The sequence below is a fragment of the Hirundo rustica genome, chromosome 31 (assembly GCF_015227805.2).
Source record: "Hirundo rustica isolate bHirRus1 chromosome 31, bHirRus1.pri.v3, whole genome shotgun sequence".
In the NCBI taxonomy this organism is placed as follows: Eukaryota; Metazoa; Chordata; class Aves; order Passeriformes; family Hirundinidae; genus Hirundo; species Hirundo rustica.
In genome coordinates, this window is record NC_053480.1 from 628,348 (window position 1) to 699,032 (window position 70,685).

The window sequence follows — 70,685 nt, forward strand, 5'->3', positions numbered from 1 at the left end:
TGGAAATGTCCCATGGCCTCTCCCTTTTTTTTATGAATGAAATGACTTCTACAAGACTCCTCTGTCTTCTTTGTGGACACAAACCTCTGGTGATGTCAAGTTTTCCACACACCTTGAGGCTCCTCTGGAATGCCTTCCACCGTCTGGGACAGTGGGCAGTGAGTGGAGCTGAAGGTGCCTCACCCAGTTTGGGTGATGGGCTCCCTTGGGTGGCGGCGGCACCGGGGATTGATTGGGTACCCGAGAGTGTCCAGGAGACAGACGAGTGACAGATCAGGGGGGCTGTGAAGAGTCACCAGGGAGAGAGCACTGAAAATCTCATCAGTGAGGACACTGGCATCTTCAGGGAGCAAACATGGCAGGGAACACATGCAGGGTGGAAAAGGGAAAGCCAGGAAAGCGTCCTGGCCAAAAGGATGATGATCCCAAAATATCTCTGAAGGGTCCCTTGGGAGAATGTTGAGGCAGTTTGCACAATCTCCCAGAGGTAATTGAAGGCCATGGACACCCAGAGGGGCAATAAGGGAAGTCGAGAAGGGATTTAGACAACCGGGGATGGATGGTGTTGGTGTGCTGGGAAGGGTTAGGGTGAAGGCAAGTGTGCAGGAATAGGGTTAAGGCAAGAAGCAGCAGGAGGAATCTCTGTGGTAGGAAAAAGGATGATGGAAAAGAGGAGGAAGAGAAAAATATTGAGCACTGGGATTGTCCTGGTTTGAAAAGACAGGTGTCTGCCAGGGAGAGCAGGCCTCTCTAGGAATGGTGAATTCAAATCCTTCCCTCCGTGTTATTATAATTTGGAAGATTAAAAAAAACTTTTCAGTCAGAGCTATGGGGAAAGGAATAACAGTCCTTTACTAGTAACTATAACAAGACAGACAAACAACAACAGCAATTATCATAATAGTAAAGCAGGACCAAGAACCCCAAGGGGCAAATGGTAGAAGCTCTGACGCTAAAGGCTGGAAGCGGAGGATTGTCCTCGGCATGCAGGGGTGTGTCCTGGCAGGCAAAGTGGGCAGTGCCGGAGAACCCGCAGCAGCTGGACCTGGGCTGACCCTAAAATCCAGCGGGGCAACAAAGAAACTCCGAATTCCTGGGTGCTCCAACAGATGATGGAATTCGCAGGACCAGACTCTTCCGTTAACCGTGGACTCCACGCAGCTACCAGTCGCCCGACCGTGCTCCCTGGAAAAACCAAGAGCAGCGAGCCCCCACCCTCAGCTCCCGGGAGCCTTTTTCCTTCCCCAAAACTAAGTGATAAACTTCCTTTGTCCGGGTTGAGCACCCTTTAACTATCAGTACTTAGTCTCCTAGCAACTTAAGTGGGGGGGGGGGAATTCCACAGGAAAACTTAACCCTGAACATTATCCACCCTGAATTTTTTTACCATACCAACATATTTTATTGAATTTAAACCTTTAAATAATATACATATATATACATGTGAATATAAATACAGACACAGTCACAGTGTTCACCGAAAAACAAGGTCCCCTTGAGGTATGCAGTGGGTCTCTCCATCCTTTTGCATCACCCACCATGTGCAGCCAGGTCCCTGAGCAAAAACAACCCCAGGAGCGGGATTGTCTTTGCTGGAGGCAGAATTAATCCAAACAGTTTTTCCCAGCATTCCTCTCATGTGTACCACTGGAACCTTATCTCCATCTCTTGTTCTCAGGGGCTCAGATTGGGCAGGGCCTGCTCGGTTGGTGAAACCTCGAGTGTTCACTAACCAGGTGGCCTTTGCTAAATGAATCTCCCAGTTCTTGAAAGTCCCCCCACCCAGTGCCATCAAGGTGGTTTTAAGCAGGCCATTGCATCGTTCAACTTTCCCGGCTGCTGGCGCATGATAAGGAATATGGTACACCCACTCAATGCCATGTTCTCTAGCCCAGGTGTTCTGGAAAAAAAAAGAGAGTCAGAGACTTGCTCTTTTGAATGTTTCTTTATTATGGCTTCCCCATACTTATACTTGGACCATCGCCCGCCATACCACAGGGGCTTCATCCGCTTGACCTGCTTGATGGCAGCACACGTCTCACAGTCATGGATAACATGAGAAATACTGTCCATAGTTAGATCCACCCCTCGGTCTCGTGCCCACTTATAGGTGGCATCTCCACCCTGATGGCCTGAGGCATCATGGGCCCAGTGAGCTAGGAACAACTCTCCCTTGTGTTGCCAATCTAAGTCTATCTTTGACACCTCTATCTTGGCAGCTTGATCTACCTGCTCGTTGTTTCGGTGCTCCTCATTAGCCTGACTCTTGGGGACATGGGCATCTACATGGCGGACTTTGACAGGTAGCTTCTCTACCCGAGTGGCAATGTCCTTCCACTCATCTGCAGCCCAGATTGGCTTTCCCCTACGCTGCCAATTGGCCTTTTTCCACCTGTCCAGCCAACCCCACAGAGCATTGGCCACCATCCACGAATCAGTGTAGAGGCAGAGCTTTGGCCACTTCTCTCTTTCAGCAATGTCCAGGGCCAGTTGAACAGCTTTGAGCTCAGCGAGTTGGCTTGACCCACCTTCTCCTTCAGTGGCTTGTGCAACCTGTCGTGTGGGGCTCCATACAGCTGCTTTCCGCTTCCGGTTCATCCCTACGATGCGGCAGGAACCGTCAGTGAAAAGAGCATAGCGTGTTTCTTTTGCTGGCAGTTGGTTGTACGGTGGAGCTTCTTTGGCACGTGTCACTTGTTCCTGCTCCTCTTCAACTGTGAGACCAAAGTCTTCACTTTCCAGCCAGTTTGTAATTATTTCCAAAATCCCAGGGCGATTTGGGTTTCCAATGCGGGCACGCTGAGTGATGAGGGCAATCCATTTGCTCCACGTGGCGTCGGTGGCATGATGGGTGGAGGGAACCTTTCCTTTAAACATCCACCCCAGCACCGGTAGTCGAGGGGCCAGGAGGAGTTGTGCTTCTGTGCCAATCACCTCTGAGGCAGCTTGAACTCCTTCATAGGCGGCCAAGATTTCCTTCTCTGTTGGAGTGTAGTTGGCTTCGGACCCTCTGTAGCTTTGGCTCCAGAATCCCAGTGGTCTGCCTCGAGTCTCCCCAGGCACCTTCTGCCGAAGGCTCCAGGACAGGCCATTGTTCCCAGCTGCTGAGTAGAGCACGTTCTTCACATCTGGTCCCGTCCTCACTGGGCCAAGGGCCACTGCATGAGCGATCCCCTGCTTGATCTGGGCAAAGGCTTGTTGCTGTTCAGGGCCCCAGTGGAAATCGTTCTTCTTGCGGGTGACCAGGTAGAGAGGGCTCACAATCTGGCTGTACTCAGGAATGTGCATCCTCCAGAATCCTATAGCGCCTAGAAAAGCTTTTGTTTCCTTCTTGCTGGTCAGTGGAGACATCGCTGTGATCTTATTGATGACCTCAGTGGGAATCTGCTGCCGTCCATCTTGCCACTTTACTCCCAGGAACTGGATCTCTCGGGCAGGTCCCTTGACCTTGCTCTGCTTGATGGCAAAACCAGCTTTCAGGAGAATGTGGATGATCTTCTCTCCTTTCTCAAACACTTCCATTGCCGTGTTCCCCCACACAATGATGTCATCGATGTACTGTAGATGTTCCGGAGCCTCACCCTTTTCCAGCGCAGCCTGGATCAGTCCATGGCAGATGGTGGGGCTGTGTTTCCACCCCTGGGGCAGTCGGTTCCAGGTGTACTGCACGCCCCTCCAGGTGAAAGCAAACTGAGGCCTGCATTCTGCAGCCAGAGGAATGGAGAAAAATGCATCAGCAATGTCAATTGTGGCGTACCATTTTGCTGACTTGGACTCCAGCTCGTACTGGAGTTCCAGCATGTCCGGCACAGCAGCACTCAATGGTGGAGTCACTTCGTTCAAGGCACGATAGTCCACAGTCAGTCTCTATTCTCCGTCAGACTTGCGCACAGGCCAGATGGGGCTGTTGAAGGGTGAGTGGGTTTTGCTGACCACCCCTTGGGTCTCCAGCTCACGAATCATCTTGTGGATGGGGATCACAGCATCTCGATTTGTCCGATACTGTTGGCGGTGCATCATCGAGGTGGCAACTGGAACTCGTTGCTCTTCTACCTTTAGAAGTCCTACTGCAGATGGGTTCTCCGACAGTCCAGACATGCTATTCAATTTCTTAATGCCCTCTGCCTCTACAGCTGCTATTCCAAAAGCCCACCTGAGTCCCTTAGAGTCTTTGTAATAACCATTGTGGAGGAAGTCTATGCCTAAAATATGCGGTGCCCCTGAGCCAGTTACAATTGGATGTTTCTGCCACTCCTTCCCGGTCAGGCTCACCTCGGCTTCCAGCAGTCAATTTCTGTGATTCCCCCATCACCCCGGCAATGGAAATAGGTTCTGTCCCCACATATTCCGATGGTATCAGGGTACACTGAGAACCAGTATCAACTAAAGCTTCATATTTCTGTGGCTCTGATGTGCCAGGCCATTGGATCCACACCGTCCAATAGACCCGGTTTTCCCATGCCTCTCCCTGGCTAGAGGCAGGGCCCCTCTAGCACCAGGCATTATTCCCTTCCTGGGCATACATGATAGAGGTTCCTTCACAGGGATCTGATATATCCTCACTTCTATAATACCTGGCAGCTTGGTCATGCGATGTCGAGGCTACCTTCATCTCAGTGGAACCCCCTCGGTTAGTGTTTCTCTCCTTGAGCTCACGCACCCATGCTGCCAGGGCAGAAGTGGGTTTTCCATCCCACCTTCCCATGTCTTCCCCATGGTCACGCAGAAAGTACCACAGGTCAGCTCGTGGGGTGTACCCTCTCTCTCTAGCTGGGGGCCATTGAGCTCTGACTCTGGGGCCTGTAACTCGCACCGGTGCCACATGGGAACTGATCCTCCTCATCTCCTCCCCCATCTCCTCTGTCACCTCCTCCATCCTCTCCCTGAGTTCCTTAGTCATGGCAGAGACCTGAGCCTGCATTGGGCCACCGATCATACTCTTGTAATTTTTGAGCTTGTTGGCTACAGAACCCACTGTCTCTCGGTTGTTATCAGGATGAATTGTTGCAATGTATGTGGCGTATTGAGATGGTCCTAGAGTTGCCAGATTCCACAGCATTTGCCCTGTGCACCTGACTTTGTCGGGGTCATTATCATGCTGTCCACCCCTCCCAAAGAGTACCTCCAATACTGCCACTTCTCTCAGCTGTTGGATCCCTTCCTCAAGGGTCTTCCAGTGCATTCTATGATGGTGCTCCTGCATTCTGTCTCTGTGGACAAACCTCTCCCGTACACTCATTAAAAGCCGCTCCCAAAGGGAAAGGGGCCCTGGCTCCCTTACGAATACCTGATTCACACCTGAGTCCTGGGCCAAGGGTCCCAAATTCCTTGCCTCACTATTATCTAGTTGCACGCCTGTACCTATAAGGTTCCAGACCCGAAGTAACCAGGCTGTATAAGCCTCATGTCCCCGCCATGCAAGATCTTTTTGCAGATTACGGAGACTTTCATATGTCAGGGACTCAGTGATGATCTCAACCTCTGACTCCCCTGCGGTTTGTGAGGGCCCTCCTTTCTTATCCTTGTTGCCTGGGTGCTCTGATTTCACCTTATACTTCTTTGTTTCCACAGGGGCAACTGCTGCTGGCTGTGGCTGCCCCTGTGGTTCAGCTGGAACCTGGACGGTTGTAATGTCTCTGGGTTCTGCTGCTGCACCATCAGACTCTCCTTTGTCGGGGCAGGGGGAGGGTTTCCCAGCAGCTGGGGCTAATGAGGCTACTACAGGGGAAAGGCACTCCCTCAGCATCTGGCCCATCTCACAGATCTCCTTCACCAAATCTGTGTGGTTTATTCCTGAGGCAGGCTGTGGGGCAGTGTCAGGCTGTGGGGCAGGGTCAGGTTGTGGGGCAGGGTCAGGTTGTGGGGCAGGGTCAGGCTTTGGGACGGGGTCAGGCTGTGGGGCAGGGTCAGGCTGTGGGGCTGTATCCTTATTCTCTAGGGTAGGTATCAGGGTGGTTATCCAGGTCAGTCTCCCCTTATCTCTAAATGCTAAACAGAACAGGCATACCAGCAACACCAGCCACTGTATGATGTCATTAACATTCAGAGATTTGAACCCTTCAAAGACTGGTGGGGTAGGCCCAAAGAGCTGGGTGAAGGGTTGGGAAAAAATTTCCCCCGGTGTCATTTCTTCACAGTAGGTACTGTTGTTAAAGTAACCCCAGAAACACACAGTTAGTGTATGATAGCCCTGAATCCATGTGCCTGCCTTCCAGAGGAAATTAAAAATCCACAAATTCCTCACCTTGTTAACCCATTGTTATAAATAAAATCGACCAGATTCGATTTATCAGAAATTTAGAATTTTATTGTGAGACAAAATATCAGTCTCAGAAAGCCACAATTAAAAGGACAGCGTCGAGCCCGGGATCGCTGCTGGGTGAACACGGATATCAGACTCTGCCAGTCTGTTACCCCCCCAAGTTCACAATTTCGGTCTCCAGCCGCCCCTTTTTATTCACTGAATCGTGGAGTGAAGTCCGGGATTCTGACGGTCTTCCCTCCGAGGCGTCTTCATTAATCATGCAAGTCCCGGTATCGGGAGTTTGAATGGACCGGTAGGGTGGAACAATGCAGCTGATGGCTGGGCCCGGGTGTGTCGTGGATATGTTAATTATCGACGGAGACGAGTAGAGATATCCATCTGAAGTGATTATCTTGGTCTCCGGACTTGTATCTCCGTTTTCCGTTGTCCTTTGTATCCTTTCAGGGATTCCCAGCAGCGATAGTTTCTAGGCCCCCTTTCTGGTAATTCCAATCATACTTTCCTCATGTCCCTCTCGTGCTTCCCGAGTTGAGGAAATTCTTTTATTTTGGTTTTTCCATTTTACTCTTACCCATATTAGTTTGAACAAATTTTTAACACTCATATTTATACAGTGAACATTTACCCTTTATAATTTGATAACACGAATTAACTTTAGCACATATATCACACCATATAGCAAACTGGATGACAGCCACAGTAGCCTTAGTTACAGGGCCCATGTTTAGATAAGGGCCTGCAAATGGGAGAAATACCGCCACCACCACATGCCACCTGAACCAGGTTAAGCCAGACCACATGATATCCAGTACACAACAATGTAGGCACTTAAGAAGTGTTATTCCTTTTTCTCTCAATGCGCTCGTGCCCCACTATTTGGGCATCAAATTCTGTCCTGGTTTGAAAAGACAGGTGTCTGCTATGGAGGGGCAGGCCTCTCTAGGAATGATGAATTCAAATCCTTCCCTCCGTGTTATTATAATTTGGAAGATTAAAAAAAACTTTTCAGTCAGAGCTATGGGGAAAGAAATAACAGTCCTTTACTAATAACTATAACAGGACAGACAAACAACAACAGCAATTATAATAATAGTAAAGCAGGACCAAGAACCCCGAGGGGCAAACGGTGGAAACTCCGGCGCTGAGGGCTGGAAGCGGTGGATTGTCCTCGGCAGGCAGGGGTATGTCCTGGCAGGTGAAGCGAGCAGTGCCAGAGAACCCGCAGTGGCTGGACCCGGGCTGACCCTAAATTCCAGCAGGGCAGTGAAGAAACTCCGAATTTCTGGGTGCTCCAACAGATGATAGAATTCCCAGGACCAGACTCCTCCATTAACCGTGGACTCCACGCAGCTACCAGTCGCCTGACTGTCCTCCTTGGAAAACTAAGAGCTGCTACCCCACCACCCTCAGCTCTCAGGAGCCTTTTCCCTCCCCGAAAACCAAGTGACCAAATTTCTTTGTCCGGGTTGAGCACCCTTTAACTATCAGTATTTAGTCTCCTAGCAACTTATGATGGGGGGGGGGGAGGGAGGGGGGGGGGGCGTCGGGGGGGGGTTGGAATTCCACAGGAAAACTTATCCCCCAACAGGGATGTTTTTCATTAGGGTCTTATCCTCTCAATTTGCCAGCTGACCCAGATCCTTTGTATCCCCGATTTCCAGGACAGGGAAACAAGGAGGTCAGGATTTCAGGGGGTTTCTCTGTGCTGGGGAGCAGCAGGAGCGGGGGCAGAGGTGCAGGACCGGGAGCACGGGCTGGGGGCCTGTGGGGAGCTGCGGGGCCGGGCCGGGGCTGTGGGGCAGCCGGGGCTCAGCGCCGGGCGCTGCCTGACCCCACCACCCCCCGGCCAGGGCCGGCAGTGGCCCCCGGCCCCCAGGAGGCTGCGGGACGCCCCGGCCGCTGCCCGGCCCCGTGGAGCTGCCGGCCCTGCCCGCCGGGGGAGCCGCCTTGGCACACTGCGGCAGGACAGGCACCGCCTCTGGGATACGGGCTGGGGAGGGCAGGGCGAGCACAAGGACCAGGAGCAGGAAGGAACAGCTGGGAAATGGGGGTTATTCATGCAAGGATCAAGATCATCTTTGAAGGATTTTGTTTGGGTCACTGGAGAAAGGAATGCCCTTGCAGAGAGCTCAGCAGCTGTCCGAGCATGAGCACCCACAGGCAGACAGGGGGGCTGCAGCAGTGGCACAAGAAGCCCCTGGAGCAGTTGGTCACAAAGGCACAGCAGGTGAATGCAAGAAGGGGTGAGAAAAAGGCCAAGGTGAAGCCAAAGGCCATGGCAGAGTTTCTACAGCCCCTGAGGGATGAACCCCAGGGCCCAAGGGGGCCCCAGCAGCCAGGGGACGGGCTCGGCCACAAGGACCTGGCAGAGACATTGCCATTGCTAGTTCTGGGGTACCTTTGTGTCAAATGTCTGACAAGGCCAATGCTGAAGTGAACCCAGAAGTGTGGGCAGCCCCAGGGAAATTGGGAAAATCAGACACCCAGCCTCTCCAAATTACTCTCAAGCAACCAGGACAAGTGGTGTCTAAAAGCAATAGCCTATTCCAAGGGAGGGAAGGAAGGGCTCATGGCCTGGCATTGAGCCCCTGTTAAAGGCTGGGCTTTTGGAGCCTGGGATCTCTCCCTGTAATGCTCCAATGCTGCCAGTCAAGAAACCAGATGGAGTCTATAGAATGCTGAAGGACCTAGGAATAAGAAATGAGATTATTAAACTGAGGCACCCCACAGGCTCAGATCCTCACACCATCTGCAACCAGGTTCCCTCCTCACACTGCTACCATTCAGAACTTGATGGAAAAGATGCTTTCTGGGGATGCCCACTTACACAGGATGCTGAACAGGAGTTGGCCTTTGAATGGGAACAAGGGTTAGAAGGGAAAATGGGAAAGACATGGACGGTCCTTTTGTAGGGATGCACAGAAGCACCAGGCTTATTCGGGCCAGCCTTGCAGAAAATATCCAAAGAATTCACCTCACCCCCAGGGATGGGGTTAATGCAGGATGTGGATGACTTGCTCCATTAAGGAGGACAAGAAGAAGTGGTAGAAGAAGCCTCTGTGAAATGGCTCAATTTTCAGACTAAAAAGCATCTTGTAGTATTTGGGAAAAAAAGCACAAATGGTGGAGAAAAAGGTTAAATATTTGGGACATATTCTGACTGAAGGTTTGGGGTGTATTGACCCAGAAAGGGTCCAGGGAATCTCAGAAGTAACATTACCCAGGACTAACAAGGTGCTATGACAATTCTGAGGATTAACAGGGAATTGCAGGACATGGATTGACGATTCTCTGTTCTAGCCAGAACATTGTATGACTTTCTAACCCCAGACAGCCTCAATGTTATGGTATGGACATGAGAAAGGCAACAAAACTTGAGAAAATTAAAAAAAAATCCAAAATGATTGTTGCCCCAGCCATGGCTCTTCCAGACTCAGAAAACGAATTGGAATTGTATGTGAATGTGAAACAGGGCCATGCCAAAGGAATCCTTGGGCTACAATATTTAACCCAGTGGCCAGAGTGGCCCCCTCATTGTCTGCACAATTGTGCAGCCACAGCTCTAAGGGGACCTGAGGCCTGAACACTGACAGCACAAGGAGCTCCTGTTGTTCAAGTCTGGCATCAAGTTCAAGCTTTGATAACCAAAAGAGCTGTGCTTGGTTATTACAGTATGAAACTTGTTCAGTGGCACAGGAGGATGCAGAATTGAGGACAGGAGAAGGGTTTAACCCAGCCTCCTGTTTCAACAGCCTGGACAGGGGGCTGGCAAGAAACCCAGGACTGCATTCAAGTGACAGAGCTCCAGACCCAGCCTAGGAGAGATTTATGAGACATTCCCTGGCCTGAGGGAGAAAATCTGTTTATGGATGGGTCTTAGAGGGCAGGAGAAGGGAAAAGAGTTACAAGACAGGCTGTTATTTAGGAAAGGGAATTAGACAAAGCTCAGGTTACCGCCCACGTGTTCAGCTCAACCAGCAGAGCTGTGTGTGCTTGTGAGAGCCTGGGACTGAAATGCCCTGAGCAAGAAGGCTCAAATATCTTCTGCTAACACCATGTCACCTAACAGGGTGCCAAAAGCAATTCTGACTTCTTCAGTAATCACTGCGTCACTTAGTAAGGTAATTTAAAATAAATATTTCCAAGATAAGGGATTGTGGAAGCAACAGACTCAGATGGGGAACTCATTTTCCAAGAAAGATCCTTCAAGGCCTTATAGCAGCTTTAGGAATACAATGGGACCTCCACAACCCCTGGCAGCCCCAGAGCTCAAGATGGGTAGAAAGAATGAATGGGGAAGTAAAGAAACACCTTTGGAAACTGGTGATAGAAACCAAAACACCATGGGTACCACTTTTGCCATTGACTTTAGCAAGAACAGGAGCAGATCCAGGGCAGATATGCAATTATCTCCCCAGTAATTGAGCTTTGGAATTCCTTACCTGTTGGGGAGGATGAAGCCAGAAAGCCCTATAAATATGATTGCTTAGATTCTGAGAATGTGAAACCTGTAACTGAGATAGAATTGAAAGTAAGTTTTGATGTTTGAGATGTCCTAACTACTGGATGTCTGGGAAAACAACTCCCAATGTATGGTTCATCCCACACATGTAACCCTCCCCTGAAGTATCAAGTATCTGTAACCCCACTGGCACCGATCCTGTTCCAGCCCATCTTGAGACCCCTTATCAGGGGGCTGCAAGGGTGGGCCGCCCTCTTTTGCTCCTCTCTCTTTTACTCCTCTCTCTTTGCTCTCTCCTCTTGCCTCTTTACTATCTGCTCTTGGAATTTCCTCTCCTTATCTCTCCCTTCCCCCACCTTCCTAGGCCTTGCCACGAGCTGCAGCCTGGCGGCTCAGAGCAAGGCCTCACATCCCTTACAATAAACCTCATCTTCTAAAACCCAACTTCAGAGATCTCTCATCTACGTTCATCCACACCGTCCTGGAATCCACAACAGCAACAGTGGAGGAGGTATTTCTACACTTACCGCACTAATTCTCCACCAAGTGGGGTAGTGGACATAAGGGATGTGTATTTAAAGCAGTCTGTGGCCAGAATCCTGTCTCTGGTGAAATCTCTCCCACAGGAAGCTCAGCTGGCACAGACCCTGCCCTGGGACTTTGCTCTTCACAACATCCAACCAGGACATCGGGTCCTGCCTAAGGACTGGAAAGAAGCAGCACTGGTAGCCAAGTGGCGTGGCCCATTCCAAGTGTCCCTGAGCACAGAAACAGCTCCAGCACAGCTGAACACGGGGGGACCCCTCACCCTCGGCTCAAGGTCTCTGAAGCCCCAGAGATTTGGACATCCTGGCTGCAGGAGGAGGATGGGAGGCTGCTGATATGAGAAACGTATAGGCATATGAAATTCAGAATTTGAGAAACATATAATGTGCTTAAACAAGTGAAGGGGAGAACAGAAATATATACAGCTTATTTACCAATTTTGTAACAGCAGAGAAGTAACTTGTACCAGAACACATAGAAGTGTAACTTGTTGGGTAGGACCAATTTACAGAACACATTGGAATTTAATTGCTAGGTAAAGGCCATAAAGGTAAGATGTTAAAACTCAGTAAAGCAGGGCTTAGGTATTGTGAGGGCCCGATAAAGCAGAAGGAGTTCAGTAAGAAAGCAGCAAGAACCAGGCTCCTGGGTTTGGCCAGGACAAACTGACCTGGGAATTAGCATTACCTGATGGTGTGATATCTCCCCCAAACTGTGTGCACCTGCACAAGACAAGGTCCAGGTTTAAATACACATTGATCCCACACACCCACACCTCCCCATTCCCCCCTTCTCTCACTTCCTACTCTAATGAGCTGTCAAACCTCCTGGTGATTGTGACCTGGGGTCTTGGGAGGAAGGCCGACTTCTTCCTCAGGCTGATCTTCACTTCTGGGCAGGGGCAGTGGAGGTCTGGCCATTTTTTAGGTCACTTTGCTCTTGCCAAAGATTAGGAGCTTGATTTTACTGGATTCATGCCACAAAGTTCTGCTTTATCGATTTTTGACAAAGAACCTAGGTGCCGCTTTGCTGAGTTTCAACATTATACATCTTACCTATATGATTTCTACTTCACAACCGCCTTACAACCAAGCTTAATAGCTAATCTTTTATGTGTTCTCAGTATAAGCTGTTTCTCTACTACTACAAAATCACCAAAAGATGTTTCAAAAATCGTATATTTTCATATTCATAAATGTCATGCATATCAGTTTAAAAAAGAAACCAAAAACAAACATATTGTGTGGGGACCACATGTGAGTCATTCAATGGCTGCGCTGGAAGAGAAGCTTGGCTCCAGGCAGCCAGGAGAGGAGCTTTAGAAATGCAAAGTAACACTGCTGGGGAAAAGTGTGGACAATGCACCAGGGTCTTCTTGGCTGGGGCAGGAATTGGGCTGATTCCCTCTGCCCCTCACCCCAAGCTCTGCCTGCTTGCACAGATGGAATTTGCACAGCCAAAGGCAGAGCCCACACTCAGGATATCTGACTCTGCAACAGAAACTGGTGCAGCTGCAAAGGAAAACAGCAAATGGAGAATGCTGTGAAAACATCCCTAAAAGAACTGGGGGGGAATCATCCCTCTCCCCACTCCAACATGTGCTGTCACTGTCTATGTCACTCAGGGAGTATGAGACCACTGGGGTGTTCTTGCTACCACAAGTTCAGAGAAATCAGTTGGGAATCCAAGTATGTGATGACTTAATTAGAGAAAAGAGATCAATTGATGCAGCCCTGGCTGGAGGGAGCAACCAAAACTGGGGAAAAGATGAACAGCCACCAGAACAAATCCTACAACACCATGGGGCAGCCCCAGGGAACCCTAACAAATTCATATCAGGGGTCAGAGAACCCATTTATCATTTCAATGCCATAATTAGATTACAAGATTTCCTCAAAATAATAACCAACCAGACAGATCCAGCTCCTGAGTCTGGCCGATCAATCCACTCAAATGAACAAGACGACATTTCACCATGGGATGGGATCAGATTACCTATTAGCAGAAGGAGGAGCACAGTGTGGAAAATTAAATGACTCGAGATCCTGGTGGCAACTATACGACAACCAAAAAGTGGTGAAACAAGCAACAAAGGAAATAAGAAAGCAGCTCATGTATTGGTCCAAACGTGGAAAGGATGGGAATGGGACACGGGTTCGTGGCTCCCTGGCACACCATGGGTTAAACGATTGCTCTTTCTCCTCTTCTGTGCTACAGCAACTCTCATCTTTTGACCATGCACGGACACCTTGCTGAGTGCAGCTCATTCAGCAGGGGAGCAAGGGGATGCAGGTGGCAGCCAGGCCTCCTGAGCCACAAACGGCTCCAAAAGGACAGGGAAGGAGGTCACTGAGAATAATCCCAAATCCAAACAGGACCCAGGAAGAAAAAACAAGAGTCAAACAGTGAATCTGCTTGGAGAGAGGGTCAGAGACTTGGAAATAAGGAAGTAACTGGAGAAACCATCAGTTTCAGAAAATGTTACTCATTGACACGGACCGCTGCTCAGCCAAGCAGCTAAATTCCGCTGCTAAATTCCTGAACATCGAGAAGAGCAAAGACTGAAGAGAGCTATGAATATCGGATGTAATACAAAAGGGGGGAATGCATATTAACGAGGACACGCAGCAGGCGGATCGGGAAGCCTCAACTTTCCAAGTACCTTCGCCACTGGGCAAAGGGAGAGGGAGACGCAGAAGGCAAAATTAGGATAAAAAGGAGGCTGCGTACTACAATGATCAAAGAGACCCCATGGCAAATGCCGCATGGCCTCTCCCTTTGTTCAGGAATAAAGGCACTTTTACAGGACTCCTCTGTCTCCTTTGTGGACACAAACATCTGGAGACGCGAATTTTCCCGCCCAGTCCCGGGGACAGGGCAGCCACCTCCGTGCTACCCACAGGAAAGCGGGATGAGGCAGCGCTGCTCCGGCACCGGCCCCTGCCGAGGCCCCAGCGGCAAGGAGACCACGGGCAGCCGCTCCCGCAGAGCCCTCAGGGCAGGGCGGACACGGCACAAGGAACCCACCAGAGCCCCCGGACGGCCCCTCGGCCCGCAGCCAGCCCCGAGCCCTGGCAGAACCCAGCTCGGATCCCACTGACTTATTAAAGAAATATGGGTATTGATCTAGTATCGATACCCAACTGTGACGGACAGAAACTCTCTAACAGTTTCAAGTTAGAAAGTGTATGTTTATTACGGCCGGGCAGCACGCGGGATATTTCCCTAATTCGCACTGCGAAATTCACAGGTAATTACAAAGCCTTTTGTTTACAAAAGTGTTGAATACCCAAAATACAAATACATATTCATACCCTTGTCGCCTCCCATTCCTCGCTTCGTATGCTAATTGACAAAAAGGCTATTAGGCATGTGTAATTTGTTTCCTAAAATGAGTGGGGGGTCTCTTTTGGGGAGGGGTCACCCAAAATGAGGAAGTAAGATGAGTCTTCCTCGTCCTGACCGTTTTACCTTTTCAATGCATTCGTGACAAATGAACCCTTGGTAAAACTTATAGTTTCCTGTGTTCAATGGGTTCTTTAAGCCGGAAGTCTGCAGTTATCTTATATCTTATTTACCGCATTTTGGTTTTTGTTACAAGCACAGCTACATAAACATAAAGCTGACAAGCAGTGAGTTACTAAATCCGGGATAGCTTATCTAAGATCTGGCCTCTGTTAACTGTGAACAAAGCTTACCTATCTACTTCAGCTAATTCAGCAACTATTAACTTCCTTAAAAATCCTTAATTCTTTAAAATTAATGTCTCGCCACTTGCACTGGGGCCGCCTCCGAGCTCTGCCGCTGCCTCAGCGCTGCTTCCCGGTCACCCCCTGGATGTTCCAAATCGCTCCCAGTTATATCCCAGTTGCCCCCAATGCGGTCCCAGTGGCTCCCAGGCATGCCTTCTACGGCTTCTTTCCCTTTCAGTCACTCCCAGTAAGAGTCCAGTGTGGCTCCAGTCAGTTCCAGTATGAGCCCAGTCACACCTTCTATGGTGCCATTTGTACTCACTGTGGTCCCAGTTGGTTCCAGTGCAAGTCCAGTCACCCCCAGTATGATCCCAGTAACCTCCAGACAGCCCCACTATGAGTCTGGTTTGGTCCCAATCACTCCCAGTATGATCGCAGTCACTCCCAGATCCTCCCAGTATTATTCCAGTCACCCCAAGTGTGATCCTGTCAGTCCCAGTATGGCCCCAGCATGGGCCCAGCTGCTCCCAGTATGATCCCAGTTACCCCCTGCATTATTCCAGTTCCTCCTATTCACTCCTACTACAGATCTGGTCGCTCCCAGTATGATTCCAGTTAGTCCCAGTTGCTGCCTCCGCTGAGGCGTTGCGACCTGGTTCCAGGAACGACACGGCAGCCTCACCCAGGCTGCTCGGTCCATCAGCTCACAGACACCAATGCGGTGGATGGCAAATGGCGCTTTATTAACTGATGACATGGAGTTTTAAAACTTCTGTTTGCTACATCACATCTGTCTGCTTACGTTACAAACTATGTGTTGCTTACTTTATCAAGGACACTAACCAACTAAGTGTTGAGGGAGGGGTTCTGTCTGCCCATACAACACGACATCTTCCGACCGCCTGTCCCTAATCTCCCACATTTCCCCCCCTCCCATGATAAAGTAAAAAATGTATAAAAGTATAAATGTTATAAAAGTATAAATGTCATCAAAATGCAAAAGCTGTTAAAGTTAGTATAATAGGATACAAAATTGGTATAAAATGTTAATAGCAAGCGCACTTTACGGTAACTGCAGGCGTTTGACAAATAGCATGTCGACTTTCTCTAAACGGCTTCTAACAAACGACACTAACTTGTTCAAAATGCAAGGCCCAAAAATCAATACCAAGAGTACCATGGTGAGAAGGCCTATTAGGGCGGAAACAAGGGTGGCCAGCCATGGGGACTGATTGAACCATGACTCGAACCATCCTCGTTGGGCCTCTCTCTCTCTCTTTCTCCGGGCCAGTCTTTCTCTCAGCTCGGCCACTGAGTCTCGCACGACTCCGGTATGGTCTGCATAAAAACAGCATTCTTCTCTCAAGGCAGCACACAGGCCTCCTTGCTGCATGAACAAGAGGTCCAGTCCTCGCCTGTTTTGCAGGACGACTTCTGAAAGCGAGGAGATAGATTTCTCGAGGGAGGAGATGGATTTTTCAGTTCTCAGTAAGTCCTCATTGATTGTCATTTGCAGCTGAGAAAGTCTTTGATGTTGGGTCACGAGAGCTGAAACACCTGTGGCTGTACCAGCAGCTCCTAGGCCAAGGAGCATTGCAATGGTTATGCCTGTCATTACTTCTCTTTTGTGGAGCTGGACGGTTTCTTCTAATGAGCGATACATTTCTTCTTCTTGGTGATACAGGACTCTAGGAACAATCAGAACTTGGACACAAAAGTCAGCAAGGTTATTGAATTTACTAAGGTACACGCAGGGGGTTATTTCGATTTGTTGACAGACCCATATTCCTGATAGGAATGGAACTGCTCACTTGTCAGTTTTTCGACTAGGTTGGATGAACTCAGTACAGATATTTCCCATCTGCTTTGCTAAGGTTACATTGCCAAAGCACTTGCCTTGGCCTGTGACTTGACTCAGGGTGATTTCCCTCCGGGGGGTGTCCCACCTACAGTTGTGTGGATTGTTTGCTGCAGAATATTCGAAAGGAGCATCAAGGGCGACCCCTTCATAAAAAGGAGGTTCTGCATTATAACATAACCAGCATGATTTTGTAAAGTTTGGGTTGGATTGGTTCAATGACAAAAAGGTAGCATTTAACACATTAAGAAATATATTGTAAGGAGCTGACTTAGATTTTTGGTAAATTGCTAAAGGACTAGATGAGGAGGAGGTGCCAGGTGTGGCCTCCCTCTTGTGTCTGCATGCTGCAAGATTCTGATAGGGTTTGAATGACTGGGGCACTGAAGGTGGGAGTCTAATAATTTGCACATTCACCCAGAAGTTGCGAAGGGCACGAACAAACACTGACCATACTTTTCCTGTGGCCCAACTCGCATGGGTCGGCTGCAAAATTGTCATTGCATAGTTTTTACAGGTGTGTTTTCTTCCGTTTCGGGTGTGTATATCACTCCGTCCATCCTGAATTTTGGTTCGCGACAGCCGTGGGGAGCGTACCTGACTTGCAGGAGCTTGTCAGTTCCTGCCACCACTTGCCATCTATCACTTGTCACGATAGTTTCGCATCCCCAATACCCACAGTACCCGTACTTTGGATGGCTACAGTAGCTTTTACCTGGGTTGGAGGCAGGGCAAAAATAGGTTTGGTACAGTGAAGAATCCCCAGTTTTAGGGAATCCTAGCTGTGGGGGAAATATGTCTGTTAGCTTAAACTCAAAGGACGGGCTGTCTACTGTAATGATTTCTTTGATTGCCTCATCACTCGAGAGATGGCGCAGGACCCATCTGAATGGTTGGTGAGGGTAATACACCACGTTTGCTTGCCCTCTGCCCACAAGTCCCAAAAATAAAATTACACAAAGACACCATGGTTGCTTGGATCTCACCGGTGCAGGATTTTTGGGTGCTGTTGGGTTGCTCGGCGGTTCATCACTCTCTTCTGGTACTGGAGTGTACGCGTCACGGGGGCATCCAATGATCCAATCCTGCAAATGAGACCTCACGATTTTCATTAGTTCTATTCTGAAGGTCTGGTTTGATTGACTTAAGTGGACACCATTTTACTCTACCGTCTTTTCTAACAGCAGCGTACCCTCGCTAGTCTCCAGCCCTGTTCCCATTCTCCTAGTTCATTTTTAACTACAACGTGCGGGCCTTCTTCTAGTGCTCGGGTGGCCCAGTGTTTCTGGGCTGGGCTGTTTGTCTCATCTCCCCTGGGGAACTGATTCAGTGCTAGGAGAGCGGTTGCTAGTATACGTGCCTGGTCTCCTGAGGGAATGGAACTAGTAAAACCTTCTGGTTTTGCTAGTACTTCTATTTTTGCTTTCAGGGTTTGATTTGCTCGCTCAACGATGGCCTGCCCAGTGCTATTGTACGGAATGCCATGTACTAAAGTGATTGCCCATTTAGCAACAAATGCCTGACTTGATTTTGAGACAAAATTTGGGCCATTGTCTGTTTTAATTTGCTTTGGAATGCCAAGCCATGCCATGGCTGTCAGCCAATGCTGAATGGTTGCTTTGGAGTCAGTTTTTAGGTGTTGTGTGGCTACAATCACTCCACTATATGTATCTACAGTCACTGCAAGCCATGCTCGGGGTTTTAGCAATTGACACAGGGTGAAGTCTGTTTGTCATATTTCTGAGGCTTTGAGGCCTTTGGGGTTAACTCCACTGGACCACAGTGGTGATTTTTGGCAGTGGGGGCATGTGGCTACAACGTGTTTCGCGTCGGCGGTTGAAACCCCACATTTTTTCGCTAGTGCTTTGGCTCCAATGTGAAGAGACTCGTGTAGCTGATGGGCATCTCTCAGTGTCCACAGTCCCTTTGCAGCGGCGTCTGCTTTGTCATTGCCGATCTGGAAGAACCCTTTAACTGGATTGTGGCTATTAACGTGGATGACAGATATGGTGCCTTTTCGCGAAAATAGCGCTTTTTCAAGCATCATAGCCACTGTGGACACTGCCACGCCAGGCCCTGACATTGGCAGACAGAGCTTGGCCATGAATATAGGGTCAGTTACGATGTTGAGGTGCTCTTCAGGGAACAGTCCACACACCAGTACAACAGCGGCTGCTTCGAGTTGTTGAACTGAGAGCGTGGGGTCAGTTGTTTTGATGCACTGCCACTGTTCTCCTGACTGCCACACTGCTGCTGCAGTTGAGGTTAGCGAAGAAGCGTCTGTGAAGATCGTCTGTCCTGGCTGCGGTCGATCGACGATCTTCAGCGGGAGATCAATGTCGACGATCGCAAGCAGCTGAGTCAAAGGGGGTTTTGCTGCATAGCAAATCTCTCCTCCAAAACCAGCAAGAGCCATGGCCAGATGCTCTGATATTGTTGTCGATTGTGCAGAAAGCTGCTTGCGGAAGGGCAAATATATTTTGGTGGGTTCAGTGCCCAAGTGTTTCAGGGCAAGTCTCCTGCCTTTCATGATGAGGTTGCCAAGACACTCAACTCCTGGGGAAAAAGCACGTAATGGTTTTCCCAAGACCACCCACAGTATTGGTTGAGCTTTGTCGGGTGGCCCTTGGGCCAGCGCTCCTACTCCTCCTTTCTTCGTAAAGTGGACATATAAATCAATTGGTGCACCTGCATCCCATCTGGTGAGTGTGCTCACTGACATTTGTTACTCGATAAAATCAAGCGAGCGTGTTGCTTCTGGTGTCAGAGTTTTCTGCTCCCATGAGCTTTTCCCTTTTAAAAGGTCATTCAGGGGGTCCATGACCTCGGGAGGAATCAGGACAATGTTGCGGAGCCACTGTAGGGATCCTACTAACTGCTGCATGTCATGGAGCGTCTTGATGTCTCAGAGGATTTTTATCTGGGTTATGTAGGAGCTTGAAATCCCCACTCCTAAAAAGGTTACACATGGTCCCTTTTTTATTTTTGCACTTGCAATTTCAAAACCATTTGTTTTTAAGGTCTCTGAGACTGTTAACACTGCTTGGTCTACCTGGCTCGCTGATGGTACGGCAATCAGGATGTCATCTATGTGTTGGACAATGGTCACAGTCAGGTCGCTGCGTCGAACTGGCTCCAGTGCTCGGTCCACTGTGATCTGACAGATGGTGGGTGAGTTGACCATTCCTTGGGGCAGTACTCTCCACTGGAATCTCAGGTTAGGGCGCTGGCTGTTCGGGAAGACGATGGAAAAGGCAAACCGCTCTTTGACTTCATCATGCAGGGGTATGGAAAAGAAACAGTCTTTAATGTCAAGCACTGCACAAGGCCGCCCTTTTGGTATCATTGAGTTAATGGGCAGCGAGGTTTGCACGGGGCCCATTGGTTGAATTTTCTTATTTACCTCACGCGGGTCATGGAGAAGGCGAAACCCCTCGCTGCTCCGTTTGGGTATCACAAAAACTGGGGTGTTCCATGGGCTAGTAGAAGGCTCTACATGACCTTTCTGCAATTCACAATCAACTAGCTTAAGAAGAGTATCTATTCGAGGCTTTGACAGGGGCCACTGCTCAACCCACACTGGGTCAGACGACTTCCACGTCAGCTTGATCGGTGGGAGTGGGTATGCTGCAGTGGCCCTTATGGTAAATTTGTCACCCTGGCTTTTAAAAGGGCTAACATGTCTCTTCCTAGCAAGTGTGGGACTCCTGACATGACATATGGGAAGAGGGTGATGGTTTTTTCTGGTCCTTTGTCAGTGTGAAGTGTAATTGCTATTAATTGGGCACTCTTGCCAGCTCGGCTCAGTCCCTCAACCCCACCTACCGTGGGTGCGTCTTGTAATTTCCAGTGTGGGGGCCAATTTGTCTCAGAAACAACAGTAATGTCTGATCCAGTATCAATCAGAAAGGGGACACTGATGGCAATGACATCTAAAACATCACAGCGAGTGCAGATCCCCCATATTACTGGTGGGCTGTCACACTTCACTGCCAAGGCCACCCAGGGGTCTGGTCCCCAGGGGGTGGTCCTTGCTGTTCCTGGGACAAAGACAGATACGGCTGGGTCGCTGGTTGTGCCATAAAGTTGGTAGCTTCTTGCAGGGGAAAAGGGTTCGGGAGTGCCTCGCCCCATTTGGCGTTTGCATAACTGGGCCACCTCACATCCCAAGTGGGAGAGGGCTGCGTGCGGCCCTGTTGCCCTCTCCCCCTCCCGTTTCCCTGGTTCTTAGACTTACATTCTTTGGCAAAATGCCCCTTCTTTCCACATGCCCAGCATGGCCCCCTGGGTCGTGACTGGTGTGGGGGGACCAGTGTTGAAGGGTGCCCTAACTGGGGGCAGTCCATTGCAATGTGGCCTGCCCTGCCACATTTAAAGCATGCCATTACACTAGTTATTGCGGTATGGACGGCTGCCTGGATTGGGGCAAAATGTTCCTCTTTTGCAACATGCCTGATCATGTCTGCAATGCTGGACCCGAGTGGTAAAGACCGTAAAATGTCCTTGGTGGCTGAATTGCATTGTTGGCGCAGGCACTCTGCTAACACAGGACCCTTTGCCTCCGAAGGCAAAGTGCTGCCTGGAGCCGGTCCACGAATTGTGTAAAACTTTCATTTTGCTTTATTGTGGACCATGGTGATGGTTTAGCAATGACCATGGAAGCAGAGTGGATGGCTTCCCTGGCAGCACGGGTAGTTGTCATGACCTCATGGGCTCGTAGGCCCTTGGCTTGTGCCTGGGGGGTGATCATGGTTGGGTCTGTGCCCATGAGCTGCTGCAGGCTGGAGCCATGTAGCAGATGATCTGCACCAGTGACCAGAGCTAGTTGCTTTGCACAATTCTTCTCCCACTCTTGTTTAAAAACTATCATCGCTGCCCCATCAAAAATCAGTCTGCAGGTTTGCTTTATATCAAATGGGAACATGTCATCTCCTCCAAAAACACTATCAATAAGTGTAGAAACCATTGCTGAATTGATCCCTTTATCAGTGATTGCTTTAACAATTGCTTGTACATCTTTAGGATTTACCGGTGAGTGCGTTCTCTGGTTTCCGCCTGCCCCCCCTAATCGGACTGGAAAAGCCAGTCTGGCCGATGGATTCCAATCGGCACATGCCGTCTGTATCTTCCTCCAGTCTGTAAAGGGAGTTCGTTCTTTTTCTGACTTCCCCTCAGCCCAAGTAGAAACATTGTTGTTACTGATTCTATATACTGTTACTTCCTCTTTGTCGGAGTCGGAGTCGGCTGCAGAGGACCGGCTGTCCCAGTCCTCTGCACTGAAATCCGATTCAGAGCCGGAAGTCGACTGACTGGCTGCTTCCGGGCTCCGGAGGTTTTTGGTCGGGCTCCGACCCCGCCCCTTTCCCTCAGGGCTGGGCCACTCCTTCCCCCTGGGCCCCGCCCCTTTCCCTCAGGGCTGGGCCGCCCCCTGCCCCTGCGCTCCCCTCGCCTCCTGCTGTGGGAGCTCCTCGCCTTAGAAAAACGCGCTTTTTGGTAAAGATCATCTTCAATTCCCCCTTTGAGTTCTCCCCCCTTTTTCTGCTCCCGCGCGCTCGCGTTAGTAAACAAACTCGCTTTGTTTTCATTGGCAACAAGCCCACAATCTAAAAGACCTTCTTTGTTTTCTGTAGTACAGCTATCTCGCACACATTCCTTATTTGTTACAACTGCATTCCCGCTTCCCCCCACAGATTCATCACCACCTTGTGGTGCATAAGGTGGAGGTCCCTCCCCCGCTTTTCCAGCATTTCTGGCTTCTTCAGCTAGACCGTTATAAAATGACTGCACCTGCTTTTTTCCCTCAGCGAATGACCCTGAGCTTGGAGGCTTTGAAACGAGCCCTTGCTCCTCCGAGCCTCTGCACTCGGCAGAACCAACCCCATCAACACTCTGAACATTATCACTAACCTTCAGACTACACTCTTTTACACTCTGAAAATTCTCAACAACAGTTCCCTCCGAGAAGGTTTGCGTCGCTGCTGCGATACCCAATTGGAGGGAAACATTTAAACAATTTCAGGCAGCTTCCCACATCTCCTGTTCCTGCAAAGCCTTCTGCAACGCTTCCACAACCCTTCCCCATGCCTTAAGATTTTTCCCTGAGCCGGAAGACATTGTGTCTTCGGCAAGAGCCTTAGTACATTGATCCCAAATATCTGGGTGGAGGACATCCACCGGTCTGTCAATAACATTAAGTTGCAAAAGCCTCGTCACTGCGAGGGTAAAATCTTTTGCTTTACAATCAATCCGCCACTGCTTATGAATCTGAGAAATGACCTTCACGAGGGCTTCCATCCTCTGCGCAGGTCCGGAGGCGTCCCTCCCGCCGAGCTGGCCCTGACGCTCGGCCGTCGTTCACCCGTCCAGGCGACTCCCGTTCTCCTGGGCAACTCCCGGGGCTTCGGCACCACTTGCTGCCTCCGCTGAGGCGTTGCGACCTGGTTCAGGAACGACACGGCAGCCTCACCCAGGCTGCTCGGGCCATCAGCTCACAGACACCAGTGTGGTGGACAGCAAATGGCATTTATTAACTGATTACATGGAGTTATAAAACTTCTGTTTGCTACATCACATCTGTCACTAACCAACTAAGTGTTGAGGGAGGGGTTCTGTCTGCCCATACAACGCGACATCTTCCGACTGCCTGTCCCTAATCTCCCACACCCAGTATGATCCAAACCATGCCCAGTCTCTCCCAGCATGCTCCCAGTAGCCCTCGGTGTGGCCCCAGTATATCCCAGTATGATCCCTGGTGCCCCAGTTCTGCTCCCAGTGGGTTCTTCTCCCAGTCCTGGTGTATCTTAGTGTCCCAGCCTGTCCCAGTCCGTCCCAGCCTGTCCCAGCACTGTTTCCCAGATCCTGCCCCCCTGCCCCATTCCTAGGCACTGGGACCCCCCTGCACCCCCTTATCCTGCACCGACACCCCCTTCACCCCCTTTTCCCGGGGATCCTCCTCTCCCAGCCCCTGGATCCCCTGTTTCCATCACCCCGGGCACCCCTGGACCCCCATTCCCAGCCAGCCCGGGGCACCTCACCCCCAGGCCTCCCTTTCTTGGGAAACCCGAACAGGGCACTGGGCTCTCCAGCTGCTCTGGGATTTAGGATCGCCCGAAAGAAAGGAGGAGAGAAAAAAAAAATTGGTTCCGTGGATGGCGGGGCTTCCCCCGCTTTGGGCCGGACCAGGACCCGGGAGTTCAGCACAGCCCGGCCCGGGGGTCCCGCAGTGTGGGGCCGTGGAGGGTCCCAAATGGATCCCTGAGGGATCGGTTGGGGTTCCAGGAGGGGATCCTGGAGCTCCCTGGAATTCCGCTTTTCCCCTCCCGCCCTGCTCCCTCGGGCACTTTCACTTTCTGCACCGCAGCTGCCATCGGGGGTGCTCCTGGGGCTCCTGGGGGACTCGGGGGGCGTGACCAAAGGTGAGTGGGACCCCTCGAAACAGGGACATCCCTGAACCGCAATTCCCGGGCACCGGGACCCCCCTGAAGAACCCCCTCATCTGGCACCGGCTGCCCCCATTCCCAGGCACCGGCACCCTCTGAACCACAATTCCTGGGCACCGGGACCCCTCCCGAACTTCCATTTGCAGGCACCGGGACCCCCCTGAACCCCCAGTTGTGGGCCTGGGACCCACCCCGAACTTCCATGCCCGGGCACCGAGACCCCTCTGAACTCCCAATTTGGGTCCTGTGTCTCCCCTTCATTCCCTTCCCCAGCACCGAGACCCCCCTGAACCCCCTCACCTGGCACCGGGACCCCCCCTGAGCCCCCATTTCTGGGCACCAGGATCCCCTTGGACCCCAAATTCCAGGAAGGAAGCTCCCTGTTAACGCGCATTCCCCGGCACCGGAACACCCTGAACGCCCATTTTTGGGCACGGGGACTCCCCTGTACTCCCTTCTCCAGCACCGGCACCCCCCTGCACCCCCTTATCCGGGACCGGGACCCTCCCTGCAGCCCCTTTTTGGGCATCCCGCTTTTCCCACACCCCAGACCCGCCCTTTTCCTCGGCTTTTGGACCCCCCAGATCTCCCAAATCTCTGCATCCGCCCGTTCTCCATTCCTGACTCTTCCCGGAAGGGGTTCCAGGGGGTCTCGGGGGGTCTCAGCGGAGATCCAGCGCTCTCCAGATGAATTCCCTGGAATTCCCCTTTCCTCCCGTCTCGCATTCACGTCTCCCAAACTGTGTCCTCAGGATCCGCCCGCCTCTCCCAGCCCCAGACCCCCCCTTTCCCGTGACCCAGGGACCCCCTGGACCCCCATTCCTGCCTTTCCCACCTCCCAGACCCCACTGCCCACAACACTGGGAACACCCGGACCCCCTTTTTGTGGGCACAGGGACCCCCTGGATCCCCCATCCTGCCTCTCCCAGTCCCTTCCTTGGACCTTGGACCCTTCCCTGCTCTCCCAGTTTTGCTTCCTGACCCTTGGACGCCCCCAGACCCCTCAATCTCTGCATCCCCCCAGTTCTCCACGCCCTGTGCGTCCTATGGGGGGTCCTGAGGAATTCCCAGGATTTCCTCTGTCCCCTCGCTGCGCTCCCCCGGTCACTTTCGCGTCTCCCAAGCTGCGGCACCGGGACCCGCCCGGGGAGCGATGACTGCCCTCGGCACCGGGACCCCCCTGAACCACAAATCCTGGGCACGGGGACCCCACCGCACTTCCACTTCTTGGCGAATTCAGAAATCCTGGGCACAGAGACCCCCATGAACGTTCATTTTGGGGCACCAGGACCCCCCTGTACCCCCTTCCCCAGCCCAGAACACCCCTGCACGCCTTTATCTGGAGCCTGGAACCCCCCGAACCCCCATTGCTGGGCACGGAAACCCTCCTGGACCCCCATTTCTGGGCACCGGGACCCCCCCTGAACTCCCATTTTCAGGCGCCGGGACCTCTTGAACCCCAGAATCCAGGAAGGGACCCCCCTGAACCCCATTTCCTTGGCACCAGGACTCGCTGCATCCCGGTATCCGGCACTGGAACCTCCCTGAACCCCCATTTCTGGGCCCCGGGACCCCCCTGAACCCCATTTCCTTGGCACCAGGACTCGCTGCATCCCGGTATCCGGCACTGGGACCTCCCTGAACCCCCATTTCTGGGCCCCGGGACCCCCCTGAATCCCATTTTCAGGCGCCGGGACCCCTTGAACCCCAGAATCCAGGAAGGGACCCCCCTCCGAACCCCATTTCCCAGGCACCGGGACCCCCCTGAACCCACATACCTGTGAACGGGGACCCCCTTCCCAAACTCCCAATCCCTGCGGCGCAATTTTCTGGCACCGAGATTCCCCTGAACCCCGATTTCCGAGAAGGAACCCCCCTGAACCCCCATTACCGTGAAGGGAACGCCCCTGAACCCCCAATTCCTGGGCACAGGTGGGATAAACATTAACTATTTTTTGTTCACTGGAGATCAAATAACTCAAGATAACAGGAAGTTACTATGTTACTATCTAAGCTTATAGGCAAACATACCCTTGCCCAATTTCTTTTCTCTCTCTCTACTTGCTTAATCAGCTTTAAGTTTCAGGAATTCCAGCTTAGTTACCATATAAGGAAGAGGACAACTACAGCCTTCATCTCTGCGACCACCGAGGGACAGAAAGAGACCCTCCCAGCAACACGTCACACATACATCATCGGAGGAAAGAAGCAAGATAAAAGCAAGACTGGAAAACCTGCCAATTCACGGCAGTTGGTGGAGCGAGACTCCCCTGCCGTCCAGCGCTGTATTTGCCTTTGCTTTGCCTGCTGCAATGTAATAAATTCCTATTGGAACTTTTCTTCGTGTTCATAGTCTATTACAATTTGGTGCCGTGACTCGGATCCACCTGCAAGATAGGACTTTTGGTTCTGCCTGGGGGGCGCCCCGCCGATCAGTCGGTGGCCCTGGTAGACCCGATTCCTGTCTCGGTTGGACCGACGAATCTAAATTCAAAGCATTAGGCAAAGGAAGCCGGCAGACCCTATAAACTTTGTGCACAAAGGTCCGGACGAAGACGCAAGACGCGTGAGTATCTGTGTGGAAGAATCCGTTCGGTCTGGGTCGGGTATCCTGGAGTGCTGCGAGTGTGTGTGTGTGTGAGAGGAGAACCGGCAGCTCGGATTTTCCAAGTGAGTGTGGACCCTCAGTAGTGCGGTTCTCATTGTCCGAGAGGGCGTGAGCCACGAACAAGGGGAAGCGAGTGATTTCTGCACCACACTTGTGTGAGGGCACTCCAGAAGATGGGACAGGGGAAGAGCAGGCCCTCTACTCCCATAAAACTCCCCCCGGTGCCTAGAGATAGCCCACTGGGTGTCATATTAGACAATTGGAAACATTACCCTAACACAGGGGGTAAAGATAAAGCTAAAATAATCCATTATTGTGTGGTAGTATGGGGTGGAAAGAAGATTTCCCGGAATATTTTTTGGCCTATTTTTGGATCATCAGAAGATTGGGTGAGGCAAAAACTCAACTTGTGGGTAAACACTAAAATTCCTTTTAGTCAGGAAGAAAGTGAATATGCTAATGTATGGGTTACAAGACCTGGGGGTGAAGTGCTCCTGTTTCCCCTCAAAGAGGGAGGACGAAAGAAAGACAGGAGTAAAGAGGAAGAAGCCTTACTAATCCCACCTCCTTACATACCCCCTCAGAACCCCCAGATTCCGGATGCACCTCCAATGGAGCCTCAGGAAGCAGGAAGTAATCCCGAGCCCCCCGAGGAAGTGCAGGGACCCATAACCCGAGGTCGGGCTAGACAGCATAACCTATATCCCCTAAGAGAAATGCCTGTGGGGGCGGACCAGGGACCTCACCCAGCGATAGGGTTTGTTTCAGTACCTTTGAGTTCTGGGGATGTTCGGGAATTTAAGAGGGAGATGGGGAGCCTCCTGGAAGATCCTTTGGGGGTGGCCGAGAGACTGGACCAATTTTTGGGACCCAGTATTTATACTTGGGGCGAGTTGCAAGCCATATTGAATATTCTCTTCACGGCCGAGGAAAGAAATATGATTAGACGAGCGGGGATGTGGATATGGGATTCACAACATGCACAAGGACCTTTAGCAGACACCAAGTGGCCTTTGCAGGATCCCAATTGGAATCATCAGCAGCAGGATCACAGAATCAATATGCAGGATCTGAGGGGGATAATAGTACAGGGGATCCAGGAAGCGGTGCCTAGGGGGCAGAACATCAACAAAGCATTTAATGAGAGACAGAAAAAGGAGGAGACACCTACGGATTGGCTAGAACGCTTGAGAAAAAACCTGCAGATGTACTCGGGCTTAGATCCTGAGACACCGTTAGGGCAAGCACTACTAAAAACACAATTTGTGGCTAAATTGTGGGAAGATATCAGAAAGAATTTAGAAAAATTAGATAATTGGCAAGATAGAGACCTGGATGAGTTATTGAGGGAAGCACAGAAGGTATGTGTGAGAAGAGATGAAGAGAGTCACAAGAGACAAGTAAGAATAATGATGGCAGCAGTAAGGGAAACTAGGAGAATTGATGCCCCTCCCAAAACAAGTCAAGTGGCCCAGAGAAATGGGGGAGGGGTTCCCCGGGTAGAGAAAAAGGATGGAGGCGTATGTTTCTACTGTGGAAATAAAGGACACTTTCGGAGAAACTGCAGGAAGCGGCTGAGGGATGAGAGAGTCTTCAAAGAGGACTGAAGGAGTCAGGGGCTTCATTTGCTGGGGACACGGAAACATCAGGGGCCCTTGATAAAATTAAAAGTAGGTCCTCAGCAGCAGGAATTTGAGTTTTTAGTAGATACTGGAGCTGAGCGATCGACAGTCCAGGTACTACCGGAGGGATGTAAGATATCAAAGGAAACTGCTCAAGTGGTAGGGGCGAAGGGGGAGCCCTTTGAAGTCCCTGTTATTAAGAATGTACTGGTGGAATCGAGGTCCAAAATGGGAATAGGGAACCTTCTGCTGGTACCAGAAGCAGATTATAATTTGTTAGGGAGAGACTTAATTATAGAAATGGGTATTAATATAGAAGTAGTAAATGAGGAAATCAAAATAAAACTCTGTCCCTTGAGGGTAGAGGATGAGGAAAAAAATTAACTCAGAAGTATGGTACACTCCTGATAGTGTAGGAAGGTTGAATATACCCCCCTTCTAGGTAATCATTAAAGATCCAGAGACACCGATAAGGGTTAAACAGTACCCCATCTCCCCAGAGGGAAAGAATGGGTTGAAGCCCGAGATTGAGAGGCTACTAAGCAAAGGACTCTTAGAATCTTGCATGTCTCCTTCTAATACCCCCATTTTGCCAATAAAAAAGGCAGATGGATCATACCGGTTAGTGCATGACCTAAGAGAAATAAACAAAAGGACAGTAGCTCATTTTCTGGTGGTAGCCAACCCTTACACCCTGCTAAGCAGACTTGGTCCCGAAAAACAATATTATAGTGTAATTGACCTTAAAGATGCATTCTGGGCATGTCCTCTAGATGAGAAGAGTAGGGATTACTTTGCATTTGAATGGGAAGACCCAGTCACTCATAGGAGACAGCAGCTAAGGTGGACCGTGCTCCCCCAGGGGTTTACGGAATCTCCTAATTTGTTTGGACAAGCTTTAGAACAGATTTTGCAAGAATATCAGACTGGGGAAGGAGTGACCCTTATCCAATATGTAGATGACCTCCTGATTGCTGGGGAAGCAAGAGGACAAAGTACGGGCAGAAAGCATTAGATTACTCAACTTCCTGAGTGCTAAGGGGCTCAAAGTATCTAAGGCAAAACTACAATTCGTGGAAGAAAAAGTAAAGTATCTTGGGCATTACCTAAGGAAGGGGGAGAAGAAAATAGACCCTGAAAGAGTAAAGGGGATACTATCCATACCGCCTCCAAAGAGCAAGAAGCAAATTAGGCAGTTGTTAGGTCTCATGGGGTATTGCCGACAGTGGATTGAGAACTATAGCACCAAGGTTAAGTTTTTATATGAGAAATTGAGCCAAGGAGGGCTAGTGAAATGAGATGAGAAAGATGACAAGCATCTGAAAGCTCTGCAGCATGATTTAGTCAATGCCCCTGTGTTGAGCCTACCCGATCTGAAGAGACCCTTTTATCTATTTGTAAACACAGATAGTGGGACGGCCTATGGAGTACTGACCCAGGAATGGGCTGGGAAAAAGAAACCTGTTGGGTACTTATCTAAGCTGTTAGACCCTGTAAGCAGGGGTTGGCCTACATGTTTGCAAGCTCTAGTAGCCTGCGCCCTGCTTGTGGAGGAGGCTAATAAAATCACTTTCAACGGGGAACTGAGAGTATTATCCCCTCATAATATCCGGGGAATTTTGCAACAAAAGGCAGAAAAGTGGATAACGGATGCCCGACTCTTGAAGTATGAGGGAATCCTATTAGACTCCCCAAAATTAACCCTGGAGGTTACAGCCTTACAAAATCCGGCCCAATTCTTATATGGAAGGCCAAGTGAGGATGGATCGGCCCATGAGTGCTTATCTACCATAGAAGAACAAACCAAAATAAGACCAGACTTGGATGAAGAAGCATTAGAAGAGGGGGATAGGTTGTTTGTAGATGGCTCATCGCGAGTAATTAATGGAAAAAGGGTCTCTGGCTATGCAATAGTTGGAGGAGAAGGACTTGCAGTTTTCGAATCAGGCCCTCTAAGTGGATCTTGGTCAGCGCAGGCCTGTGAACTTTATGCTGTACTGCGGGCATTGCAGTTGTTGAAGGATAAATCAGGTACCATCTATACTGACTCAAAATATGCCTATGGGATTACACACACTTTTGGGAAAATATGGGAAGAACAGGGGTTGATAAACTCCCAGGGAAAAAACCTGGTTCACCAGGATCTAATCAGGAAACTGCTGAAGGCCTTGAGGGGACCTAGGAAAATTGCTGTTGTTCACCTGAAAGGGCATCAAAAGGGATTGGATTTTAAGAGCAGGGGAAATAATGCAGCAGATCAGGAAGCAAGAAGGGTTGCTTTGCAGATGTCACAATCTACCCCCCAGGAAGATCCGAAGGCTGAAAGAAAAGAGCGTGAGACTAGCAGAGGGAATTTGCAAAAGATATATAGTTTTACTATGCAGGAAAAAGAAAAGATGAAAAGAATGGGGTTGAGAGAAGACCCAGAAGGGGAATGGCAACTTCCAGAGGATAATAGAACTGTACTGCCTAAATCCATAGCTATGGATATTATGAGGAGAATACATAGCAAAACACATTGGGGGGCACAAGCATTGGCAGATCAATTCACCACCAAACATAAGTGTATTGGGGCAGATGACTTGGAAAAGCAGGTAGTGAGGGGGTGCGTTACCTGCCTAAAGGTAAATAGGGCCAATTTAAGAAAAACCTTAATGGGGGGATGACCTACAGCATACCGGCCATTTGCTAACATCCAACTAGACTTTACTGAGTTACCAAAGACTGAGAAGTATAAATATCTATTGGTAATAGTGGATCACCTAACCCATTATGTAGAGGCATTCCCTACGGCAAGGGCAACGGCACAAACAGTGATCAAGACCCTATTAGAGCAGATTATTCCCAGATATGGGGTCACAGAAACCATTGACTCAGACAGAGGCCCTCACTTTACATCCAAAATAATTAAGGAAACCATGGCAATAATGGGAATACAATGGGATTATCACACCCCCTGGCACCCCCAAAGTTCGGGAAGAGTAGAAAGAATGAATGGGGAAATTAAAAAACAATTGACCAAACTCGTGATTGAGACCAAACTGTCATGGGTAAAATGCCTACCATTAGCATTGCTAATATCCGGACACAACCTAGATCGGATATGGGAATATCTCCATTTGAAATGTTGTATGGAATGCCCTACAATATAGAGGAACCACAAGATCATCCAAAGTTGAGGGATCAAAATATGAATGTATAGATTACCAGCCTAATGAAATATAGGGAAAATCTATGGAAAAAGGGAAGGTTAGCTCAGAGACCCCCACTAGATTTGAAACTGCACCAGGTGCAACCAGGAGATTGAGTAATGATAAAGTCCTGGAAAGAAGCAACCTTGGCCCCACAATGGGAGGGCCCTTACCTTGTATTGCTTACTACAGATACTGCAGTCAGAACAGCAGAGAAGGGATGGACCCATGCTAGCAGAATTAAAGGGCCAGTGAGCAAACCGACTCCTGAGTGGCAGGTGACAAGCAATCCCGGAGACCTGAAGTTACGGATCCAGAGGAGAGATCATCAATGAATGGACACCGTGTAGAATATGCACCAGAACCACACTACACGGAAGAAAGATTAATTTGTAACTCTGATGTTAAGATAAGGTGTAGAGACCCAGAGTGCAATTGTTATCCTTTTGTTTGTTATATTTGTAAAATCTGCAGGGACAGGTGGTGGAGTCATTGTAGGCGAGGAACCCCCCCTAGAGGAATTTGCAGCCCCTGTTGGGTACTGCAGCGGAACATAACTGATTGGATTCTAGAATATAAAGTTAAATATGAGGGATTAATAGAAGAATCAGAAGAGTGGTGGAGGATTTTTGCATTAGGGATTGAACCAAAATATTATTGTTATCACCCTAATGAACCCATCCCGTTCATAGCTGAAATTGTTGACTGCACCTGCCGCACACGCCTAAAGGGAATCCGGTGTGATACACCCCTGGTTAAGTATCGGAACTGGGATTCCTATGTCAAGAGGCAACAGAGTCGCCCCCGGGGACCTCCTGAAGAATATCCCTGCTGCCGAGAAGATGGTACCCCCCCGTGGCTCGAGGCAACCGAGTCGATGGGAAAGGCAGAGGGGTAAAAAGCTGTGGAGGAAAGAAACCCCAGAGTGGGACAACAAAACAATATTTGAGGAATTGCCTCAGGAATGGGAATAAGAGCAAGGACCCTGGGCAGAGAGACAGGTTGCAGTCCATGAAATGGAACAATCCTCAGATATACTCCCATTCCTATGCCCCCAATGATGCTCACCACGTGACCCAGCCGATTACTTTTCTTTTGCTGATGTTATACTTAAGAGGGATTAATGCCTTAGACAATCTACCACACCAACCCTTTAAATGGTCACTATGGCGATGGGATGACAATGAGATTTTGCAAACTGTAACTACTGTAGGAGCACCCAGTTTCAGAGTAGGATTGTGTGATCTGACCAACATAGATCATTGTGGAAAAGTACTGAACCTAATGGGATTTTACATGTGCCCAAGCTCAAATCACGGTAAAGGATATTGTAATTATCCTGGGGAATATTTTTGTGGATATTGGGGCTGTGAAACAATCGCCTCTGACTGGACACCCAGGGGAGGGCATGATAAATATTTGCAAGCAGACTTTGGACCAGCAGGATGCACAAAGCCATGGAGGGGTCCTTCAGGAGAAATGACCTATATAGGGGACTGCTCATTTGTTTATCTCAATGTCACCCAACCAGAGAAACAAGAATGGCTATTAGGTAAAAATTGGGGAGTTAGACATTGGGAACCCGGGAGAGATAGGGGGAATATCATCCAAATAAAGAAGGAACCCGCTCCCCATTCACGAGAGATGGGGGGGGGCGTGTAGGACTAAACCCAGTACTGGTAGTAAGGCAGAGCAGGACAAACACTACAAATAGCAGTAGATCAGGAGAATTAACAGTGCCTCAGGCTGATGCCCCTGAAGAAGCCTCTAAATATGGTACTCTGTGGAAAATAATGCAAGCTAGTTATGGCATTCTAAATAGAACAAACCCTGATTTAACAAGAGAATGCTGGCTTTGCTATAACATCCAACCTCCTTTTTATGAAGCCATTGGGGTAACGGCTAAAGCAAGAAGAATAAATGGGACTAATCCAAAAGAATGCCTTTGGAAAAAGACTAAAGAAAGTACTCAAGGAGTAACGCTCTCTCAGGTAACCGGACAGGGAAGGTGTGTGGGTACTGTTCCCCCTAATAGAGAACATTTGTGTAATATCACTGTCAAAAACCCCAAGCAAAAACAAAAAGCAGATTGGTTGCTCCCAGCTCCCAATACTCGATGGGTTTGCCAGAGTATAGGAATTACTCCTTGTTTATCTTTAAAAATTTTCAATCACACCCATGACTTTTGTATTCAAGCAACTATTATACCAAAAATTACTTATCATCCAAAAGATTATGTCCTTGAACAGCACACAACCCCAGAACATCACCTCATGAGAAGAGAACCTTTCACTGCCCTGACTATAGCAACTCTTCTAACTGTAGGAGGAGTAGGAGCTGGAACAGGGATAACCTCATTAGTCAACCAACAGAAAGAATTTAGAGCACTAAGAATCTCTGTAGATGAAGATTGAAGTAAAATAGAAAAAGCAATTGATGGGTTAGTAAAATCAGTGAGATCACTGTCAGAAGTAGTATTACAAAATCGAAGGGGTTTAGATCTGCTGTTTTTACAACAAGGGGGCCTTTGTGTAGCGCTAAAAGAGGAATGCTGTTCGTATGCAGATCACACAGGAGTAGTAATCAATACTATGAATGAACTAAGGAAGCAGACAGAACAGCGGAAAAGAGAAAATGAAGCACATCAAAATTGGTATGAAAATTGGTTCAACCACTCCCCTTGGTTAACCACACTGCTTTCTACTATTGCGGGGCCAGTAATTCTAGTGGCACTCGGGCTTACCTTTGGACCATGTATATTTAATAAACTGATTACTATAGTGAAAAGCCGGCTGGAAGCGGCACATCTTATGCTTCTTAGGACTAAGTATGATCAGATACCTGAAGAAGAAAATTTAGAAACTTTAGAGTTAGCTAGACAAGAACTGCAAAGATACAGTGAACAAAAATAAGTAAGAACAAGAGAAATGGGGGAATTGTGATAAACATTAACTATTTTTTGTTCACTGGAGATCAAATAACTCAAGATAACAGGAAGTTACTATGTTACTATCTAAGCTTATAGGCAAACATACCCTTGCCCAATTTCTTTTCTCTCTCTCTACTTGCTTAATCAGCTTTAAGTTTCAGGAATTCCAGCTTAGTTACCATATAAGGAAGAGGACAACTACAGCCTTCATCTCTGCGACCACCGAGGGATAGAAAGAGACCCTCCCAGCAACGCGTCACACATACATCATCGGAGGAAAGAAGCAAGATAAAAGCAAGACTGGAAAACCTGCCAATTCACGGCAGTTGGTGGAGCGAGACTCCCCTGCCGTCCAGCGCTGTATTTGTCTTTGCTTTGCTTGCTGCAATGTAATAAATTCCTATTGGAACTTTTCTTCGTGTTCATAGTCTATTACACAGGGACCCCCTGGAGCCCCATCCCGCCTCTCCCAGTGCCCTCACCCCCCTTTCCTTGACCCCGGGAGCCCCCTAAACCTCCGTTCCTGGGCATGGGGAGATCCCGGCACCCCCTTATCCAGGACCCCCCCCAGTTCTCCACTCCCAGCGCATTTCAGGGGATCCCGGGTGGTTCTCAGAGGGCCCCAGGGGGGTCGCAGCGGGGATCCAGAGGGATCCAGAGGAATTCTCTGGAATTCCCCCGTCCCCTCCCTCCCCCGCGCTCTCTCGATCTCTTTCGCTTCCGCGTCCCAAACCGTGAGACCGGGATCTACCCGGGTACCGGTGACGTCACTCAAAGATCGCATTATCATTGGCTAACACAAAATATTCTGGCCAATGGCGGGGCGGGAGATTGCTCTGGGGGCGGGGCCAGAGCTGTGAGCGGGTCCGGGGCTCGGAGCGCGGCGGCAGCGGAGCCGCGCGATGGCTGCAGCGCTGGGGCTGGGGCTGCTCCTGGGGGTTCTGGGGCTCCTGGGGGAGCCGGCGGGCGCGAACAAAGGTGAGTGGGACCCCGCTGAAACGGGACCCCCCTGAACGTCCATTCCCGGGCACAGGGCGCCCCTCATAGCCCCCATTGTGGGTCCTGTGACCCCCCCTCCATCCCCTTCCCCAGCACCGGTTACCCCCTGTACCCCCTTATCTGGTATCGGGATCCTCCTGAACCCCCATTTTGGGTCCTGTGACTCCCCCTCCATCCCCTTCCCCACCATCGGGACCCTCCTTTACCCCCTTATCTCGCAGTGGGCCCCCCCTGCACCCCCTTTTCGGGCATCCCGCTTTTCCCACACCCCAGACCCGCCCTTATCCCTTGACCTTTGGACCCCTCAGATCTCCCCACTTTCCGTGTCCCCCCCTTTTCCACTTTCGCCACTTCCCTAAACGGGGTCCCAGAGGGTCCCAGGGGTTTCAGGGGGGTCGCAGTGAAGATCCAGTGGGATCCACATGAACTCCCTGGCATTCCCCCTTTCCCCGACCGAGTTCCCTTGGTCACTTTCTCTTTCCCACTGCCCAGGCTGCGCCTCCGGGATCCACCCGCCTCTCCCAGCCCCAGACCCCCCCTTTCCCGTGACCCAGGGACCCCCTGGACCCCCATTCCTGCCTTTCCCACCTCCCAGACCCCACTGCCCTCAACACCAGGAACACCCGGACCCCCTTTTCGTGGGCACAGGGACCCCCTGGATCCCCCATCCCGCCTCTCCCAGTCCCTTCCTTGGACCTTGGACCCTTCCCTGCTCTCCCAGTTCCCCTTCCTGACTCTTTGACGCCCCCAGAGTCCCCAGTCTCTGCATCCCCCCAGGTTTTCACCCTGTGTATGGGGTGCCCTGGGGATCTGGGAGGGTCCCTGGGGGGATTCTGGGCCCTGGGGCCCCCTGAATTTCCTTCACCAGACACTGGGACCCCCCTGAGCCCCCTTAGCCTGCATCAATCCCCTCTGCACCCCTTTATCCTCCACCAATTCCCTTCTGCACCCCCTTTCCCATCCATCCCGCTTTCACCAATCCCGTTCCCTTGACCCTGAGACCCCCTGGAACCCTGTCCCTGCTTTCCTCAGCCTCCAGCCCCCCCTTTCCTCTGCATCAAGGACCCCTGAGTCTCCTATTCCCAGATCTCCCCACCTTGTGACCCCTCTTTCCTGGGCACTGGGGACCCCCAGACTCCCTTTCCTGGGACCGGGGATCCCCTGGAAGCCCCATCCCAGTTCTCCCAGTCCCTGCAAACCCCCTTATTCCATAACCCTGGAACCCCCTGCCCACTCTTTCCTTCACCTTGGGATCCCCAAACCCCTTCCCAGTTCCCCCAGTTTCCCCTTTCACTGATCCATGACCCCCTCAAGCCCCCCAAATTCCTGTGTGCTGCAGTTCTCCACTCTCTGCGTTACCTGTATGTGGCGGTGTCAGAGCCCGGCCCAGGGATCCCCCAGTTCATGGCCATGGGGTCCGTGGATGGGATCCCCTTCGCACGCTACGACAGCGACCGGGGTCGGGCGGAGCCACTTGCACAGGGGATAAAGCATGGAGCTGAGCCAGGATTTTGGGATAGCGTGACCCAGGTTGTTGTGCAGAGGCAGCACAATGCTCCTGTGAACCTGGAGACACTGCGGGTCCGGTACAACCAGAGCAGGGGTGAGTGGGGGGATCCGTGGGGCTGGGATGGGATACGTGGGGCTGGGATGAGAACTGTCAGGATGAGATGAGATCTGTGGGGCTGGGATGGGATCTGTGGGGCTGGGATAGGGATCCGTGGGGCTGGGATAGGGATCCATGGGGCTGGCATGTGATCCGTGGGGCTGGGCTGGGATCTGTGGGGCTGGGATGGGAACTATGGGGCTGAAACGGGTACTGTGGTGCTGGGATGGGAACTGTGGCGCTGGGATGGGATCTGTGGGGCTGATACGGGTTTTGTGGGGCTGACACGGGATCCCTGGGACTGGGATCTGTGGGGCAGGGATGGGATCTATGGGGCTGGGATCTATAGGTCTTGGATATGGATCTATGGGGCTCCAAGGGGCTGAGATGGGGATCCATTAGGATGATTTGGGTTATCTTGTGTTCCATGGGGTTGGCATGTGGATCCATGGGGCTGGGCTGGGATCTGTGGGGCCAGGTTGTGATCCATGGGGTTGGGACGTGGATCCACACGGTCCAAGGGGCTGGGATGTGGCTCTGTGGGTCTCCATAGGAGACTCTGGGGCTCCATAGGGCTGGACTGGGGCTGTGTGGGGCTGGGACACAATTCCATGGGTCTCTGTGGGTACAATTCCCCTCAGGTCTCCACACAGTGTTGACAGTTTACAGCTGTGACCTCCTGTCTGACGGGAGCGTCCGTGGATCCTTCCGGCGTGGCTATGACGGGCGGGATTTCATCTCCTTTGACCTGGGATCCCGGAGATTTGTGGCGGCCGATGCCGTTGCTGAGATCACCAGGAGGCACTGGGAAGATGAAGAGAACCAGGCTGAGGTTTGGACAAATTACCTGAAGCACGAGTGCCCGGAATGGCTCCGGAAATGCGTCCGATACGGGCAGAAGGAGCTGGAGCACAAAGGTGAGTGGGAATTTGGGATTTAGGAAATGGAGGATTGGAGAACACAGTGATTCCTGAGGGAATTCCGTGGGCAGATGTCACCCCCATCGCATTCCAGTGGGAATTCCATGGGCAGATCTCACCCACATCCCATTCCTGTGGAAATTCCATGGGCAGATCTCACCCCCATCGCATTCCAGTGGGAATTCCGTGGGCAGATCTCACCCACATCCCATTCCTGTGGAAATTCCATGGGCAGATCTCACCCACATCCTATTCCTGTGGGAATTCCATGGACGCATCTCACCGTTATCCCATTCCAGAGCCCCCTGATGTCCATGTGTCAGGGAAAGAGGAACACGGGATGCTGATCTTGTCCTGCCACGCCTACGGATTCTACCCCAACACCATCACAGTCAACTGGATGAAGGGAGATGAAATCTGGGATCAGGAGACGGAGTGGAGTGGGATCCTTCCCAACAGTGACGGTACCTTCCACACCTGGGCCAGGATTGAGGCGCTGCCGGAGGAGCAGGAGCAGTACCGGTGCAGGGTGGAACATCCTGGAATGCTGGAGCCCGGGATCTTCACTTGGGGTGAGACTGGGAATGTGTGGACTGGGAATTTGGAATTCCCAAATGGGGATTCCCCTTTCTCTCCTCACTATCCCGCATTTCCCAGAGCCGACATCTGGCGGGAATCTCACCGTGGTGGTCGCTGTGTGTGTCATCGCTGCCATCCTTGTCATTGCCCTCACTGGATTCATTGTCTGGAGGCTCCAATCCGGTAACACACAGGATGGGGTCAGGAAAGGGGCATGGATCCACCCGGCACCGTTCCAGGAATCCTGTGCCACTGACATTGATTCCACTTTTTCCACAGGGAGGAGGGACAGGGATGGATACAACATGGCAGCCGGTGAGTTCCAATGGTGGATCCAGTTCTGGATCCCCTCTGTGCAGATCCCAGGATGGATCCTGGGGTTAATCCTGGTCTGTGATCCATGCTGGAATCTCATGGATTTTCTCTTTCTCCAGGAAGAGATGTGGGAACCAATGGCTCAACCACACGTAAGGAGTGGGATCAGGGGGCGATTCCAGAGGGAGATCAGGGCAGGATGGACGGACAGGGATCAGGGAGAGACTCTGGATCAGAGCAGAGGTCCAGAGTGGGATCAGATGGAATTGTAGAGTGGAACTGGGGCTGGATTCTGGAGCGGGACCAGGTGGGGGGATGGATGGAGTAGGATTGGTGTGGAATGGACAGAGTGGGATCAGGGCTGAATTCCAGAGAGGGAATAGGAAGGATGGGATGGAGGACTGGGGCAAGAGTGGTGGGGATTCTGGATCAAGGCAGGATTCCAGTGTGGGATCAGTTGGGATGGATGGAGTGGGACTAGGGCATGATGGATGGAGCAGGGTCAGGTTGGGATTCCAGAGAGGGATTGGGGCAGGATGGGTGGGGCAGGATTAGGTGGGATGGATGGAGAAGAACTGAGGCAGGATTGGGGCAGGATCAGTTGGGACTCTGGAGCAGCTCCCACTCTCCATGGGCTCCAGCCAGGTCCATCCTGTGGGGTGGGGACAGGGACAGGGTGACACCATGACCCTCTCATCCTGGCAGGAATCACCGCCTGAGCAATCCATGGAGCTGGATCCAGCCCCTTTCCTCTTCCCAGGAAAGCTGAGAGTTCCTGGCAGAGCTCATCCCACTGCTCCCACCTGCAGCCATTGCTACTGAATCCATTTCCTGTTTTCCAATGTTTTAAAGCCAAGAACCACAAAGATTCCCAATGCTTTCCTTCTGGTATGAAACTGATGCCTTAAGAAGGCTGACCTGAGACAGAGACTGGACAGAGCTAGAAAATTAGTTATTTATTGAAAGGCCTCCAGGATCCACCTTGGGCAAGGCAGGAGCCTGACCAGGGCTCACCCAGGGCGGCCACCAAAGAAAGATGGCATTGGGGTCACAAGATGTTACATTTTTATAAATTTTGGTCTATTTGCATATTGGGGTTTAATTGTCCGATTACAGCTTCAGGTTGTGAGGTCCCATCCTTCTTGTTCCTCCCTTCAGTCCACCGTGGTTTGTGCTTTTGGACTGAAAGTTGTCCTTGGTCTCCAGCAGGAAAAGGATTTGTTTTGCCTCCCTACTCTGTGAAGAGAGCTTACTGGCACTTAATATGAGGCTCAGAGCTACATCCCTAGGCAGCAGAGAATCTGAAAATATGAAAGCTAATGCTTAAGGCATCACTTCCCCCCTTTAGAGGCTTGACAAGGCCTTTTCCTTGTCAAGTGTCTATTCCAAATATTTACTAACAACAGGTATTCAATGACAGATACGTGTCTAACAGTAGTAAACAACTAACAAGAATAAAAATCTAACCATAGGTAAACATCTATTAATAGTAAGCATCTGACACTAGTAAATATCTAATAATAGATAAATATGTAGTAACAATAAAATAATGGACAACAGTAGAAACATTTAGCAATAGTAATGTCTTGTATAGTTAGGTATCAGGCAAAGAAGAATAATGATTATTTGGCACAGTTCTACAAGTACAGAGGGGAAATGATTTAAAGCATTTAAAGCATTGGTTTTTGTCCTAGGGTAACTTTATGATGCTTGTATCCCCAATCGTCTGTTCTGTTTGTGCTGTATATTGAGTCCTGTGCCTTTAAGACTGGTTCTAAGAGCAAGGAGAAGTGTGGAGTTTGTTTTGAGAAAACTGCCTGACTCCTACACATTCTGCTGCGGACGGGGTGTTCGGCGGAGGCTTGGAGAGACTGCAGGACAGAGATCTTTTTTTTTGCTTTTAGTTAGTTTCAGCTAGCTAGGGCAGAGAAGTTCCCTAGACTGTTTTTTTCCTTTTTCTTGGAACTGTTTAAACCTGCTCTGGACTGAAAACCGAGGGGAGCACTGGGGGCTTCACCTGCGGCCCACTGGGGCCTGGACCTCGGCATTTTCCAGCAGTGCCGGAGGGACTGGGACTGAGGAGAGACTGAGAGAGAGAGCCAAGCTACACCCACGGCAAGGACTTTCTCAATTTGCCATCTCACTTCAGAAGGAGAGGTTTTATTGTTTCATATTATTCATTCTTTATACTTGTATGCACTTCATTTGTTTAGTAAAATAGTTTTTTCCACTTTTCTCCAAAGAGGTTTTTTACCGGACCGGTTGGAGGGAGGGGCCACTTGGGCTTGCTTCCTTAGGGGGATCCTCTACAGGGGATCTACAGGGGTTTTCTCCCAAATTTGTCCCAAACCAGGACATACTTCTAACTGGTGCCCAACGTGGGGCTCGAGAGAGTAGAAAAAACTTGTATTGATTATTATTAACTGCATTTTTTTGGTTATCCTTTGGGTGGGGATTAAACAGTCAGTGGCCATGTTGCTTCTTGAATTCCTAATGTCTCTTAGAATGGAGTCTTTTCTGCATTTCTGTTCCCTAGGCTTTTTTGAAGTCTTAATACCTTTCTGGTCCCTAGGTTTGTTCTCTTACCCAGAAATAGCTCCAATATTATCCCTAACATACAGCTTTTACACTAGGGATGCACAAATTAGAATAGTTATTTTGCTGGGTTCAGTGATTATAGTTTATAAGAAGCTTATAAAGATACTGGAGTTTGTTCTGGGTATGTTCAGTTTATGGTTTTTTCATCCTACCCTGCGTCCTAGTTCCAGCAGCATGTTTTGGGGATTTATCAACAATTGCACCCAGTTTGTTAGAGGAGGAGTAGGGGATGAGGCCCTTCAGCCTCTTCTTTCCTTCTTCTCTTTTGATTCAGTTACATCACTTTTGGAGAATGTTCAGGGTCTCCTGAACATTAAAGACACCACCTTCCTAGTATTTCATCTGGTGACTTTCCTCTATATAGTTTATAGCTTTTCTAGAATGAGTCACACACTGCTAAACACTGTAGGGCAGCAGGTAGAGGCAAGGGAGCAGGGAGATAAATCAGTCACTCAGGCTGCAGCCAATCCCACAGCAATGTGTCCACCAAAACAACAAGCAACTAAATCAAGCTGCAAAAATAAAAATGTCAAAAATAGACTTAGATTAGCAACACAAAAAAGAGTTGTTTCTAGCTCAATAAGCCCATAATGCCTCAAGCCATCAAAGCAAAAATGCCACCTACAAGTAAGCACAAGACCGAAAAGTAAATCTAACCATAAACAGTATTTCTCAAGTTATCCATAACTGTAAAACATGTGCTGCCATCAAGCAAGCCAAGCAAGTGAAGCTGCTATAGTATAGCGGGCGATAGTCCAAGTATAAGTACAGAGAAGCCTAGCAAATTAACTACATCACCCTTCCCCAAACCCGCCAAAGCAAGCGCTACGTGCTCACAGTAGTAAAAGCCACCACAAGATAGCTAGAGACCTACCCTGTGCCTCACACTACAGCCTGTAACACCATTCTAAGCCTTGAAGAACAAGTTCTTTAAAGGCATAATACCCCTAAGAGAATTAAGTCAGACAATGGAACTCATTTCAAGAACAGCCTCATCAACAACTAAACAAAAAAACATAGCATTAAGTAAGTGTACCATATCCCCTATCATGCATGTATGTGTGTGTAGAGCTAGAGTATATATATTAGTTTTAGTAAATTAACGATATGTGGATAAGGGGTGGAATGTCCTAGGGTAACTTTATGATGCTTGTATCCCCAATCGTCTGTTCTGTTTGTGCTGTATATTGAGTCCTGTGCCTTTAAGACTGGTTCTAAGAGCAAGGAGAAGTGTGGAGTTTGTTTTGAGAAAACTGCCTGACTCCTACACATTCTGCTGCGGACGGGGTGTTCGGCGGAGGCTTGGAGAGACTGCAGGACAGAGATCTTTTTTTTGCTTTTAGTTAGTTTCAGCTAGCTAGGGCAGAGAAGTTCCCTAGACTGTTTTTTTCCTTTTTCTTGGAACTGTTTAAACCTGCTCTGGACTGAAAACCCAGGGGAGCACTGGGGGCTGCACCTGCGGCCCACCGGGGCCTGGACCTCGGCATTTTCCAGCAGCGCCGGAGGGACTGGGACTGAGGAGGGACTGAGAGAGAGAGCTGAGCTACACCCACAGCAAGGACTTTCTCAATTTGCCATCTCACTTCAGAAGGAGAGGTTTTATTGTTTCATATTATTCATTCTTTATACTTGTATGCACTTCATTTGTTTAGTAAAATAGTTTTTTCCACTTTTCTCCAAAGAGGTTTTTTTTTACCGGACCGGTTGGAGGGAGGGGCCACTTGGGCTTGCTTCCATAGGGGGATCCTCTACAAGGGTTTTCTCCCAAATTTGTCCCAAACCAGGACAGTTTTGAAAGACAGTTGTCTGCCAAGGAAAGCTAGAGCCTCCCTTGGAATGGAGAATGTAAACCCCTTTCTTTCCAAATTATTATAATTTTGCAATTAGGGGCTTTCAGGCAAAGATATATGAATAGGAGTAACAGTTCTTTACTAGGAATAAGTCATGGGTTAGTACAGTTTAGTTTTTTAGTCATAGAGGAATGTAGAATGATTCTCTGGGTCAGGACCTGGGAATTGCTTTAGAAAAGACAGGGACCTATCAGGGGGTTAGTTGGAATATTGGCATCTGTTTTGACCACTGAAAATTGTCGGCTATGACTTTGGGAAGTACCATATAAAACCCCTTGATTTCTTGCAGGTTGGTTTTTTCCTTTTTTCTTTTAGCCAGAGAGAGACAGGTAACATTGAGTTGGGCCTGCTGCTCCCCCCTTTTTGGGGGGAGCTGGCCTGAGGCCTGGCTGGATTCCATCAGCTCCCAGGTGTAGGGGGAAGGAGAAGTCGCTGCTTTACAACAACTACTTTCTCCAAACTTCCCTGGAGCAGGGAGAGATCTCTGCCGGGCCCCTGATAAGAGCTATGGGCACCATTTAGGCTGAGGCCACTCCGATTAACACCAAGGGGTGAGCTGAGAAGGCATTTATGATCCTGCCTGGGGGTTTTTGTGATTCTGGGCTGCCCGGGTGCTCTGATCTCTGATGTTTCTGTGAGTTCTTCCTCCCTCACCAGCGCAGCCTTGAACATCTAACACCACAAGCTACAGAGGGAGAAACAAAAACTCTGAGCAGATTTAACCCTTTCCTGGAAACATGAAGCTTCCAGAGCTTGGGCCTTCTCTGAGAGAGAAAAGAAAAGGACAGAGTGAACATAAAGAAGAAACAGCATGAAGTCAGTAGACTGAGAGTGAAAAGACCATTGGGACAGAGGGTTAAAGAGTTGGTTGTTCCATTCTTATTTGAGCCACAGAAATGAACTCTGTATTTAGATTATTCCTTTAAATCATAGGAAAGAGATGCATTTGGGGAGATGATTGTTTAGATTTGTGTGTGGATGTCCTAGGGTAACTTTATGATGCTTGTATCCCCAGTCGTCTGCTCTGTTTGTGCTATATATTGAGTTCTGTGCCTTTAAGACTGGTTCTAAAAGCAAGGAGAAGTGTGGACTTTGTTTTGAGAAAACTGCTTGACTCCTACACATTCTTCCCCAGACGGGGTGTTCAGCGGAGGCTTGGAGAGACTGCAGGACAGAGGGGTTTTTGGTTTTTTTTTTTGCTTTTAGTTAGTTTCGGCTAGCTAGGGCAGAGAAGTTCCCTGGACTGTTTTTTTTCTTTTTCTTGGAACTGTTTAAACCTGCTCTGGACTGAAAACCCAGGGGAGCACTGGGGGCTTGCACCTGCAGCCCACCGAGGCCTGGACCTCAGCATTTTCCAGCAGCGCCGGAGGGACTGGGACTGAGGAGAGACTGAGAGAGAGCTGAGCTACATCCATGGCAAGATCTTTCTCAATTTGCTATCTCACTCCAGAACAAGAGGTTTTATTGTTTCATATTATTCATTCTTTATACTTGTATGCACTTCATTTGTTTAGTAAAATAGTTTTTTCCACTTTTCTCCAAAGAGGTTTTTTACTGAACCGGTTGGAGGGAGGGACCACTTGGGTTTGCTTCCCAGAGGGATCCTATTCAGGGGTTTTCTCCCAAACTTGTCCCTAAACCAAGACAGTGGATTTGAGCAAAAGTGTTTGTGATGGACTAAGTAATATTAATCTTATAAGATGCTTGAACAGAGATAGAGATGAGAAGCCCTCTGTGCCAGTGAAGAAGTGAGAAAGTATCTCTGTACCTTGAGATGAAGAATCCTTTGCTTTGGAGTTATTCATCTTTAAAAGGTGACACCCCAGTATGCAAAAGTCTAAGACCCATGACCCATAAGCAGCTTGGGGACCTGCTAATGGGAGGAGTCACAAAGGCAGGTTTCTCCGGGTGGCTGTTTTTGTGACAGTTTAAAACCCACAAGAGAACTGTTCTAAGTTGTCAGTGGGATCCATGACTCTACGAGAGACTCTTCTTCTGAAGAATTGATAAAAGACTATTGTCAGATAGTGAAACTGACTGAAAATTACAAGTTTTGTCTCTTTATGTTGTTTTGTAGGAAAGTGAACAGTTTATAAAGGGAGGGAAGAGTGTTTTTGAAGTTTCATTTGGTTTTAGGTTTTTTTCCAACTTACTTTATTCTGTGGGTGATTAGGGACAGGCGATCGGAAGATATCGCATTGTACGGGTAGACAGAACCCCTCCCTCAACAATTAGTTGTTTAGCACCCCTTAATTAGCCAAGCAACACCTAGTTTATGACGTAAGCAGACAGAAGTGACGTGGTAAACAGAAGTGTTATAGCCCCATGCAACCTGTTAATAAACGCCATTTGCCGTCCAACACATTGGTGTCAGTGAGCTGATGGCCCGAGTGGCCAGGGGTTGGTCACCGTGCCGTTTCCAAACCAGGTCGCTACACCTCAATGAAGGCAGCAAGTGGTGCTGAAAACCCGGGACATCGTCTGGGAAAACGGGAATCACCTGGACGGGTGAACGGCGGCCGAGCAGCGGGACCAGCTCGGCGGGGGGGATGCCCCTGGACCAGCAAGGAGGATGGAAGCTCTTGTGAAGGCCGTATCTCAGATTCATAAGCAATGGGGTATTGATTGTAAACCAGAAGATTTTACCCTCACTGTGATGAGGCTTTTGCAAATTGGAGTTATAGAAAGACCGTTGGACATTCTCCACCCAGAAATATGGGATAAATGTACGAAAGCTCTGGCCAAGGAAACAATGTCCTCTGGCTGAGGGAAGAATCTTAAATTATGGGGAAAAGTTGTACAGGCTTTGCAGAAGGCTCTGCAAGAGCAAGAGACCTGAAGAGCTACACAAAACTGTGGATCACACCCCAGCTGGGTGTGGGAGCAACAACACAGACTGTGAATGAAAGTGGTCAGATTGTGAGTGAAAGTGGACAGACTGTGAGTGAAAGTTGTCAGACTGTGAATGTAAGTGGTCAGACAGTTAGTGAAAGTGTTCAGGCTGTGAATGAAATTGGTTTTGCCAAGTGCAAAGACTCGCAGGAGCAAAGGCTCTCTCTGAAGCCCTCAAGCCCAGGCCCACCTACTGAGGGAAAAGGGCAGGCACAATCATTTTGGGACCGTTTAGCCGAAGAAGCTAGAAATGCTGCCGCTAAATCAGAGTCAAAAAGTGCCGGAGAGAGACCCCTGCCTTATGCGCCACAAGATGGCACTGAATCCCTGGGGGAGGGCAGGAATGCAGCTGGAGGGAACAAAGGTTAAATAATGCGGATGTGGTTGAAGGGAACAAAGAAGGTCTGTTAGATAGCACGGACATGGCCAGCGGGAACAAAGAAAGTTTGTTAGATAACATGGATGCGCGCGAGTGGGAGAAGGGGGGGAAACTAAGAGGGGGAATTAAAGCTAATCAGAGCGTTTGCCTGAAAGCACATTGTTTTAAGGCAAGAGCCTCCTGCAGCAGGAGGTGGGGTGAGCCCAGGGGGAAGGAGTGGCCCAACCCTGAGAGAAAGGGGCAGGGTCAGAGCCCAACCAAAAGGCTCCGGAGCCCGGAAGCAGGCAGTCAGTCAACTTCCAGCTCTGAGTCAGACTCTAGCTCGGATGAGTGGATTAGCAAGTTGCCCATAGCTGACTCTGGCTCCGGCTCCGACAAAGAGGAAGTAAGAGTCTATAAAATCAGTAACCACAATGCTTCTACTTGGGTTGAGGGGAAGTTAGAAAAGGAATGAACTGCGCTTATGGACTGGAGGAAAAAAAAATAGCCTGCGCTGACTGGGCCCCATCAGCCACACTGGTGTTTCCAGTCCGAGTAGGGGGGCAAGACGGGAACCAGAGAACGTACTCACCAGTGAATCCTAAAGATATACAAGCAATTGTTAAAGCAATCCCTGACAGAGGGATTAATTCAGCTATGGTTTCCACTCTCATTGATAGCGTTTTCGGAGGGGACGACATGCTCCCATTTGACATAAAGCAAACCTGCAGATTAATTTTTGATGGGATGGGGATGATAGTTTTTAAACAAGAGTGGGAGGACAATTGTGCAAACCAGCTAGCTCTGGTCACTGGTGCAGATCATCCTCTATACGGCTCCAGCCTGCAATGGCTCATGGGCACAGACCCAACCATGATCACCGCCCCCCAGGCGCAGGCCGAGGGCCTACAGGCCCACGAGGTCATGACGACTCCCCATGCTGCCAGGGAAGCCATCCACTCTGCTTCCATGGTCATTGCTAAACCATCACCATGGTCCACAATAAAGCAAAGTGAGAGTGAAAGTTTTACACAATTCGTGGACTGGCTCCAGGCAGCACTTGACTCCTCAGCTTTGCCCGCAGAAGCGAAGGGCCCTGTGTTAGCAGAGTGTTTGTGCCAACAATGCAATTCAGCCACTAAGGACATTTTACGGTCATTACCACCCGGGTCCAACCTCGCAGACATGATTAGGCATGTTGCAAAAGAGGAACACTTTGCCCTAATCCAGGCAGCTGTCCGTACCGCAATAACTAGTGTAATGGCATGCTTTAAATGTGGCCGGGCAGGCCACGTTGCAATGAATTGCTCCCAGTTGGGGCACCCTTCAACACCGGTCCCCCCACGCCAGTCACGACCTAGGGGGCCATGCTGGGCATGTGGAAAGAAGGGGCATTTTGCCAAAGAGTGTAGGTCTAAGAACCAGGGAAACGGGATGAGGAGAGGGCAACAGGACCGCACGCAGCCCTCTCCCACTTGGGACGTGAGGCGGCGCAGCTATGCCAATCCCAGATGGGGCGAGGCACTCCCAAACCCTTTTCCCCTGCGAGAAGCTACCAATTATAGCACAACCAGCGACCCAGCCATACCTGTCCCCATCCCAGGAACAGCAAGGACCACCCCCTGGGGACAAGACCCCTGGGTGGCCTTGGCAGTAAAGTGTGACAACCCACCAGTAGTATGGGGGATCTGCACTCGCTATGACGTTTTAGACGACATTGCCATCAGTGTCCCCTTTCTGATTGATGCCGGAGCAGACGTCACTGTTGTTTCTGAGACAAATTGGCCCCCGCACTGGAAATTACAAGACGCACCCATGGTGGGTGGAGTTGGGGGATTGAGCCGAGCTCAGAAGAGTGCCCAGTTAATAGCAATTATACTTCACACTGAAAAAGGACCAGAAAAAACCATCACCCTCTTCCCATATGTCATGTCAGGAGTCCCACACTTGCTAGGAAGAGACACGTTAGCCCTTTTAAAAGCCAGGGTGACAAATTTACCATAAGGGCCACTGCAGCGTACCCAGCCCCACCGATCAAGCTAACGTGGAAGTCGTCTGACCCAGTGTGGGTTGAGCAGTGGCCCCTGTCAAAGCCTCGAATAGATGCTCTTCTTAAGCTAGCTGATAGTGAATTGCAAAAAGGTCATGTAGAGCCTTCTACTAGCCCATGGAACACCCCAGTTTTTGTGATACCCAAACGGAGCAGCGAGGGGTTTCGCCTTCTCCATGACCTGCATGAGGTAAACAAGAAAATTCAACCAATGGGCCCCGTGCAAACCTCGCTGCCCATTAACTCAATGATACCAAAAGGGCAGCCCTGTGCAGTGCTTGACATTAAAGACTGTTTCTTTTCCATAACCCTGGATGATGAAGACAAAGAGCGGTTTGCCTTTTCCATCGTCTTCCTGAACAGCCAGCGCCCTAACCTGAGCTTCCAGTGGAGAGTACTGCCCCAAGGAATGGTCAACTCACCCACCATCTGTCAGATCACAGTGGACCGAGCACTGGAGCCAGTCCGATGCAGCGACCCGACCGTGACCATTGTCCAACACATGGATGACATCCTGATTGCCGCACCATCAGCGAGCCAGGTAGACCAGGTAGTGTCGACAGTCTCAGAGACCTTAAAAACATATGGTTTTGAAATCGCAAGCACAAAAATAAAAAAGGGACCATGTGTAACCTTTTTAGGAGTGGGGATTTCTAGCTCCTACATAACCCCTCCTCAGATAAAAATCCACTGAGACATCAAGATGCTCCATGACATGCAGCAGCTGGTAGGATCTCTACAATGGCTCCGCAACACCGTCCTGATTCCTCCCGAGGTCATGGACCCCCTGAATGACCTTTTGAAGGGGAAAAACTCATGGGAGCAGAAAACTCTGACACCAGAAGCAACAAGCTCGCTTGATTTTATCGAACAGCAAATGTCAGTGAGTACGCTCACCAGATGGGATGCAGATGCACCAATCGATTTATACATCCATTTTACAAAAAAAGGAGGAGTAGGAGCGCTGGCCCAAGGGCCACCCAACAAAGCCCAACCAATACAATGGGTGGTCTTGGGAAAACCGTCACGTGCATTTTCCCCGGGAATTGAGTGTCTTGGCAACCTCATCATGAAAGGCAGGAAACTTGCCCTGAAGCACTTAGGCGCTGAACCCACCAAGACATATCTGCCCTTCCGCAAGCAGCTTTCCACACAATTGACAACAATATCAGAGCATCTGGCCATTGCCCTTGCTGGTTTTGGAGGAGAGATTTGCTGTGCAGCAAAACCCCCTTGGACTCAGCTGCTTGCGATCGTCAACATTGATCTCCCGCCGAAGATCGTCGATCGACTGCAGCCAGGACAGACGATCTTCACAGACGCATCTTCGCTAACCTCAAATGCAGCAGCAGTGTGGCAGTCAGGAGAACAGTGGCAATGCATCAAAACAACTGACCCCACGCTCTCAGTTCAACAACTCGAAGCAGCCGCCGTTGTACTGGCGTGTGGACTGTTCCCTGAAGAACACCTCAACATCGTAACTGACTCTATACTCGTGGCCAAGCTCTGCCTAGCAATGTCAGGGCCCGGCATGGCAGTGTCCACAGTGGCTATGATGCTTGAAGAAGCGCTCTTTTCGCGAAAAGGCACCATATCTGTCATCCACGTTAATAGCCACAATCCAGTTACAGGATTCTTTCAAATTGGCAATGACAAGGCAGACGCCACTGCAAAAGGACTGTGGACACTGAGAGATGCCCGTCAGCTACACGAGTCTCTTCACATCGGGGCCAAGAACTAGCGAAAAAATGTGGGATTTCAACTGCCAATGCGAAACACGTTGTAGCCCTGTGCCCCCACTGCCAAAAATCACCACTGTGGTCCAGCGGAGTCAACCCCAGAGGCCTCAAAGCCTCAGAAATATGGCAAACAGACTTTACCCTATGTCAGTTGCTAAAACCCCGAGCATGGCTTGCAGTGACTGTAGATACATATAGTGGAGTAATCGTGGCCACGCAACACCTAAAAACTGACTCCAAGGCAACCATTCAGCATTGGCTGACAGCCATGGCGTGGCTTGGCATTCCAAAGCAGATTAAGACAGACAATGGCCCAAATTTTGTTTCAAAATCAAGCTAGGCATTTGTTACTAAATGGGGCATCACTTTAGTACACAGCATCCTGTACAATAGCACCGGGCAGGCCATCGTTGAGCGAGCAAATCAAACCCTGAAAGCCAAATTAGAAGTACTGGCAAAAACAGAGGGCTTTACCAGTTCCATTCCATCGGGAGACCAGGCACGCATACTAGCAACCGCTCTGTTAGCATTAAATCAGGTCCCTAGGGGATAAGAGACAAACAGCCGGGCCCAGAGACATTGGGCCACCCGAGCACTAGAGGAAGGCATGCACGTTGTTGTTAAAAATGAACTGGGAGAATGGGAACAGGGCTGGAGACTAGTGCTCACAGGGCAAGGGTACGCAGCTGTTAAAAAAGACGGTAGAGTAAAATGGTGTCCACTTAAGTCAATCAAACCAGACCTTCAGAATAGAACTAATGAAAATTTTGAGGTCTCATTTGCAGGACTGGATCATTGGACGCCCCCGTGATGCATACACTCCAGTACCAGAAGAAAGTGACGAATCACCGAGCAGCTCGACAGCGCCCAAGGATCCTGCACCAGTGAGTTCCAAGCAGCTACGATGTCTTTGTGTAATTTTATTTTTGGGACTTGTCAGCAGAGGGCAAGCCGATGCAGTGCATTACCCTCACCAGCCATTCAGGTGGGTACTACGCCATCTTTCAAGTGATAAGGCAATCAGAGAAACCATTACAGCAGACAGCCCATCCTTTGAGTTTAAGCTAAGAGACATATTTCCCTCACAACTAGGATTCCCTAATATTGGGGATTTGTCACTGTACCAGACCTATTGGTGCCCTGCCTCCAACCCAGGTAAAAGTTACTGTAACCATCCGAAGTACAGGTACTGTGGATATTGGGGGTGCGAAACTATCGTGACAAGCGATAGATGGCAACTGCAGCAACCTGATAAGTTCCTGCAAGTCAGATATGCTCCCCACGGCTGTCGCGAACCAAAATTCGGGAGGGACGGACAAATACACACACTCCAAGATGGAAGAAAACACACCTGTAAAAGCTACACAGTGACAATTTTGCAGCTGACCCATGTGAGTTGGGCCACAGGTAAAGTGTGGCCAGTGTTTGTTTGTGCCTTTTGCGACATTTGGGCGAACATACAAATTATCAGGCTCCTACCCCCAGTATCCCAATCAATTGGACCCAATCAGATTCTTACACCACGCAGACCCAAGACAGAGACCACAACTACCACCTCCTCCCCATCCAGCCCTTTTGCGATTTACAAAACACCCATGTCAGCTCCTTACAATGTGTTTCTTAGTGTGTTAGACGCTACCTTTTTGTTGGAGTCCAGGGCATTCCTTTGGCTGCCCTGGAGGGTCAGAGACCTGGGCAGGGGAATGTTTGGATGAAATTCCTTCCTGTGGCTCCTTTTGAACCCCAGGAACTGGAAATTCTTGGATTGGTCCAAATGCAATTCTGTGTGAAATTCGGCCTTTCTGGAGTGGCAAAAAATAAAGTTATAGATGTCACTCCAAACCTCAATTTTTACAGAAATTCATCGTCTTGGTGTAATTACACTAAGATGCTGAAAGAGCCGTCCAATCATGTTCCAGCCCAGTTGCCGAGGGGAAACATTTTCATTTGTGGGGACAAAATTTGGCCCACAATCCCCGCAAATGCCACAGGTGGTCCTTGCAGCATTGGAATGCTTTCATTGCTAACACCTGACATGACACTGATAAGAAAACTAAAACAGAGAGAGAAAAGATCGAGTTCAAATGTATGATCCAAATTGTGATGATGATGTTCACACATGGAGCAAGGCTCAGAGAATTGCAGCTGCAATTTTTGCACCACAGGCAGCGTCAGGAGCAGCCTTGACACAATTGGATCACGTGGGTTGTTGGTTGAGCAAACATGCCCGAGCTGTCTCTCTTGCACTGAGTGACATGTTGTTAGACATTGACAGTGTAAGATGAGCAAGTCTCCAAAACAGGGCAGTGATTGAGTATCTTTTGCTGACCCATGGGCATGGGTGTGAGGAATTTGAGGGAATGTGCTGCATGAATTTGTCAGATCATTCCAAATCCATTCATGAGAACATCAGGCAATTGCACGAGAGTGTGAACAAACTTGGAGAGGTGACTGGGTCATGGATGGATGGTTTGTTCAATTTGTTTGACCTTTCACCATTGTGGAAGGAAATTTTAAAAATAGTTATATATATTTTAGTAGGGCTTGTAATCCTGCTCATGATTTTGCTGTGTTTGTTTCTATGTATACAGCAAGCCATGGACAGGGTGGCCAAGGAGGTGTTCTTGGTTCAAACAGGAGGGGGAGATGTTGGAGTCCAGGGCATTCCTTTGGCCGCCCTGGAGGGTCAGGGACCTGGGCAGGGGGGTCTGGGACCCCAGCCCAGAGCTCAGAGAGATGCTGGCTTTGGTTTCAGTCCATGGGAGGGGCTTCTTACATTGCAGGAAGGGTTGCAGGCCACAAGAGTGTGAAAGATTGTAGTTTAGTATATCACAGGGTGAAAAAACAGTAATATCGGGTTTCTAGCATTGAAGTGAATGGAGGCAAGATGGAGAATTTGGGGCGTTGTCTCCTTCTTCTTCCCTCACTCCATTTCTGCAGTGACGTTGGCACAAAGTAGCTTGTGAGGATTGGGTCAGAGTAAAGATGACCTTTTTAGTAATAGTGATAGACATTGGTAAGAAATAGGAAATAAAAAATACGTAGCAATTAGTATAAAAGATAAGGGACAGCCCTGGGGCAGGGGGAGTCGTCAGATGTCCAAGCCGCGGCAAACATCTTTTGGACACTGAGAAAATTGTAAGATAAGAAATAATAAACGAAGCATGCAACCTTGAAGACTGTCTTTTTCTGTGGTTGGCCCAGAGCTTTGCAGAGGGCCAGGACTCTAAAACCACCTGAATGCCGGGGAATTAAACCCGACACCTTTTTGTTGTTGAACCAATCCAACCCAAACCTTACAAAGTCATGCTGGTTATGTTATAACACAGAACCCCCTTTTTATGTGGGCGTTGCCCTTAATGTTCCTTTTAGCTATTCAGCAGCAGAAAATCCGCACCAGTGTAGGTGGGACACCTCTGGAGAGGAATTATTCTGAGTCAAGTCACAGGCCGAGGCAAGTGCTTTGGCAGTGCAACCTTAGCAAAGCAGATGGGCAATATCTGTACTGAATTCATCCAACCTAGTCAAAAGACCGATAAGTGGGCGATCCCATCCGTACCAGGAATGTGGGTCTGTCAAAAATCTGGAATAAGCCCCTGTGTGTACCTTGGTAAATTCAAAAACCTTGCTGACTTTTGTGTCCAAGTTCTAATTGTTCCTAGAGTCCTGTATCACCAAGAAGAAGAAATGTATCGCTTTTTGGAAGATTCCACCTGGCTCCTAAAAAGAGAAATAATAACAGGCATAACCATTGCAATGCTCCTTGGCCTAGGAGCCACCGGTGTGGCCACAGGTGTTTCAGCTCTCGTGACCCAACAGCAAGGACTTTCTCAGCTGCAAATGACAATCAATGAGGACTTGCAAAGAATTGAGAAATCCATCTCCTTTCTGGAGAAATCTGTCTCCTCGCTTTCAGAAGTCGTCCTGCAAAACAGGCAAGGACTGGACCTCTTGTTCATGCAGAAAGGAGGCCTGTGTGCCGCCTTGAGAGAAGAATGCTGTTTTTATGCAGACCACACCGGAGTCGTGCGAGACTCAATGGCTGAGCTGAGAGAAAGACTGGCCCAGAGAAAGAGAGAGAGAGAAGCCCAACAAGGATGGTTCGAGTCATGGTTCAATCAGTCCCCATGGCTGATCACCCTTGTTTCCACCCTAATAGGCCCTCTTACCATAATACTCCTGACTTTGATTTTTGGGCCTTGCATTCTAAATAAGTTAGTGTCGTTTGTTAAGAGCCGTTTAGAAAAAGTCAACATCTTATTTGTTGAACGCCAGCAACTGCTTTGAAGTGCGCTTATTACTAACATGTTATATCACTTTTTATATCCTATTATACTAATTTTAACAGCTTTTGTATTTTTTATAAAATTTATACTTTTGTACGTTTTTTACTTAATCACGAGGGGCGGGAAATGTGGGTGATTAGGGACAGACAATCAGAAGATAGCGTGTTGTACGGGTAGACAGAACCCCTCCCTCAACAGTTAGAGTTGTTTAACCCCTTTTAATTAGCCAAGCAACACCTAGTTTATGACGTAAGCAGACGGAAGTGACACAGTAAACAGAAGTGTTATAACCCCATGCAACCCGTTAATAAATGCCATTTCCCATCCACCACATTGGTGTCAGTGAGCTGATGGCCCGAGTGGCCAGGGGTTGGTCACCGTGCCGTTTCCGAACCAGGTCGCTACGCCTCAGTGAAGGCAGCACTATTCTTTTAGTATGTGTTAATGAAAATATTTATTCATTTTTAAGGTTGAGCCTGCTTTGTTTTTCTCCTAGCCTCTCTCCCACAAAAAGAGTAAGTACTAAGACCAGAATTTAGTGAACGTGAAACCACTACAAATGGAAAGGGATGGAAGGGATGGATCAGGAACTTCGGAGCTGTGGCTGAAGACAGGAAGGGATGGATCAGGAACTCTTTTAGTGAGGCAGGGGATAACCACGTCCCAGTTCAGTGGCTGCTCCTGGGAGCGGGGGCTCACTCCACACTGGAAGAAACAGGACCAGGCTGGACTTCTGCAGCAGTAGGGAGGCCTTTTTCCAAGCAGCAGCTCCACCATCACCGTCTGAAGGCTCAGACCTATCGATCTATTAAGTGAGAGAGAATTTCCCCTCCCTGCTGTCTCAAGCACCCAGCCATCAGTACTTCTTAGCAATACAATGTGAAAAATTCCACTGGTAACAAGAAAGAAAAGGAAAACAAAACAAAACAAAACAATTTAAAAAAAAATAAAATAATTCAACCCCAAACACAAGGGAAATAATTTCTGCCCGGGTTTAGCAGCACTTGTGGCGAGACACTGAAAACGGGGTCAACTTAAAGGAAAAACCAAACCAAAGCAAGAAAACCACAGGAAGGGAGTGAATTGCCAGGCTGTTGTTTTGTGGTGACATGGCTGGGTCAGGCTTTTTCAAAACAGGCTACAGACTCCAGATGCCAGGAAAGATTAACACAGGGCTGTGCATGGGATGAGCCCTGAAGCACTCATCTGTCCAAAGAGTTGACAATGTTGGGGCTCTTCTTGTCCTTCAGGACCAGAATGTCATTCACAGCTCGTTCCCTGTTCTGCTCTCTGAGACTCATTTCCTTCATGGCCACCTGAAGGGACATTGCAGACCTTTAACTGGAGGAGTCTGTGGCAGGAGGCCACAGCAAACACGGAGTGAGTCTTTTTGGGGAGACAAAGCCAGGCTGTCTTGGGATGGGACACCAGAGCTGTGGGAGATTAGGGACAGGCGGTCGGAAGATATCGCGCTGTACGGGCAGACAGAACCCCTCCCTCAACTCTTAGTTGGTCAGTGTCCTTGATAAGGTAAGCAATACCTAACCTGTAACGTAAGCAGATGGATGTGATGTAGCAAACAGAGGTTTTATAACTCCATGTAACCAGTTAATAAACGCCATTAGCCGTCCACCACACTGGTGTCTGTGAGCTGATGGACCGAGTAGCCTGGGTGTGGCTGCCGTGTCGTTCCTGAACCAGGTCGCTACACCTCAGCGGAGGTAACACAGAGCTCAGCAAGTGCCATTCCCACAGCCCATTCCTCTGCTCACTGGGGGCTGCTTACAGGACACATGGCCAGAGACATTGGGCCTTGTGAGCTCTGCAGAAATGGTCCCTCAGCTGTCAGCCTCAAAGCTCTAACAGCATTCTCTGCACCTGCACTCTTCTCAAATGGCCTCAACACTCTTCTTATTGTTCAAACACATTTAGCAAGCAGGAGGTAATTCTGGTTCTGTGAAAACAAAGCAAAACAGCACTTTAGCAGTTCTGTGGGATTTGGTCATGATTTCAAATGCAACTGCTGGGTTTGGGATTGAACAACAAAGCAATCATGCACATCCCTTGCTCAGATGATCCCTGTCACAGGCTGTCACGGACACCAGACTCAAACACACCTGCAGGGTTTAGGAGAGAGCTTTGCTCTGGACATCCATCTTCTCATTGCTCTCCCTCTCTCTCTGTGAACAGCTGCAGTAGGACTAAAACCCCAAACGGAGCCCAAGCAGGATCTCTCCCTAATTAGGCCTTGAGGTACCTTTTGAAGATGATACTCAGCATGGAAAATCTGCTAAACAGTGTTCCTGTCTGAGGCTGGGATGAAGATAAATTGGGTCTCAGTCTCCACCAGCTGATGCATTCACGGTTTTAGATATGAAGACCAAGCCAGCGTGTCCTGCTCTGACAGACACCGCTGCCCTCCTTGCATTCCTTTGGGCACTTCAGAAGGGCCAAGTCGGTCCCAGCTGTGCTCTGCAGGCTGACACTGCTCTGCCTTCAGAGGCGCAGCCTGTGCAGGAAAGCTCTGCTGGGCCCCCAAAGCTCAGCCACAGCTCCCAGCAGAGAGGAAAAGCCCTTGACAGCTGCCAGACGTGCTGGGCGTGTTGACATCGACCTGTCCTGCAGTGGCCCTGTCGAGTCCTTTACAAACAGTACTAAAAGCCCTGAAGACAAAACAGTAAAGAAGAAGGAAGCAGCGCTTTAGACAGGCTGTGCACGCGGCAGGGACTCGCCTTCCTTTCCCTGACCTCCTGCATTCTTTGGAAACCTCGGCTGAGGATCAGCTTTGGCGCTGGGCCCGGCCCGGGCAGGAGGCCGAGGAACCGCTGCTGCCCTGAACCGCAGGGAGCTCGGGGTGAGTGGGACCTGAGAGTGCTGGGGGTGAGGCCGGGAAGGAGCAGGGGATGCTGGAAAGAGGCCAAAACCTCTGTGCCACTTCCCTCCTCACCCTGGGGCAGGGAACATCTTATAGATACGGATTATAAAGTTGGCTTTTCGCGAATATTAGAATGAATGCTATGTGTAAAATGTTGGGGGGCTTTGCTGTATTAATATAGTCTCTTTTATTTCTGCAGTTAACAGGGTGTGGAAATGGTGTGATAAAAAAAATAAATAAATATATATTTCTTAGGTTATAGCATAATACTAAAATAGAAACTATGTGATGTAAGATGCTTTTTGTAGCTAACTCCTAAGAATAGTAAAGATAATCAGGAAATTCCCCACATTTTTGGATTATCCTATCTGGATGAAGATAACAGCCACAGACACCAGAACCCCAAAGAATTTATTGCCTCTCTGTTATCAGAGAGTGAGACGACAGAATAGAGCCACAAAGAGATTCATCTGCAAGAAGTAATAAAATGTTGAATTGATGAAATGGGGGCAGGTTTGAGAGGAGGGGGGGTTTGAAACCAGCAGAACATCTAAAACTCAAAGGAATGTGAATAAAAGGTATTTGAATATATAACACGCTGGTCCTTTCAAAGAAGAGTTCAGAGATGGTAAAGTGTGCTCTTGGCTGAATGCCAAGTCACCCAGTCCTAATTGTTGAACTAATTTGCTTTCTTCTACCTCCTAATTGTCTTTTTATTAAACCTACACAATTTTACCAAGAAAGCGAACTTCGTTTTTCACAGAACACACAAGGAAAGAAAGGCTCAAGGGTCTGGATAAGGGTGGGGAGAGTTCAATCATTGCTCACGGGCACAGCACATTTGACTCGGGGAAATTAACCGAATTTATTATCAGACAAATCAGAGCAAGAGAACGAGAAAGAAAAGAATTCCTATGAAAACATCTTTCCCTCCCACCACCTCTCCCTCCTTCCCGGGCTTAACTTTATCCTCCATTCCCTCCCCACCCAGAGGCACAGGGGATGGGGGTCACAGTCAGGTCATGTCCCTGCTTCCCCCTCCAAGACAGGAATCCTTGTCCTGCTCCAGCCTGGGGCCCCTCTCACGGGACAGAGTCCCTCACGAACAGGCTGCTCCAGCGGGGATCCCCACGGGCTCACAAGTCCCGCCAGGAGCCACTTCCACGGCTCGGCAGGGATTCCCCACAGGCTCGGGGCCTCCCTCATGCACCCCCTGCCCCTGCCGGGGCTGCAGGTGAGTCCCTGCACCATCCCGGCCTCAGCCGCAGCTCCCAGCGCCTTCAGCTCCCGCTCACCCCGAACTCCCGGCGGTTCAGGGCAGCAGGGTTCCTTGGCCGCCTGCCCGGGCCGGGCCCAGCGCCGAGGCCGCTCCTCAGCCGAGGTTCCCGAGAAATACCGGAGGTGAGGGAAAGGGAGGGGAGTTCCTGCCGTGTGCACAGCCCGCCTCTCGTTATGATTGGCTGATTCTGCCGTCACTCCTCCTTCTCGCGCACTGATTGGGTAGAGCGGGGCCAAGCACGGCCCCGGGGCCACCCCCTCCCCGTGCGCTCCTGGCGCAGCAGAGCCGCCATTCGCGGAGCGTCTGTGCGGGCCCGGGAGCGGCGGCAGCGGCCGGAGCCCGGTGAGGCGGCGGCGGAGCTCGGAGGCGGCCCCAGCGCAGGTGGGAGCCGCGCTGGGTTCTGCCGGGGCTTGGGGCTGGCTGCGGGCCGAGGGGGCGTCCGGGGGCTCTGGCGGGTTCCTTGTGCTGTGTCCGCCCCGTGTTGCCCGTAGCCTGAGGGCGCTGCGGGAGCGGCTGCCCGCGGTCTCCTTGCCGCTGGGGCCTCGGCAGGAGCCGGTGCCGGAGCAGCGCTGCCTCGTCCCGCTTCCTGTGGGTGGCACGGAGGTGGCTGCCCTGTCCCCGGGACTGGGCGGGAAAATTCGCGTCTCCAGAGGTTTGTGTCCCCAAAGGAGACAGAGGAGTCCTGTAAAAGTGACTTTCTTCCTGGACAAAGGGAGAGGCCATGCGGCATTTGCCATGGGTTCTCTCCAATTGTTGTAGTACGCAGGCTCCTTTTTGTCCTAATTTTGCCTTCTGCCTCTCTCTCTCCCCCTTTGCCCAGTGGCGAAGGTACTTGGAAAGTTGAGACTTCCCGATCTGCCTACTGCGTGTCCTCGTTAATATGCACTCCCCCTTTTGTATAACATCCGATATTCATGGCTCTGTTCAGTCTTTGTTCTTCTCGATGTTCAGGAGTTTAGCAGGATCTTGGCTGAGCAGCAGTCCGTGTCAATAAGTAACATTTTCTGAAACTGATGGTTTCTCCCATTACTTCGTTATCTCCAAGTCCCTGACCCTCTTTCCAAGCAGATTCACTCTTTGACTCTGTTTTTCTTCCTGGTTCCTGTTTGGATTTGGGATTATTCTCAGTGACCTCCTTCCCTGTCCTTTTGGAGCCGTTTGTGGCTCAGGAGGCCTGGCTGCCACCTGCATCCCCTTGCTCCCCTGCTGAATGAGCTGCACTCAGCAAGGTGTCTGTGCATGGTCAAAAGATGAGAGTTGCTGTAGCACAGAAGAGGAGAAAGAGCATTCGTTTAACCCATGGTGTGCCAGGGAATTACGAACCCGTGTCCCCTTCACATCCTTTCCACCTTTGGACTGGAACATGAGCTGCTTTCTTATTTCCTTTGTTGTCGGTTTCTCCACTTTTTGGTTGTCATCAATTTGCCAACAGGATCTCAAGTAATTTAATTTTCCACTCTGTGCTTCTCCTTCTGCTAATAGATAATCTGATCCCATCCCATGGTGAAATGTCTTGTTGTTCATTTGCGTGGATTGATTAGCCAGACTCAGGAGCTGGATCTGTCTGGTTGGTTATTATTTCGAGGACATCTTGTAATCTAATTATGGCATTGAAATGATAAATGGGTTCTCTGACCCCTGGTATAAATTCATTAAGGTTCCCAGGGGCAGCTCCATGGTGTTGTAGGATTTGTTCTGGTGGCCGTTCATCTTTTCCCCATTTTTGGGTGCTTCCTCCAGGCGACGCTGCATCAATTGATCTCTTTTCTCTAATTAAATCATCACATACTTGGATTCCCAACTGATTTCTCTGAACTTGTGGTAGCAAGAACACCCCAGTGCTCTCATGCTCCCTATGTGACACAGACAGTGACAGCACATGTTGGAGTGGGGAGAGGGATGATTCCCCCCCAGTTCTTTTAGTGAAGTTTTCACAGCATTCTCCATTTGCTGTTTTCCTTTGCAGCTGCACCAGTTTCTTTTGCAGAGTCAGATATCCTGAGTGTGGGCTCTGCCTTTGGCTGTGCAAATTCCATCTGTGCAAGCAGGCAGAGCTTGGGGTGAGGGGCAGAGGGAATCAGCCCAATTCCTGCCCCAGGCAAGAAGCCGCTGGTGCATTGTCCACACTTTTCCCCAGCAGTGTTAATTGACATTTCTAAAGCTCCTCTCCTGGCTGCCTGGAATTATGCTTCTCTTCAGAGCAAGCCTTGAATGACTCACGCGTGGTCCCCCCACAAACAGCTTTTTTATTTTCTTTTTGTTGTTCTTTAACAATATTTATTAACTGTTTATTTCTTAAAGGGTCACCTTTAAAGCTCTTCTAGTTTTGCAAAATGCAACTTAAATGTGAACATCGAAGAACTCATATCAAAAATCTGCCATCACTAAGTGCCACGATTCTTGAGTGTTTCTCCCGAGATTCAGGTGGTTTTAAAATCCTTTGCCTTCTGCAAAGCCCTGAGCCAGATGCAAGAAAGCGATGGAGTCTTCAGGTTCTGATTTCTCAAGGTTGCGCGCTTTGTTTATTATTTCTTGTCTTACAATTCCTTCTGTGCCCAGCCAAGATCTGTGCAGCTGCTCTGGCATCTGATGACTCCCCCTGAGCTGGGAGGTCTTTGTCTCTTACATGAATTATTACGTGTTTTTTATTTACAGTTACTTGCCAACACCTACTACCTATACTAAACGGGTCATCTCTACTGTGACCCAGTCTCCTTAAATTACTTTTGCCACCGTCACCAGAGAAAGTGGAGTGAGTGAAGAAGAAAGAAGAAGCAAGAGACAATGCCCCAAATCCTCCATCTTGCTCCCTCTACTTCTATACTAGAGAACCTAAAACGGTGATTTTTCACCCTGAGATAAGCTAAACTCCTATCTTTCACACTCTTGTGGCCTGTAATTCATCTCTCAGTGTTGGAAGCCTTTCCCATGGACTGAAATCAAAGCCAGTGTCTTCCTGGGCTCTGTGCCAGGGTCTCAGACCCCCCCTGTCCAGGTCCCTGACCTTCCAGGGCGACCAAAGGAATGCCCTGGACTCCAATGCACACACAGACATAAACAGAAACAGTCCAAAGCAATCAAGTTTCTCCTACTTCTTTTCCTAGGTGAAAAAATTGATTCTGACATCCCTGGCCCAGACCTAACTGACAACATAAAAGCCAAATTTTTACGAAAAAAAAATTTCTAATGGTGTAATCTTATCCCTGAAACTGCAGGAAAAACAAAAAGTCCCCAAAGCCATATTTTTTTAGTGTTAGAGAGTCAAGGCATTACTTGATTCTGGCCAGGATGTGCAACAGAAATAATTTCGTTCACACATAGCCCGGGTGTGCAGAGAAAATCATTCCACAACAGGTGAGTTTTACTAGATTTTCCCTAAACTTTAAACAGCCTGAACTCATAAAAATCCATTGGTTTCATGTTCATTGCTTCCAAGTTGTGAAGTACTTAGTATTTGGTTTCCAGTTGGGGTTGGATTTCTTTGCCTGTGATGTTAATTAGGTCTGCACTCCTGGATTTCCTTATCAGCCTTTTCCAGACCAGGTGTCTCCAACTATTCCAGGGGCAGGGTCTGGGGCAGATATTCTTTGCTGTTTGCTGATAGGCTTTGATGTTTTGTTGAGGGTCGTTATCTTTGTGGGTATCTTTTGTGCTCTTCCCAGTCTGTTGAGATGTTAAACTCATCTCTGTTGAGTGGTGTAACATCCCTTAAAATGAAACCTTTAAAATTCCTTTTCCCAGGGCAAAGGCAAATCAAACCTGAGTAGAGAAATAAAATAAAAAATACTTTTAAAGTTGGAATATTTTTCAGCAGTTTAATGGCAGCCAGCCCAGTGTGTGAGTGTGCTTGAGCCCCAGAGTGGAATTGTCACGTTGTCTTCCCCAGCAGCTGTGGCGAGTGCAGGCACAGAAAGCACTGAAGCTCCAGCAGTGGCAGCAAGGATTGGGCCGCAGTGGCTGGAGATGCCAAAGGAGGGTGCCCAGGCAGACTATTCCAGCAGAGGATGTGTGGGCAGGCACAGGGGCTTCCCCTGCTGTGGAGCCCTGGCTGCTGCTGCCTTGCCTTCAGTGCAGGGTCAGTCGTGGCCTCCCATCCTCCTCCTGCAGCCGGGACGTCCAAATCTCCGGGGCTTCAGAGACCTTGAGCCGAGGGTGAGGGGTCCCCTCAGCACAGTGTTCAGCTGTGCTGGGGCTGTTTCTGTGCTCAGGGACACTTGGAATGGGCCACGCCACTTGGCCACCAGTGCTGCTTCTTCCCAGTCCTTAGGCAGGACCCGATGTCCTGGTTGGATGTTGTGAACAGCAAAGTCCCAAGGCAGGGTCTGTGCCAGCCGAGCTTCCTGTTGGAGAGATTTCACCAGAGACAGGATTCTGGCCACAGACTGCTTTAAATACACTTCCCTTATGTCCACTACCCCACTTGGTGGAGAATTAGCAAGGTAAGGAATTCCAAAGCTCAATTACTGGGGAGATAGTTGCATATCTGCCCTGGATCTGGCTCCTGTTCTTGCTAAAGTCAATGGCAAAAGCCATACCCATGGCATCTTGGTTTCTATTACCAGCTTCCAAAGGTGTTTTTTCATTTCCCCTTTCATTCTTTCTACCTGACCTGAGCTCTGGGGGTGCCAGGGGTTGTGGAGGTCCCATTGTATTCCTAAAGCTGCTATAAGGCCTTGAAGGATCTTTCCTTTAAAATGAGTTCCCCATCTGAGTCTATTGCTTCCACAATCCCTTCTTTTGGAATTATTTATTTTAGAATTACCTTACTATGTAATGCAGTGATTACTGAAGAAGTCAGAATTGCTTTTGGCACCCTGTTAGGTGACATGGCAGAAGATATTTGAGCCTTCCTGCTCAGGGCATTTCAGTCCCAGGCTCTCACAAGCACACACAGCTTTGCTGGTTGAGCTGACCGTGTGGGCGGTAACCTGAGCTTTGTCTAATTCCCTTTCCTAAATAATAGTATGTCTTGTAACTCTTTTCTCCTGCCCTCTAAGACCCATCCATAACCAGATTTTCTCCCTCAGGCCAGGGAATGTCTCATAAATCTCTCCTAGGCTGGGTTTGGAGCTCTGTCACTTGAATGCAGTCCTGGGTTTCTTGCCACCCCCCTGTCCAGGCTGTTGAAACAGGAGGCTGGGTTAAACCCTTCCCCTGTCCTCAATTCTGCATCCTCCTGTGCCACTGAACAAGTTTCATACTGTAATAACCGAGCAGAGCTCTTTTGGTTATCAAAGCTTGAACTTGATGCCAGACTTGAACAACAGGAGCTCCTTGTGCTGTCAGTGTTCAGGCCTCAGGTCCCCTTAGAGCTGTGGCTGCACAATTGTGCAGACAATGAGGGGGCCACTCTGGCCACTGGGTTAAATATTGTAGCCCAAGGATTCCTTTGGCATGGCCCTGTTTCACATTCACATACAATTCCAATTCCTTTTCTGAGTCTGGAAGAGCCATGGCTGGGGCATCAATCATTTTGGTTTTTAATTTTCTCGAGTATTGTTCTCATGTCCATACCATAACATTGAGGCTGTCTGGGGTTAGAAAGTCATACAACGTTCTGGCTAGAACAGAGAATCCTCAATCCATGTCCTGCAATTTCCTATTAATCCTTAGAATTGTCTCAGCTCCTTGTTAGTCCTGAGTGATGTTACTTCTGAGATTCCCTCGTCCCTTTCTGGGTCAATACACCCCAAACCTTCAGTCAAAATATGTCCCAAATATTTAACCTTTTTCTCCACCATTTGTGCTTTTTTTTTTCCAAATACTCCAAGATGCTTTTCAGCCTGAACATTGAGCCATTTCACAGAGGCTTCTACAACTTCTTCTTGTCCTCCTTACTGGAGCAAGTCATATACATCCAGTATTGACCCAATCCCTGGGGGTGGGGTGAATTCTTTTCATATTTTCTGCAAGGCTGGCCTGAATAAGCCTGGTGCTTCTGTGCCTCCCTACAAAAGGACCGTCCATGTCTTTCCCATTTTCCCTTCTAACCCTTGTTCCCAGTCAAAGGCCAGCTCCTGTTCAGCATCCTGTGTAAGTGGGCATCCCCAGAAAGCATCTTTTCCATCAAGTGCTGAATGGTAGCAGTGTGAGGAGGGAACCTGGTTGCAGATGGTGTAAGGATCTGAGCCTGTGGGGTGCCTCGGTTTAATAATCTCATTTCTTATTCTTAGGTCTGACTTATTAAAGAAATATGGGTATTGATCTAGTATCGATATTCAATTGTGTCGGAGAAAAACTCTCTAACAGTTTGAAGTTAGAAAGTGTATGTTTATTATGGCCGGGGCAGCACGCGGGATATTTCCCTAATTCGCACTGCGAAATTCACAGGTAATTACAAAGCCTTTTATTTACCAAAGTGTTGAATATCCAAAATACAAATGCATATTCATACCCTTGTCACCTCCCATTCCTCGCTTCATATGCTAATTGACAAAAAGGCTATTAAGCATGCGTACTTTGTTTCTTAAAATGAGTCGGGGGTCCATTCTAGAGAGGGGTCACCCAAAATGAGGAAGTAAGATGAGTCTTCCTCGTCCTGACCTTTCTACCTTTTCAATGCATTCATGACAAATGATTCCTTGGTAGAACTTATAGTTTCCTGTGTTCAGTGGGTCCTTTAAGCAGGAAATCTGCAGCTATCTTATGTCCTATTTACCACATTTTGTTTTTCATTACAAGCACAACTACATAAACATAAACCTGACAAGAAATGAGTTACAAGATCCGGGGTAGCTTATCTAAGATCCGGCTTCTGTTAACTGCGAACAAAGATTACCTATCTACTTCAGCTAGTTCAGCAACTTATTATCTTAACTTTCCTAAAAATCCTTAGTTCCTCAAAATTAACATCTCAGGTCCTGCATCATTCTATAGATTCCATCTGGTTTCTTGATTGGCAGCATTGGAGCATTCCAGGGAGAGATCCCTGGCTCCAAAAGCCCTGCCTTTAAGAGGGGCTCAATGACAGGCTGTGAGCCCTTCCTTCCCTCCCTTGGAATAGGGTATTGCTTTTAGACACCACTTGTCCTGGTTGCTTGAGAGTAATTTGGAGAGGCTGGGTGTCTGATTTTCCCGATTTCCCTGGGGCTGCCCACACTTCTCGGTTCACTTCAGCATCGGCCTTGCCAGACATTTGACACAAAGGTACCCCAGAACTAGCAATGGCAATGTCTCTGCCAGGTCCTTGTTGCCGAGCCCGTCCCCTGGGTGCTGGGGCCCCCTTGGGCCCTGGGGTTCATCCCTCAGGGGCTGTAGAAACTCTGCCATGGCCTTTGGCTTCACCTTGGCCTTTTCCTCACCCCTTCTTGCATTCACCTGCTGTGCCTTTGTGACCAACTGCTCCAGGGGCTTCTTGTGCCACTGCTGCAGCCCCCCTGACTGCCTGTGGGTGCTCATCCTCTGACAGCTGCTGAGCTCTCTGCAAGGGCATTCCTTTCTCCAGTGACCCAAACAAAATCCTTCAAAGATGATCTTGATGCTTGCATGAATAACCCCCATTTCCCAGCTGTTCCTTCCTGCTCCTGGTCCTTGTGCTCGCCCTGCCCTCCCCAGCCCGTATCCCAGAGGCGGTGCCTGTCCTGCCGTAGTGTCCCAAGGCGGCTCCCCCGGCGGGCAGGGCCAGAAGCTCCACGTGGCCGGGCAGCGGCCGGGGCGTCCCGCAGCCTCCTGGGGGCCGGGGGCCACTGCCGGCCCTGCCCGGGGGGTGGTGGGGTCAGGCAGCGCCCGGCACTGAGCCCCGGCTGCCCCACAGCCCCGGCCCGGCCCCGCAGCTCCCCACAGGCCCCCAGCCCGTGCTCCCGGTGCCGCACCTCTGCGCCCGCTCCTGCTGCTCCCCAGCACAGAGAAACCCCCTGAAATCCTGACCTCCTTGTTTCCCTGTCCTGGAAATCGGGGATACAAAGGATCTGGATCAGCTGGCAAATTGAGAGGATAAGACCCTGATGAAAAACATCCCAGTCCCCAGTATTTTTCTTTTCCTCCTCTTTTCCATCATCCTTTTTCCTACCACAGAGATTCTTCCTGCTGCTTCTTGCCTTAACCGTATTTCTGCACACTCGCCTTCACCCTAACCCTTCCCAGCACACCAACACCATCCATCCCTGGTTGTCTAAATCCCTTCTCAACTTCCCTTATTGCCCCTCTGGGTGTCCATGGCCTTAAATTACCTCTGGGAGAATGTGCAAACTGCCTCCAGATTCTCCCAAGGGACCCTTCAGAGATATTTTGGGATCATCATCCCTTTGGCCAGGACGCTCTCCTGGCTTTCCCTTTTCCACCCTGCATGTGTTCCCTGCCACGTTTGCTCCCTGAAGATCCCAGTGTCCTCACTGATGAGATTTTCAGTGCTCTCTCCCTGGTGACTCATCACAGCCCCTCCTGATCTGTCACTCGTCTGTCTCCTGGACACTCTCGGGTACCCAATCAATCCCCGGTGCCACCGCCACCCAAGGGAGCCGATCACCCAAACTGGGTGAGGCACCTTCAGCTCCACTCACTGCCCACTGTCCCAGACGGTGGAAGGAATTCCAGAGGAGCCCCAAGGTGTGTGGAAAACTTCACATCACCAGAAATTTGTGTCCACAAAGAAGACAGAGGAGTCCTGTAAAAGTAATTTTATTCATAAAAAAAAGGGAGAGGCCATGGGACATTTCCCTCGGAGTCTCTCCAATTGTTGGAGGATGCAGCCTCTTTCTTCTCCTGATTTTCCCTGCTGAACCTCCCTCTCCCTTTCCACAATGGCTGAAGTATTTGAGAGGTACAGACTTCCCAATCCCTCTGCTACATACCCCCCTTATGATGCACCCCTCTTCTGCACAGGTAAGGATATTCACAGCTCTGTGAAGTCTTTGCTCTTCTTCTTGAAGTTCATGAGTTTATCAGGACCTTGGCTGAGCAGCAGTCTGTGTGGTCAGTTCATAACATTTTCTGGAGCTGGTGGCTTCTTCTGTGCCTTCCTTATGTACAAGTGCCTGGCCCTATCCCCAAGCCATTTGACAGCGTGTGTTTGTAAAGACACTTTGCTCTTCTTCCTTTCCTGGGGGTGCCCCGTTTGCGGGACATTCCCCCTAGAGCATGGGGCACCCCCGTGAGGGGAATTTGGGGAGGTGGGAGGGGGGAGCGCCAAGGCTGGGCCCCCCCGCGCTGTCCTGGCGGGAGCGGCTGCAGCGGGGACCGAGTGCGGGCGGGAGCGGCCGAGAGCCCAGCGCTGCCCCAGCCCGACCTGCCCCAGCTCCATCCCTGCCCCTGCGGTGGGATGCTGTGGGTTTGGGGGGAAGAGGGAGCCGGCAGTGGGTGCTGGGCCTGGGGGCAGGAGGAGAAGGGAAGGAGAAGCAGCGTTGAAGAAGAAAATGTTGATGGACATGGGAGGAGAAGGTGGGATTGTGCAGGAGAAAGAGGAATAGTGGGAGGAAGAGGAGTTTGAGGAAGAGTAGGGACACAGGAGTGTGAGGAGCAGGAGGAGGAGGCACCGCAAGGTTCCAGCCCTCCCTGTATCTGCAGCCTCCCCCCAGCCCCAGGAGTGTTTCCCTCCCCACATGCAGCAGGTGACTGGGGAGGGGAATCCATGATTTTCATGGGAGTGAATCTTGGTGTTTCTGAGCTTGATTGAGCTAAATGTCGATGCTTTGGTTTTTTTGCAAGGGGCTGAATCTTTTAGAAGAGGTTTTGGCTGAGTCTTGATGTTTGGGGAGTTTTTGATCTGTGTCTTGATGTTTGGAGGACTTTTGGGATGAATCTTCTTTTGGAGGTTCTTACAGACAAGTGTGGCAATTCTTACACTGCCAATGACTTCCTGAGATGAACTTGTGCAAGGAAGAGCCCCCAGCCTAAGGCCCTCTCCTCTTGTTCTTTTCCCCAAACCAGGATTTTTCATTCCCAAGGAGTGGCCGGATGGAGGAGGAGGCAAAGCCCCAGAAATGCCTCACGAGGAGGGGCTGCAAACCCAGCGCAGGGAGCTGCGAGGAGCAAAGAGCTCCCCTGTGCCAGGAGGGTGGCCGGAGATCCAGCCAGAGCTCCGAGCTGGTGGAGAAGCCTCATGGAGGGGAGAAGCCGCACAAGTGCTTGGAATGTGGGAAGGGTTTCAGCCGGAGCCTGCACCTGATCCAGCACCAGGTGATCCACACTGGGGAACGGCCCTATGAGTGTGGGGAGTGTGGGAAGAGCTTCAACCACAGCTCCAGTCTGATCCAGCACAAGAGGATCCACACCGGGGAACGGCCCTATGAGTGTGTGGAATGTGGGAACAGCTTCAGGTGTAGCTCCAGCCTGAGGAAACACCAGAGGATCCACACTGGCGAGAAACCCTACAAGTGTGGGGAATGTGGGAAGAGCTTCAGAGACAGCTGCCGCCTCATCCAGCACCAGGTGATCCACACTGGGGACGGGCTCTACACCTGCTTGGAATGTGGGAAGGGCTTTGGATATAGCTCCGACCTGAGAAAGCACCAGCGCATCCACACCGGGGAGAGGCCCTACGAGTGTCCTGAGTGTGGGAAGAGGTTTCGGGTCAGCTCTGATCTCCTCGTACATCAGCGGATTCACAGAGAGGAGAGGCCCTTCCGCTGCCCCAACTGCGGGAAGGGCTTCAAACGCAACTCACACCTCACTGTCCACCAGCGCATCCACACCGGGGAGAGGCCCTATGAGTGTCCTGAGTGTGGGAAGAGGTTTCAGACCAGATCCACTCTCCTCCTACATCAGCAGATTCACACAGAGGAGAGGTCCTTCTGCTGCCCTGACTGTGGGAAGGGCTTCAAACGCAACTCAAACCTCATCAGGCACCGGCGCATCCACACCGGGGAGAGGCCCTACGAGTGTCCTGAGTGTGGGAAGAGCTTCTCACAGAGCTCTCACTTGACCAAACACCAACGGAGGTACCACTAAGGGAAGCACTGTGAGTGTCCCGAGAGCGGGAAGAGCTTTGTGCACTGCTCCAGCTCCATCCCCTGTGGGAGGATCGGCCTTGGATGGTCCCCAGTGAGCCCCGTTGGGCAGAGCCCTGCTGATCCGTGGTCCTAGTGATCCGTGTTGGGAAGACACCTGGCTGGGAGTGCTCCACATCTTCCTGGCTCTCTGTGGGCACCAGGAGGAAGGCAGGGGCAGGAAGATTCATTGGGACACAGACTGACATGGGGAATTTTGGGGGAGAGCAGATTTGTTGGCTTGCAACCCCAGAAAACGTTTTGCATTAAATTCTATCTTCTAGGGGCATTACAGAATACTGGATGGTCTTGGAGATCTTTTCCAAGCACTCCATGTTCTTGATTTCCTACTGCCCAAGGGCATCTTCCGCAGCCAAATGCTGGTGGACTGGGGCAAAGACCAAGGTTTTGGAGACCTCCAAAAAAGGTTCTTCCCTCCCATCCAAGCACATGGATCCTCAGCTGGCACAGACACAACAATCCTTTTCTTTTAGTCTCTATTTCCTTTTCATTTCTCTTCATCACTTTAAAATATCCAACACCGGGGTAAAAATAAAGACATTGAACTAAGATAAGAGTGAGGACATGGGGGGACAGATATGGAGAGTGACATGGGGACACATGGACAGGGACAGGGATGTGGCCATTCATGGGGACATGAGGGGAAATGGGCAGAGCTGGAGATGTGGGGGACAATGACAGGGATGGATTTGTGGTGTGGAGACAGCCATGGGTGGGGACATGGTGGGACATGGCCAGTGACATGTGGGGACATGGCCATGGCCCGTGCCATGGGGGGAACTTG

General features: G+C 49.8%; 3 protein-coding genes across 4 annotated transcripts in view; all 3 read left to right on the forward strand.

Moving 5' to 3' along the window:
- The first annotated feature begins 35,474 nt into the window (after positions 1-35,474).
- On the forward strand, positions 35,475-43,277 carry LOC120764558 (class I histocompatibility antigen, F10 alpha chain). Its single transcript, XM_040088539.2, has 8 exons — positions 35,475-35,590; positions 36,951-37,214; positions 37,859-38,134; positions 38,437-38,709; positions 38,795-38,899; positions 38,996-39,031; positions 39,151-39,183; positions 39,737-43,277. Exons 1-8 carry the CDS (start codon positions 35,515-35,517, stop codon positions 39,748-39,750), a joined length of 1,077 nt encoding a protein of 358 aa, XP_039944473.1. The 5' UTR covers positions 35,475-35,514; the 3' UTR covers positions 39,751-43,277.
- A 15,973-nt stretch (positions 43,278-59,250) lies between these two features.
- The window catches only part of LOC120764561 (zinc finger protein 239-like), a 13,725-nt gene continuing 2,290 nt past the window's right edge, over positions 59,251-70,685 (forward strand). Inside the window, exons 1-2 of one of the 2 annotated variants that reach the window (XM_040088543.2) lie at positions 59,251-59,339; positions 68,823-70,685. The exon at positions 68,823-70,685 is cut by the window's right edge and continues 2,290 nt beyond it. In XM_040088543.2, the coding sequence (XP_039944477.1) occupies positions 68,850-69,842 (993 nt within the window). In that variant the 5' untranslated portion in view covers positions 59,251-59,339; positions 68,823-68,849 and the 3' untranslated portion in view covers positions 69,843-70,685. The remainder of the gene's footprint in view (positions 59,340-68,822) is intronic. The other variant, XM_058423832.1, reaches the window with a different exon arrangement.
- LOC120764564 (zinc finger protein 239-like) overlaps positions 59,297-70,685 on the forward strand; it is a 144,376-nt gene continuing 132,987 nt past the window's right edge. Inside the window, exon 1 of the mRNA XM_040088547.2 lies at positions 59,297-59,339. The gene's annotated coding sequence lies outside the window, so the exon portion shown is untranslated. The remainder of the gene's footprint in view (positions 59,340-70,685) is intronic.

Bases quoted from the DNA above. Each gene is read 5' to 3' on its own strand.
- LOC120764558 (XM_040088539.2), top strand. From the start codon at position 35,515: ATGGCTGCAGCGCTGGGGCTGGGGCTGCTCCTGGGGGTTCTGGGGCTC. The intron at 37,215-37,858 runs GTGAGTGGGGGG...AATTCCCCTCAG, and splicing joins CCGGTACAACCAGAGCAGGG to GTCTCCACACAGTGTTGACA. The intron at 38,900-38,995 runs GTAACACACAGG...CTTTTTCCACAG, and splicing joins TGTCTGGAGGCTCCAATCCG to GGAGGAGGGACAGGGATGGA.